This window comes from Anomaloglossus baeobatrachus, chromosome 1, assembly GCF_048569485.1.
Source record: "Anomaloglossus baeobatrachus isolate aAnoBae1 chromosome 1, aAnoBae1.hap1, whole genome shotgun sequence".
Classification (NCBI taxonomy): domain Eukaryota; kingdom Metazoa; phylum Chordata; class Amphibia; order Anura; family Aromobatidae; genus Anomaloglossus; species Anomaloglossus baeobatrachus.
In genome coordinates, this window is record NC_134353.1 from 671,075,204 (window position 1) to 671,147,292 (window position 72,089).

The 72,089-nt window shown below is 47.3% G+C and overlaps 1 protein-coding gene across 1 annotated transcript; it reads right to left on the bottom strand.

Moving 5' to 3' along the window:
- Positions 1 to 11,438: 11,438 nt before the first annotated feature.
- Positions 11,439 to 46,186, bottom strand: LOC142297762 (uncharacterized). The gene is made up of 14 exons (XM_075341724.1): positions 46,110 to 46,186; positions 24,684 to 24,749; positions 24,434 to 24,472; positions 23,010 to 23,189; positions 22,758 to 22,796; positions 22,079 to 22,129; positions 21,086 to 21,202; positions 20,661 to 20,810; positions 20,409 to 20,447; positions 19,729 to 19,779; positions 16,599 to 16,709; positions 15,040 to 15,069; positions 13,472 to 13,526; positions 11,439 to 11,764 (listed from the first exon to the last, which is right to left on the bottom strand). The coding sequence occupies exons 1-13, from the start codon at positions 46,163 to 46,165 to the stop codon at positions 13,475 to 13,477; spliced, it is 981 nt and encodes a 326-aa protein (XP_075197839.1). The 5' UTR covers positions 46,166 to 46,186; the 3' UTR covers positions 11,439 to 11,764; positions 13,472 to 13,474.
- Positions 46,187 to 72,089: the final 25,903 nt, after the last annotated feature.

A 72,089-nucleotide genomic window follows, 5' to 3' on the forward strand; every position in this document is an offset into this window, starting at 1 on the left:
GGCTGGGGGGAGAGAGAGGCTGAGGCTGGGGCGGGAGGCTGGGGGGAGAGAGAGGCTGAGGCTGGGGGAGGCTGGGGGGAGAGAGAGGCTGAGGCTGGGGCGGGAGGCTGGGGGGAGAGAGAGGCTGAGGCTGGGGGAGGCTGGGGGGAGAGAGAGGCTGAGGCTGGGGGAGGCTGGGGGAGAGAGAGGCTGATGCTGGGGGGAGAGAGGCTGATGCTGGGGGAGGCTGGGGGAGAGAGAGGCTGACGCTGGGGGAGAGAGAGGGGGAGGCTGGGGGAGAGAGAGGGGGAGGCTGGGGGAGAGAGAGGGGGAGGCTGGGGGAGGCTGGGAGAGAGAGAGGCTGATGCTGGGGGAGGCTGGGGGAGAGAGAGGCTGATGCTGGGGGAGAGAGGCTGATGCTGGGGGAGGCTGGGGGAGAGAGAGGCTGATGCTGGGGGAGGCTGGGGGAGAGAGGCTGATGCTGGGGGAGGCTGGGGGAGAGAGGCTGATGCTGGGGGAGAGAGAGGCTGATGCTGGGGGAGAGAGAGGCTGATGCTGGGGGAGGCTGGGGGAGAGAGAGGCTGAGGCTGGGGGGAGAGAGGCTGAGGCTGGGGGAGGCTGGGGGGAGAGAGGCTGAGGCTGGGGGAGGCTGGGGGGAGAGAGGCTGATGCTGGGGGAGGCTGGGGGAGAGAGAGGCTGATGCTGGGGGAGGCTGGGGGAGAGAGAGGCTGAGGCTGGGGGGAGAGAGGCTGAGGCTGGGGGAGGCTGGGGGGAGAGAGGCTGAGGCTGGGGGAGGCTGGGGGGAGAGAGGCTGATGCTGGGGGAGGCTGGGGGAGAGAGAGGCTGATGCTGGGGGAGAGAGAGGCTGATGCTGGGAGACAGAGAGGCTGAGGCTGGGGGAGGCTGGGGGAGAGAGGCTGATGCTGGGGGAGGCTGGGGGAGAGAGGCTGATGCTGGGGGAGAGAGAGGCTGATGCTGGGGGAGGCTGGGGGAGAGAGAGGCTGATGCTGGGGGAGGCTGGGGGAGAGAGAGGCTGAGGCTGGGGGGAGAGAGGCTGAGGCTGGGGGAGGCTGGGGGGAGAAAGGCTGAGGCTGGGGGAGGCTGGGGGGAGAGAGGCTGATGCTGGGGGAGGCTGGGGGAGAGAGAGGCTGATGCTGGGGGAGAGAGAGGCTGATGCTGGGAGACAGAGAGGCTGAGGCTGGGGGAGGCTGGGGGGAGAGAGGCTGAGGCTGGGGGAGGCTGGGGGGAGAGAGGCTGAGGCTGGGGGAGGCTGGGGGGAGAGAGGCTGATGCTGGGGGAGGCTGGGGGAGAGAGAGGCTGATGCTGGGGGAGGCTGGGGGAGAGAGAGGCTGCTGGAGGAGAGAGAGGCTGATGCTGGGGGAGGCTGGGGTGAGAGAGGCTGATGCTGGGGGAGAGAGAGGCTGATGCTGGGGGAGGCTGGGGTGAGAGAGGCTGATGCTGGGGGAGAGGCTGCTGCTGAAGGCGGGGGAGAGGCTGCTGCTGGGGGAATGGGAGAGAGGGGCCAATGCTAGAGACAGAGGATAAGGGTTGAGGGATAGTGCAATGACAAAATCGATGGTGGGAGTGTAAGGACTCAGAATAAGAGGGGGGCAGCATTGGGAGCTCATTATGGAGAAGGGGCAGCATGTGTGGGCTCAGTATGGAGTGGAGCAATGTAGGGGAGTCAATATCAAGAGTGGGGTAGTGTGTGTGTGTGGGGGGGGTCTCAGAATAAGCGCTAGTGTGGTGGTCTTAGTATGATGAATGGGGCAGCATGGAGGTGTCATTATGGAAAAGAGGAAGGCAGCATTAGGAGCTCATGGAGAGGGGCAGCATGCATGTGACACTGTGAGGAGGGGCAGCATGCATGGGACACTGTGAGGAGGGGCAGCATGCATGGGACACTGTGAGGAGGGGCAGCATGCATGGGACATTGTGAGGAGGGGGCAGCAGGCATGGGACATTGTGAGGAGGGGGCAGCATGCATGAGACACTGTGAGGAGGGGCAGCATGCATTGGACACTGTGAGGAGGGGGCAGCATGCATGGGACACTGTGAGGAGGGGGCAGCATGCATGGGACCCTGTGAGGAGGGGGCAGCATGCATGTGACCCTGTGAGGAGGGGGCAGCATGCATGGGACACTGTGAGGAGGGGGCAGCATGCATGGGACACTGTGAGGAGGGGGCAGTATGCATGGGACCCTGTGAGGAGGGGGCAGTATGCATGGGACCCTGTGAGGAGGGGGCAGTATGCATGGGACCCTGTGAGGAGGGGGCAGTATGCATGGGACCCTGTGAGGAGGGGGCAGTATGCATGGGACCCTGTGAGGAGGGGGCAGTATGCATGGGACCCTGTGAGGAGGGGGCAGTATGCATGGGACATTGTGAGGAGGGATCAGCATGCATGGGACACTGTGAGGAGGGGGCAGCATGCATGAGACACTGTGAGGAGGGGGCAGCATGCATGAGACACTGTGAGGAGGGGGCAGCATGCATGAGACACTGTGAGGAGGGGGCAGCATGCATGAAACACTGTGAGGAGGGGGCAGCATGCATAGGGCACTGTGAGGAGGGGGCAGCATGCATGAGACACTGAGGAGGGGGAAGCATGCATGGGACACTGTGAGGAGGGGGCAGCATGCATGGGACCCTGTGAGGAGGGGGCAGCATGCATGGGACCCTGTGAGGAGGGAGCAGCATGCATGGGACACTGTGAGGAGGGAGCAGCATGCATGGGACACTGTGGAGAAGGGGAAGCATGCATGGGACACTGTGAGGAGGGGACAGCATGCATGGGACACTGTGAGGAGGGGGCAGAATGCATGGGACATTGTGAGGATGGAGCAGCATGCATGGGACACTGTGAGGATGAAGCAGCATGCATGGGACACTGTGAGGATGGGGCAACATGCATGTGACCCTGTGAGGAGGGGGCAGTATGCATGGGACCCTGTGAGGAGGGAGCAGCATGCATGGGACACTGTGAGGAGGGAGCACCATGCATGGGACATTGGGAGGAGGGATCAGCATGCATGGGACACTGTGAGGATGGAGCAGCATGCATGGGCACTGTGAGGATGGAGCAGCATGCATGGGACACTGTGAGGATGGAGCAGCATGCATGGGACATTGTGAGGAGGGAGCAGCATGCATGGGACACTGTGAGGAGGGGGCAGCATGCATGGGACCCTGTGAGGAGGGGGCAGCATGCATGGGACCCTGTGAGGAGGGGGCAGCATGCATGGGACCCTGTGAGGAGGGGGCAGCATGCATGGGACCCTGTGAGGAGGGGGCAGCATGCATGGGACCCTGTGAGGAGGGGGCAGCATGCATGGGACCCTGTGAGGAGGGGTCAGCATGCATGGGACACTGTGAGGAGGGATCAGCATGCATGGGACACTGTGAGGAGGGGGCAGCATGCATGGGACACTGTGAGGAGGGATCAGCATGCATGGGACACTGTGAGGATGGAGCAGCATGCATGGGACATTGTGAGGAGGGGGCAGCATGCATGGGACATTGTGAGGAGGGGGCAGCATGCATGGGACACTGTGAGGAGGGGGCTGCATGCATGGGACACTGTGAGGAGGGAGCAGCATGCATGGGACACTGTGAGGATGGGGCAGCATGCATGGGACATTGTGAGGATGGGGCAGCATGATGTGAGGACAGTACAGATCATATTTCATAATTGAGGAAGGTGTGGTGGGTATAATTTATAAGGGAGGGCAGTGTGTAGTTTATTAGGGGCAGTGTGACAGTCACAGTATATAAGTGGGGACGGTGTGGTGGGAATATTTTATACCCATGCTATGTTTTGCTGTGCCCGTGGTGATCCCCATTGGTGGGGGGGGTTAGTGCCCTTCATTTCTCATTGATACTTTTTAAAGTGTTTTACAGAGTAGATCTGCCTTAAACAGATGTCGAGTGCGAAAACTCAGTTTTACGTTGTCACTAAGGGGCGCGACCACTTAAAGTGCCTAGGGCAGCACGAAGGCAAAATACAGCCCTGATTAACCCCATATATTACCCCGTTTGCAACCGCACCAGGGCACGGGATGAGCTGGGGTGAAGCACCAGGATTGGCGCATCTAATGGATGCACCACTTCTGGGGCGGCTGCGGCCTGCTATTTTTAGGCTGGTGAGAGTCCAATAACCATGGACCTCCCTAGTCTGAGAATATCAGACCCCAGCTGTCCGCTTTACCTTGGCTGGTGATCCAAGTTTGGGGGGACCCCCACGTGTTGTTTTTTTTTTTTTTTAATTATTTATTTAATTTAAAAAAACAGCGTGGTGTGCCCTCAGTTTTGGATTACCAGCCAAGGTGAAGCTGCCAGCTGTGGTCTGCAGACTGCAGCCGTCTGCTTTACTCTAGCTGGCTATCAAAAATAGGGGGAACCCTACGTCATTTTTTTTTAAATTTTATTTTTTTTTTTGGCTAAATAAAAGGGCTAAGCACCCCTTAGTGCCACATGAAAGGCACCAAAGGGTGCAAAATTACAAAATGCAGGAGAGTGGGACATGATGTGTCTTTCTGCCATTATAATGACAGAAAAGACTGATATGAAGTGTACAAGCACAGGAAAATCACTAAAGCGTTCTACGCTGTGAAAAGCAGTAGAAAATGGCACTGGAGTGAACATGTGACCGCCTCATGTAGGTTGAAACTATGGATCCTGGTTAAATTTATGTATTTTTCCTCCTTCAGTATTTTTGCAGTACGCAAAAAAACGGAAGGCACACGGATGACAAACAGATGACATACGGACCATATACGAAACAGAAACAGATGCCACACGGATGCACCCATGAAAAAAATGGACCGTTTTTTGCGGACTGCAAAAACGGATCGGTCGGTTGAATGTAACCTTATTCTGATCTGCCGTTTATAAACAGCAGGCAGAAATAAGTGAAAAGCGCCCCCCAGCATCAGAAAATCTCCGGTGTTTCAAGGCTAGCTGAGACCCTGGAGATCATGATTCAGGACGGTTTTTCCGGTCCCCGCTTACGTGATCACCGGTATACACCATATACCGATGATCACATTACAGTAAATGACAGGGCCGGTAAAAAATTATTTATCTCCCATCTGGCATGAACAAACATGTCAGATGGGAGATAAATCTCCTCCCCGGTCCCCTCTGGTCCCCCGGTGTCGCCAAAGTGCCCCCCCCCAACCCCCTCCCGGAAATCCAAGATGGCCGCGCGCACAGCAGCGCGCCGGCCGCATTCACACTACTCCTCTAATTTCTGTCGCATATGCCATGACACATGCAACAGAAAACTCCTGCCCAGGCCCTGCCAGGTCACCCCCTATAACCCCACCGGTGTAACCCGGTGTCCCACGGTACCTGTGCAGCGTTGATCCCCTGCGGCCCCGTCCTTCACAATAGACTCTGCCGCATGCATAAAGCGGCTGTCAGCTCAGCTTCCTGTGTTCAGACACAGTGAGTGGCGGTAACCATGCATCTGTAAGCTACTGCAATGCCCTGCTCATGAGATAAGGAACATAGTTGATCAGGAAAGCTATACTACATTTCCAAATGGAGGTATTTGATTTTATAGTTGCCCTGCTGAACGACTACCAAACATGAGTCCGTTATACGCCACAATAAAACATGTCTAAATAGCGAGCTCTGTTGTTTAGTGTTCATTCAGCTGGATAACTTTTTTTTCCTTACAATAAATTGGGGAAAGAGGGAATGTTTTGGGGAGTGTTTTTTCAAATACATTTTTTTTGTCTATTTTTTTTTTTGTTCGTACTGACAGTTTGTGATGTCGGGTATCTGATAGACGCCATGACATCACAAACTGCTGGGCTTGATGTCAGGTGACCTTACAGCTAGTATCAACCCCATTTATTACCCAGTTTTGCCACAGCACCAGGGCACGGGATGAGCTGGGGTGAAGCACCAGGATTGGCGCATCTAGTGGATATGCTACTTCTGGGGCGCCTGCGGCCTGCTATTTTTAGGCTGTGAAGGGCCAATAACTATGGACCTTCCCACCCTGAGAATACCAGACCACAGCTGTCCGCTTTACCTTGGCTGGTGATCCAATTTGGGGGACCCTACTTTGTTTTGTAATTATTAATATTTATAAAATAATTATAAAAAAAGAGCCTGGGGTAACCTCCACATTGGATCCCCCAACTACGGTAAAGCTGCCAGCTGTGGTTTTCAGGCTACAGCCTTCTGCTTTACCCTAGCTGGCTATCAAAAATGGGGGGACCCAACATCATTTTTTGTTTAACAATTTTTTAAATAAAAAAAATTAATGCGCTTCCCTGTATTTTGATTGCCAGTCAAGGTAACGCCAGGCAGATGGGGGTGGCAACCCATAGCTGTCTGCTTTATCGGCGCTGAGAATCAAAAATATCGCGGAGCGCTAAATCATTTTTTTTTTAAGATTTATTTTTACAGCACTGTGATGTCAGGCAATCAATATACAGGGAAGCCCCTCTATGTTGTCACAATGGAACACTTGGCTGTGGCAATAAGGTCCAACCAATCAATTAAAGGGGTCCCGGCTCCGTGCAGGGAGGATAAACTAGCTCTCTTCGCCGACGACTTGATGCTGTTCATAACAAATCCAGTGATGAGCCTACCGAACATTATGTTGGAACTTCACAGATTTGGCTCTCTGAGCAATTTTAAAATGAACATGCACAAGTCGGAGGCGCTTAATATTTCCCTTACGCACCAGGTGACCGATCAGCTTCGAGCGTCGTTCCCCTTTAGGTGGCAAGGGAAATCATTGTCATATCTTGGCATTGACTTGACTGCTGATGTCTCGTCCTTGTACGGAGCTAATATCCTTAAAGTTTTGGGGAAGATAGAGGCGGATCTCCTGAAATGGAATAAGCTGCCAATATCCTGGTTAGGCAGGATAAATGCCATAAAGATGGATATTCTGCCTCACCTGTTATATTTTTTCCAGGCAATTCCCATACCCTCGCCAGCTTCCCTTTTTTCCACGATTAAAAACGGCCATAACCAGATTTGTCTGGGCACACGAACACCCTCGGCTGGCCTATAGAGTCCTGAACAAGCCTAGACTTGGGGGGGGGGGGGGCAGGCCTTCCAGACCTCAAAAAATATCACCTTGCTTCATTGGGAACATGCCTTCTGGATCTCTACCATAACAAAACCTCTAAGCGGTGGGTGGAGATATCTCAGACAGACTGCGCCCCTCTCGTAGCGTTGTGGTCGCCAGCCCCTTTGCTCCCGTGCACTCAGGCCAGGCCGTTCCTCGTAAAGAGCTTGTCCTCATTTCTCAGGAGTTCGAACGCACTCCTGTGCATTTCCACTATACCTGGACCACTGACACCTTTACATAATAATTCTCTACTCCCGACAGATTTAACAGGCAACATATTTCTTCACATTTCCAGAGGCATGGTGTCCATAATGAGGGATCTAGTGTCCAATGTGGGTATGAGGCCCCTTCATTCTTTCTTTCCTGACAACCGCGCTTCCGCAGGAGCTTGGTTTGGTTATGAGCAATTGAAGAGCTTTATTAACTCCCTTTCACCACAAACTAACTTTTATAGGCCCTTGACGCCATTTGAGTCTCTGTGTCTGGGGGAGAGCCTCTGGAACACACCATTGCCCTGCTATACAAAATGTTCCAGATTGAGTTGTCTGGATGGGAGGATGATGCCCCTTTCTTCTTGAAATGGGAGGTGGATTTGGGGAGACCCCTCATGCGTGAGGAATGCTCAAAAATATTACTCTTTACCCACAAGTCGTCGCTGGATGTAGCGTCACAGGAACGGGGCTACAAAATAGTTTCTAGGTGGTATCACTGCCCCTCTTTGTACATTTTATGTTATGTTTACATTGTTAGAAAGGATTGTCATCTCAGGGACTTTGTGCATCTACGTTGCCTCCCGTTCCTAAACGAGGCTGCATACATTTTTGTATGGGGGTCGGATTGTTGGTCACCCAGTGGGCATCATCTCCAAAGCAAAGCTATCACATGGGTGATGATGGTCTGACCTGAAGTGTGTAATCAACGGAATTATTATGCAAGTAGAAAAGTATTGTATTACTTATTACCTCCAAGATTTGAGTTATTCTACTGTAGATCATATGTTGCCTATCCTATAACTTGTAAACCTGTTCTTTATTCAAATAAAATCTGATTTACACAAAAAATACAGGGAAGCCCTTTTTTGTTTTTAGTTATTTAAATAAATAATTAAAAAAAATATATATGGGTTCCCGCTGCATTTTTTTGTATTGCTAGCTAAGGGTAATCCAAGCAGCTACTGGCTGCTAACCCCCACTGCTTGGTGTTACCTTCACTGGCAATGGAAGATCTAGGGAAGCATTTTTTTTTTTTTTTTTTTTGCCAAAAAACTACAAAAAAAAAAATGACGTGAGCTTCGCCATATTTTTGTATGCTAGCCAGGTACAGCAGGCAGGTACGGGCTGCCCTCAGGCCCCAGCTGCCTATTTGTACCTGGCTGGGAACTAAAAATATAGGGAAGCCCTTTTTTTAATTATTTAATGAATTTGATGAAATAATTTAAAAAAAAAAAAAGACGTGGGCTTCGCCCCATTTTTGTGTCCAGCCGGGTACAACTAGGCAGCTGGGGATTGGATCCGCAGCACAGGTTAGCCCAAGCTTTCTGAGCCCCTTTGCTGCGAATTGCAGTCCGCAGCCGCCCCAGAAAATGGTGCTCTCATAGAAGCGCCATCTTCTGGAACTGTATCCAATTCTTCCAGCTGCCCTGATGCCGGTGGTTCGCTGGGTAATAATGAGTTAATACTAGCTTTGTTTTACTAGCTAGTATTAAGTCAGAGATTCTTAAAATCTGGCAAGTTTGACCAGGCCATTAAGAATCTCCAATAAAGGGTTAAAAAAAAAGACACCAGACAGAGAAAAAATACCTTAATAGAAATACACAGACACATTAGAGACTCCATGTTTATTACTCCCTTTTATCCCTCCACGATCCATGGTCTTCTGTCTTCTTTCTCCTTCAGCCCATGCAGCTCTGCTCCATCAGCAGCACTGCATGGGAGAAAGACGCTGCTGCTCCCCATGCAGGCTTTTCACTCCGTGAGTGATCAGTGCTGCTGGCTGTAAGCGGTAACGTCACTGCTGACAGACTGGTTACCGTAGAAACGTTGCTCCGATCACGTGATTCCCGGTGCCGCTGCGGCTGTAAGCGGTAACGTCACCGCTAAGAGGCGCGTTGCTATGGCAACGGTGATCTCCATTATTGACCGCTGTGTCAGCCGGTCAATAACGGAACGGGGAAGTAGAACGGGGAGTCGACCATGTGCCAGAGCATGTCGCCGGTACACGGCGATACACAAACGTGCACCGTGTACCGGAGAGTGCAATGACAGGACCTAGCATGACGTCAAAGCCATGTGACCGGTCTGTAGCCAATGAGATAATAGACACGTGACTGGTCACATGGCTATTTTGACATCACGATAGGTCCTGTCATCACTGCTGGTTACCGGGAGGATGCAGCGATTACCAATGGAAAAGTGGCGGGAGACAGACTGCAGGACGGATCGCGGGGACAGGTAAGTGTTATGGCAATGTTTCTTAACTGTATGTGTACATTTATAATGTGTTTTTATGTGTTTGTGATTGCCTCCCATTGTTTTCAATGGGTTTCGAGAGGTTCGTCGAGCGGCTCGTCGAACGGGGCACCGTTCGAACCGAACTCGAACTCTAGGGGTGGCTCATCTCTAATAATATACGATATTCTGCATGAATTCACTTTCATCTGGTATATATATATATATGACCCCCGGAAGAAGGCATTAAGATCGAAACCTAGGTCGGGTTCTCTTGGATTCTCACCCCACAACCCAGGTATATGACATCTCCACTCTTTGTGTGCTGTTACTTTGATTCTTTTTCTATGTGCACCTGCTGCTTTACACCTTGAAACTGCCTGACTGCTTTTGCATTATTATTGACCCTTGGGACATGCCGTTTGGCAGTCATTTATAATATAGCTTTTAGGCAGTTTCTGTTAGTGCTTTCAGCATGGTGCTTCAGCACATTTAATATCACTTTTATAGACTTGGTCTTTGGGTTGTGGTGTGAGTACGCCACCTGCTGGCTCTCTCATTTCATTCTCCTTTTTAACCTTTTTTATCTTTTGTAAACTTTGACTCTAATAAAATTTATACAAATTTTCTAAGCCCTTGTACAGTCTTTTCCTTTTTCATTTGACATTATATCTGTATATGGCTTTTTCCATGTACACACTATGGCACGGGTTCTACTCCCGTGTATGTTGGTTGTTCTAACCCTATATATATATATATATATATATATATATATATATATATATATATATATATATATATATATATAATATAAACGCTGGCAAAAATTAAGGGACCACTGCAAAATTTTCAGTTTTTCTGAATTTTTTTTTTTTTTTCTCTAGGTACCGTATATTTTTGAGTAGAATTTAAATTGTTCTTTTATCCTATAAACTACTGACAACAACATGTCTCCGAATTTCCAAGCAATATATTTTGTATCTATTTATTGAAAATGAGAAATGGTCAAAATAACAAAACAATGCCTTGCTTTCAGACCTCAAATAATTAATGCAAAGAAAGCAAGTTCATAATCATTTAGAAACAGCAATACTAAAGTTTTACCTCAAGAAGAGTTCAGAAATCAATATTTTGTGTAATAATCATGATTTTTAATCAAAGCTTTCATGCGTCTTGGCATGCTTTCCACCAGTCTTTTACACTGCTTTTGGGTGACGTTATGCCACTCCTGGTGCAAAAATGTAAGCAGTTCTTTGTTTGCTAAATTGTTACTATCCATCTTCCTCTTGATTACAATCCAGAGGTTTTCAATGGGGTTCAGGTCTGGAGATTGAGCTGGCCATAACAAGGTTTTGATGTGGTGGTCCTTCATCCACACATTGATTGACCTAGCTGTGTGGCATGGCACAATGTCCTGCTGGAAAAGTTGGGGAACATTGCCTGAGCAGAAGGAAGCAACTGTTTTTCCAGGATATCCTTGTATGAGGCTTGAAACATATGGCCTTTGCAAAGTTTAATCTGCCCAATTCCAGCCTTGTTGAAGCATACTCAGATCATCACCGATCTTCCACCAAATATCACAGTGGGTGCAAGACATTGTGACTTATACACCTCTCCAGGTCTCTGTCTAACCATTAGACGACCAGGTGTTGGGCAAAGCTGAAAATTATACTCATCAGAGAAGATTATTTAACTCTAGAAATTGAGCAGATTAAACTTTGCGAATCATGTATGAATTAAGCCGCATCCAAGGCTAGCCTGGAAAAACAGGTCTTTTAGCATATATTACTTGTTTATTCCATGTCTATAATGTTTATGATACCTATTATTCATCTCTATAATTTGGGACAAAGAAGTTATTATATTAATTCTTTTATTTATTCCTTTTTTTTATTCTTTTTAGTATGTCCAATGATAGAGTGGTCATTCAAGCCGGGGTCGGTACCAGGAGAGGTTGCAGTACATTAGGACAATTCAGAGACAAGGTCCAAAAACAAGCAGAGGTCGGGTCCAGGAGAGATCGCAGTACATTAGGAGAATCCAGAGACGTGGTCTAAAAACAAGCCGAGGTCGGGTCCAGGAGAGGTCGCAGTACAATGGGAGAATCCAGAGATGTGGTCCAAAAACAAGCCAAGGTCGGGTCCAGGAGAGGTCGCGGTACAATAGGAGAATCCAGAGACGTGGTCCAAAAACAAGCCGAGGTCGGTTAATCCAGTAGAGTCAGACAAGGATCCAGGCACTAAAGAAGGAAAAAACAGGAGATGGTCCAGGGGTCAGAAAATCAGGAAGAGAAAAACCAAGGTCAGTCCAGGTCAGAGAACAGAGATCACAAACACAGGCACCCACACTGCACTACTTGCAAGAAGTGCGACTGATACCAGACTGGGGAAAGCTGAACACTAGAAAAGCAGAGCAATCACTGGAGAGTAACAACCCCTGAGTGATTCCACCCTTCCTACAACCAGCATGGAGAATAACACAGAACATAACCAGATGACAGCTCAGCACCCCCCCAGGTACCAAATACAGCAACATACAAGAGTCAGAGCAGTGCAGTGTGGAGGTCGTGACTCCGAGAAAGATTTCTGGTGGGAGGTCCGCCATGAATTAGATGAACTGTGGCATCACGCCCCCACGCCTTTACCCCATCCCAGCTCTGCCCTTTGTGTCAGTGCTGTCCGAAACTGAAATGCCAAAAGTTGACAACATTATCCACTAGAGATACAAAGGTGCATGAAACCGAAAATATTGATAAAATTGTGACACTTTATTTTATTAAACAGTGATTAAAAGGACAGACTAAAAATTAGCCAGATGTCCACTGGGGGGCAGAATCGTATCAGATATCAATAGTTTATATATGAAGATTCTATATACCGTAGCGGAATATAATAATAATAATAATAATTTTAAAAAATATCATATGATAATTAGCACTTTTGATAACGCATGTACCCACAGATGATGGTAAAATACTGTAATTAACTATCACATGTAAAAGAATAGTAATGTAAATGAATGTGTGTTCAGTGGGCTAAATAACCAGTAGTACTACAAGTGAAACAATAGCTGAGCAACCAAAGGTGAAGAGAAGACCTAAGTAACATATGAACTGTATCCAGACCATAGTGTGAACACAAGTATAAATGAGTACAAACCTGTTGTAATGTAGACATCAATATGGGATGATAACAGCAAGCACCGGCTCAAGTCTTGTTTCACTTGTAGTACTACTGGCTATTTAGCCCACTGAACACACTTATTCATTTACTTTACTATTCTTTTACATGTGATTGTTAATTACAATATTTTCCCATCATACGTCCTGATTTATGTGGGTACATGCTTTCTCAAAAGTGCTAATTGTCCAATGTTATTTTTCAGTTAACGTCATTATATTCCGCTATATAGACTCTTCATAAATCACTATTGATATCCGGTACGATGCTGCCTCCAGTGGACATCTGGCTAATTTTTAGTCTGTCCTTTTAACCACTGCTCAATAAAATAAGGTATTACAATTGTATCCATATTTTGGGTTTCATGCACTCTTTGTATCCTTAGGGGATTAGTGTTTTGAGTACATATAGGGGTGCGCCCCCAGATACAATATAAAATAGTCCTATATAAGAAATGTGGAAGTGAATGAAAGTTTTTACACAACCTCGAGCTGCACAAAAAGTTTGTGAATTATCAAAGTTTTTTTATCAGATTTCTATCAAAAACCCCTTGCTGAATCGTGCGGTCAATCACTGCTATTAGTTTATCTTCTATGTATGGAGCTATTTGGCTTTTAGTAGTATTTTGGCATAGTATGTGTGGCACTGCTGTGTAACCTGACGAATAGGCATAGTATTTTTTCAATATATGGAGGTGGGGTCAAACCATTAGGACTATGCTCTGGGCCCCATGATTTCTATATACGCCCCTGATGTTATATAATTACCGGTCATTCTGATGTCTGGATACTGCAGCAGCAGAAGAAAGTTTCTCGAAAGAATCTAAATGAAGAAAAAAGCAAATGTGAGACAAATGAGAGAGAGCGTGAGTCTTGGGGGAACATTGGTCAAAAAGACTTAAGGCCCTGTTACACGTAACGACGTATCTAATGATATATCGCCGGGGTCACGGATTCTGTGACGCACATCCGGCATCGTTAGCGACGTCGTTGCGTGTGACACTAACGAACGGCCGTTAATGATCAAAAATACTCACCTTATTGTTGATCGTTGAAACGTTGTTAATTTTCTAAAAATCGTTGATTGTTGCAGGGCGGAGGTTGTTCGTCCTTCCTGAGGTAGCACACATCGCTACATGTGACACCTCGGGAATGACGAACTACAGCTTACCTACGTCCGCCGGCAATGAGGAAGGAAGGAGGTAGGCAGAATGTTACGGCCGCTCATCTCCACTCCTCCGCTTCTATTGGGAGGCCGCTTATTGACGCCGCTATGACGCCGCACGAACCGCCCTCTTAGAAAGGAGGCGGTTCGCCAGCAACAGCGACGTCGCTAGGCAGGTAAGTCCGTTTGACGGCTCCTAACGATTTTGTGCGCCACGGGCAGCAATTTGCCCGTGACGCACAAACGACGGGGGTGGGTGCTTTCACCAGCGATATCGCTAGCGATATCTCTGCATGTAAAGCCCCCTTTAGACTTGAAACCAGATTTCGAGAACATCAGCATTCCTGAGAGGCTTTTCTCCGATTCTACCTATAGGACTATATGCATTTATCATTCTATTAGGGGATTGAAGTTATATCTAGATGACTCTGGTCATTATATGTTCTTCTTTCTTTCTTAAAGCACGCATTGTTTGTTATTTCACCACCAGAGAGGTATCAGTAATATATGCTCCTTGTGTTTAGTAGAATACTTACCAGCTGCCGTCTTCTGCTGTTCTTGGCACTGCTCTGGTCCTGTTCTGCTAGTTGTGACTTGCCGGATCGCTCCATTGTTTGCTGGATAAGTCCGAGGTCACTTCTCAATGCAAATCTATGAGAGCCAAAATGAGGTTCTCCTAGACTTACATTGAGAGTTTGTGACCGTTACCTCTGACTTTTGGCCAGTCAAAAGCTGCAGTCACAAAATGTCAGAACGGGAAGAGCAGAAGACAGCGGCTGGTAAGTATTTTACCTGGGACAGGGAACATATATTAGTGATGCCACTGATGGGGTGAAATACTAAAGAATGTCTCACTGGTGCTTTAATATGTAACACACAGTATACATTAGTATTCACTGAGCACAATATAGATACCCAAACGAGAGGTATATGATAGAGAAGCCTGGATAATGATGGCGATGAGAGACCCCCGCTTAGCGTACGTGGGATTGGTGACGTGGGGCACAAGCTGTGTATTCTCTGCATTGCTCTATGTAAAGAAGACTGAAAAAAAATGAAATCCCCTGTAATGTCTCCATACAAGAATGCAGAAGACAAATCAAGCTTGGTTTATTATTAGTCCACATTATTCACAATGAAAATTAACATAACCTAAAAATCCTGCATTTACCTCAACAATCTCCTCCATTGTCTGTAGCTCCTGGAGAAAAAATACAATCCCATCACAATATAATAATACATATAGAGCAAATCCATGCAAAGTAATAAACATATAAAGGACAATGATCTGCTGAGATGGAAGAGAAACATTATATGTGCTATGGATTAGATGAAATAGCTGAAAACATCTGGACTCATCAAACCCCCACAAAATGGAAGAAAAGCAGCAAAACAGGTGAGGACATATAAAAAAGACCAGAAAGGACGCGAGGAGAAACGTGAATTGTGTGCAAACGAAGAAAAGGCAGAAACTAAACAAAAAAGGTGTAAAGGCAATGAGGAATCGGGCACAAATGTTTCCTCTGTACTTTACTCATCATTAACAGGTGCTAATAATTTATACTGCAGAAACAGGAGTGTTGTCAGAAGAAGAGCCTAGTAGAAGATCGCAACGTCCAGAATCCTGATCATGGGCACGTACGCTGCTTTCGTCTGTGGAGAACACTAGTGTCTCCACAGGAGGGATGACACTGCGCCCAGAATCCTGATCATGGGCACGGACGCTGCTTTCTTCTGTGGAGAACACTAGCGTTTCCGCAGGAGGGATGACACTGCACCCAGAATCCTGATCATGGGCACGGATGCTGCTTTCTTCTGTGGAGAACACTAGCGTCTTCACAGGAGGGATGACACTGTGCCCAGAATCCTGATCATGGGCACGGACGCTGCTTTCTTCTGTGGAGAACACTAGCGTCTCCGCAGGAGGGATGACACTGCGTCCAGAATCCTGATCATGGGCACGGATGCTGCTTTCTTCTGTGGAGAACACTAGCGTCTTCACAGGAGGGATGACACTGTGCCCAGAATCCTGATCATGGGCACGGACGCTGCTTTCTTCTGTGGAGAACACTAGTGTCTCCACAGGAGGGATGACAGTGCGCCCAGAATCCTGATCATGGGCACGGACGCTGCTTTCTTCTGTGGAGAACACTAGCGTCTTCACAGGAGGGATGACACTGTGCCCAGAATCCTGATCATGGGCACGGACGCTGCTTTCTTCTGTGGAGAACACTAGCGTCTCCGCAGGAGGGATGACACTGCGTCCAGAATCCTGATCATGGGCACGGACGCTGCTTTCTTCTGTGGAGAACACTAGTGTATTCCCAGGAGGGATGAAACTGTGTCTAGAATGTGGGGTCTCCTGATTGTGGGAACGTATCCTAATCAACAGAAGCCAATTTATGAGATTCATTGGACAATAAGACAAAGAAAAATATCTAAAAGAAGCTGTGGCCAACACATCTATGCACGGCCAAATAACATGATCTCGTTTGTCCATCAAAATATCAAAAATTGGCCATTGTGGAGGTATTGGGCTTCCATTCTCAATCCGGCTCGGTGGGGGAGATGGCGTGTAAACTTTCACAAAGGATTATACAGCCGTTCTGACATGGATTCTAATAGTAATAAAACACTCCAGTAAATAGATCTGTGTGATAATCTGCCCATTGCCTGGTGAAATCAGGTGAGCGCTACGGTGAGCTCATGGCCGCTGCCTTCTCTACTTACCGACTGGCATTGTCCAGTTCATCCTTATCTGCCTTTGTTTTCATCTTCACACGTCCCATATTTTGTCTCTTTTCATCTCCTTTCTCAATGACTTTTTCCTCTTCTTCTTCACTGATGAATAATACAGAACATAGAAAGGTTTTTGTTTCTAGCGAATTTATCCATGAAGCCTCCACACCAGAGACACCATAAACATTCGTCATTAATATAAGTGCTTGTCGTCTCATGTGACTAAATGATGCCACTATACAGATGCTGAATGACACCATGATATAGTTACATACGCCGTCTCCACACCTTAAAGGGGTTTTCCATTTTAGAACCTGTTTTATAGGCTGCAGTTGGTTTTAAAGACACAAACTGTTTTTTACTTACCCTGTCTGGGTCCAGTTTCCTCTCCTGGTTATTGTTGCAGCGCTAATTTTTCCATAACAAAAGCTGCTGAGCTCAATTATTGGTGACAGCGATACTGATATGATGTCGGCACCGCAGCCAATAACAGACACTAGGAAGGGCGGCGGAGACTCGGCTCTGGACCCAGGGAGGGTGATTAAAGCACAGTTGTTTTTTAAAGTATTAAACTGTAATTGGGGATTTTTGAAAATGGAAAATCTCCTTAAAGAGAACCTGCCAGCACGATTAGGTAATGTAGATTAAAGGCATAAATGTAAAAGCGCTGTTGTCGCGGGCGGAGGAGGAGGACGCTGTGCTCATCACGCTCGGGTCCGGCGCTGCTTCGCTTGCTTGCTACTCGGTGGCTCGAGCGGTGGGCCGGATCCCGGGGACTCGAGCGGCGCTCCTTGCCCGTGAGTGAAAAGGGGTTTGGTTTTGGGGATTTATTGTCCGTGACGCCACCCACGGTTGTGGTGAGGTTGTGACACCCACGCTGCTCTGGACAGGGATCCCGGGAGCGATGACAGGGAGCAGCGCAGTTGTTGTCTTCCCCTCCGTGGGTAGGGGGGTTGGTTGTCTCGGGGCCCGGTGAGGGAGGTGTGTGTGGCAGGTGGGTTACGGGACCTGTTGAGGTGCAGGGTCGCGGGGGAGCGCGGTGCCGCACGGCACGGTGGTACTCACTCAGCCAATGACGAATGCAAAGTCACATGGCTGGATGGACGGGGCCCACTGACGGCTGCGGTGGTTTCTGCTCCCGGCAGGTTGACGGTGACTGCCTTTCCCTGCACCTGTAGAATGTTTTTGGTACTGATGGCTTCCCACCGGTAACCCGCTCCCCAGCTTGGATGGATGCTGAGGGAGCCCCTTTTGCCCGCAGGCTCTGGCCCTGGGAACTGTAGCCTTGGCGGTGACTGTGTTTCCCTTCACGGTGTGAGCGGTTGCCTTCTATCGGGTCTTGACTGCTGGGAAGCCCAGGAGGTTCCCTTCGCTAACGGATTTGACCGGTTTTACGGTGACTCCAAGCCTGGTCGGGGTCTGTAGGCCCTGCCGAATGGTGCTGGCTTCTCTTCGTTCCCCGATCCGGTACCGGCGGTCCTTACGGTTCACTCCAATCGGCCTCTCCTGCAGACGGTCACCACCGTCTGCCAACCTTGCTGTATGTGCCCGGGCCACGCACCCGGACACGGTCAGTCTGCTCCTTTACCACTTCACTCTCCAACTCCTCTTACACTCAACTCTAAACTCAACTGCCTTCCTTTTCCCGCCTCCAGGACTGTGAACTCCTCGGCGGGTGGGGCCAACCGCCTGGCTCCACCCCCTGGTGTGGACATCAGTCCCTGGAGGGAGGCAACAAGGATTTTTGTCTGACTTCGGTGTGCCTAGCCGGGGTGTGGGGTGTGTTGTTGCAGTATCTGTGACGACCTGGCTTGTCCAGGGCGCCACACTGTGATACTGATTACATGAATACCTTTGGTGAAGAAATTGGCTTTGTGTTTCTTTAACCATTTGAAGTTTTCTGCTAATTAGATTTTAGTGCACAGGGGCTGGAAAATGCTCTGGGTTTTTCCTCCCTATCTGTGCTTCCCCGGCCCCTTTACCTGTCTCCCGTCTGAGAATAACAGGTCACTGCTGAAATTTCAATCAGAAAAGGCAGGTCATCCACAGAACGGAGGTAGGTGGAGAGGTTGGGGAATCACAGACAGGGAGGAGAAGACCCAGTGTACAGTTCAGCCCCTGTGCACCCAAAGCTAATTAGCAGAAAACTACAAATGGGTATAGAACAAGAAAGTGGATTTCTTCACCAAAGGTGTCAGTGTACCCAGTATTACAGCGGCATTACAGCAATAACTGTACTGTGCATTATAAAATCATGCTGAGAGGTTCATTTTAGGCTTATTGTAGCTGGATACTTACTCACTGACTTTCTGAAATATATCTATATCTGTGAACATGGAAATTGCAACACCAAGAAGGAAAAATCATGAAATTATGAAAATCACAGGCGCAATAGACATGTTAATGATATGGAAATGATGAAAAACTGGAAAAAAGTTTTGAACACCTCGTTTTACTCAGGATGGAGCATGAGCTGTACGTGCAGAAATGCATCTACTTAGACGCCTTGGCATGTTATTAATAGTGGACTGGGGAATGCTCTGCTACCCTGAATGCACTTTCTCATATAAATCATCAATATCCGCATCTGGCAGCTCCCTTTGCATTTTCTGACCAATGACATCCCAGATGTGCTCGACGGGAGACAAGTCTGGCAATGATGCAGGCCATAGTACTATGTTTAGGCCATGTAAGCTGCTCACAGCTGAATAGGCAATGTGTGGCCTGGCGTTGTGTTTTAAAACTGATCCTGGTTTATTTTCATTTGTGAAGGTTTCTTTATGGCATTGCACCCATAATCTTAAAACTAATTTCCGGCTGTCCCGGTGTCTAAGAAAAAAGCGGGACTCCTCACTGCACTTATCTCCCATCAAGCATATCCGGGACATCATTTTTGGTAAGCTGGATGGTAAGGGAGCTGCCATCAGTGGATCTTGATGATTTGCATACTCAAGGATATTGATTATCAAATGTACAGGAGTGGTCAGGACTGACAACCCACATTTATATATATATACACAAAATGGCAGAAGTACCATACTCTAATGGCTGATATTAGGAATATATGAGAACCATTACCAGCATCAGTGTAAGTATATATTCGCTTGTTGTACAGACTTACGGTATTGTCTTAAGTTTGGGCAATGATGTAACGTTTCCAAAATCAATGGGCCTGGAAGAGAAAATACAGACTCAGATAAAGTGAAAGAAAGTGAATTCTCATGAAAATGTTATGTATATAATACGTCTCTTCTATATAAAAACACGGGGCCGATTCATCATTTACATTTTTTTTTAAATGACTTTTCTTTCTTGACTTGTCTTTTATGTTGATGTCGTTTTGTGTCCAATTCATGAAAATGGCGCACATGATTCATGAATTTTGCTCTATACCGAAAATGATCTTTTTTTTCTGCTGTCAAATATGTTTGCGGCTCTTTACTAGAAAAAGTTGTATGTTTGGTAAAAGGTATGCAAAAATGGCTGACATCCATAAAAATCACTCCGGGGGAAACTGGAGAAACAAATTTAGTGTTTTTCATTTCTAAAAGTTTATATCCTGATTTTCTCAGTAATGATCATTTACTCAGTTCCCCCTTTACCCACTATGATTAGGGTGGGCACCATAGTGTTAATCATGTTACAGAATCCCACTCCGATGTGTTTTGTGTGACCCCTTCCCCCCTCTAGCTACACCTCTGGCAACCACTCACCCCAGGATTACACCTCTATACCACTGTACACGGAGACTCCTATAGTTACACCTAAAGACATAGGGGCATAACTCTATAACATAATTACCAGAAATAGATCTCGGTCTCCATCACAGTCTTTTTCCATCTGTTTAAGAAATATAAAAGAAAAATAAGACATGTACTGTTATAAAATGATAACAAAAAATAGATGTTCATTCATCAAAACTTCATAACAACCCAACAGATTGCCATTTTTCTGTGATTGTAAGTAGCTTTTCTGGTGACTAATTAGAGTGAGGATTAACCCCAAATATTGGTATAACAGTCACTTTCAGGGATCCTAGTATGCAACACATACATCTCATCTAAGAAGTCATCCATGTCCTCCATTTCATCTGGGTAGTTGTCCATGTCCTCAATGTCATCCGGGTAGTTGTAAATATCCGCCATCTCATCCGGGTAGTTTTCATTATCCTCATTGTCATCCATATAGTCTTTAACCTCGGTCCTATTAGAGAAGATAGTATTATTCTAGGACTCACAGCAGTACTTCCACTATAAACATGTAGAATTAAGGAAAATCATTGCCTATTGTGATTCTTCCAGATATAAGCTGCACTTACAAATTGTGGAACGAATTGTCTGCATTGCAATGATTTCCTATGGGAAATCTTGCTTTGCTGAACGAGTAACTTGGTTAACAAGCACACTCCCAGAACGGATTGTTCTCGTTAACCAAGGTTCCACTGTAATTAGTTGATGGTAGCTGCATTCTTTACTTACCCACTGATGTTATCATATCCGCTCTCTTTATCTGTATCTGTGTCCACCTCAGAATGTACTATATCTTGTCTGTTTCCATTATAGTCCGCAAATCCATCTTCCTCCTCATCTTCCTCACTATTCAAAAGCACATAATATACACTCCACAACATGGAAATTGCAACACCAAGAAGGAAAAATCATGGAATTATGAAAATCACAGGCGCAATAGACATGTTAATGAAATGGAAATGATGAAAAATTGGAAAAAAGTTTTGAACACCTCGTTTTACTCAAGATGGAGCATGAGCTGTACGTGCAGAAATGCATCTACTTAGACGCCTTGGCATGTTATTAATAGTGGACTGGGGAATGCTCTGCTACCCTGAATGCACTTTCTCATATAAATCATCAATATCCGCATCTGGCAGCTCCCTTTGCATTTTCTGACCAATGACATCCCAGATGTGCTCGACGGGAGACAAGTCTGGCAATGATGCAGGCCATAGTACTATGTTTAGGCCATGTAAGCTGCTCACAGCTGAATAGGCAATGTGTGGCCTGGCGTTGTGTTTAAAAATGGATCCTAGTTCATTTTCACTTGTGAAGGTTTCTTTATGGCATTGCACCCATAATCTTAAAACTAATTTCTGGCTGTCCCGGTGTCTAAGACAAAAGCGGGACTCCTCACTGCACTTATCTCCCATCAAGCATATCCGGGACATCATTTTTGGTAAGCTGGATGGTAAGGGAGCTGCCATCAGTGGATCTTGATGATTTGCATACTCAAGGATATTGATTATCAAATGTACAGGAGTGGTCAGGACTGACAACACACATTTATATATATATATATATATATATATATATATATATATATATATATATATATATATATATATATATACACACAAAATGGCAGAAGTACCATACTCTAATGGCTGATATTAGAAATATATGAGAACCATTACCAGCATCAGTGTAAGTATATATTCCCTTGTTGTACAGACTTACGGTATTGTCTTAAGTTTGGGCAATGATGTAACGTTTCCAAAATCAATGGGCCTGGAAGAGAAAATACAGACTCAGATAAAGTGAAAGAAAGTGAATTCTCATGAGAATGTTATGTATATAATACGTCTCTTCTATATAAAAACACGGGGCCGATTCATCATTTACATTTTTTTTAAATTACTTTTCTTTCTTGACTTGTCTTTTATGTTGATGTCGTTTTGTGTCCAATTCATGAAAATGGCGCACATGATTCATGAATTTTGCTCTATACCGAAAGTGATCTTTTTTTTCTGCTGTCAAATATGTTTGCGACTCTTTAGTAGAAAAAGTTGTATGTTTGGTAAAAGATATGCAAAAATGGCTGACATCCATAAAAATCACTCCAGGGGAAACTGGAGAAACAAATTTAGTGTTTTTCATTTCTAAAAGTTTATATCCTGATTTTCTCAGTAATGATCATTTACTCAGTTCCCCCTTTACACACTATGATTAGGGTGGGCACCATAGTGTTAATCATGTTACAGAATCCCACTCCGATGTGTTTTGTGTGACCCCTTCCCCCCTCTAGCTACACCTCTAGCACCCACTCACCCCAGGATTACACCTCTATACCACTGTACACGGAGACTCCTATAGTTACACCTAAAGACATAGGGGCATAACTCTATAACATAATTACCAGAAATAGATCTCGGTCTCCATCACGGTCTTTTTCCATCTGTTTAAGAAATATAAAAGAAAAATAAGACATGTACTGTTATAAAATGATAACAAAAAATAGATGTTCATTCATCAAAACTTCATAACAACCCAACAGATTGCCATTTTTCTGTGATTGTAAGAAGCTTTTTTGGTGACTGATTAGAGTGAGGATTAACCCCAAATATTGGTATAACAGTCACTCTCAGGGATCCTAGTATGCAACACATACATCTCATCCAAAAAGTCATCCATGTCCTCCTTTTCATCCGGGTAGTTGTCCATGTCCTCAATTTCATCCGGGTAGTTGTAAATATCCTCCATCTCATCCGGGTTGTTGTAAATATCCTCCATCTCATCCGGGTAGTCTTTATTATTGTCATCGTCATCCATATAGTTTTTATCCTCGGTCCTATTAGAGAAGATAGTATTATTCTAGGACTCACAGCAGTACCTCTACTATAAACATGTAGAATTAAGGAACATCATTGCCTATTGTGATTCTTCCAGATATAAGCTGCACTTACAAATATCCATGATGGTACAATAATAAAGATATGGCCTCTCCATGTCTGACTTATAGTGTCATTGGGTGAAATATCCAAACCATTGACTTCATCGGTGTAAATATAATTTACCTTGCTGTATAGACTTACACTATTGCCTCTGGACTCATCCAAAATGGATCATCTCCATAATTCAGTTAAAGTTTAAAAAAATGAAACTTCTTTTTTGCTTTATATTTTTTTTTTTTTTATCTTTTCATTACCAATATACTGCAGGATGCCGCAGCTCCAGTAATTAAATATAGAATATCTAATCAAAGTCTGATCCCAGTGACATTTACTGCGATCCAATTGTTTTGCATTAGAGAATCATAGCACAGCTGAGGAAAAGACGGAGAACATCATTTCTCGGTCTGTGTTGGTGTATTTGGGCAGCACTCGAATGACATCCTATTGCAGTCCGATGGCTTCCACGCACCCATAGACATGTACGGGTGTGTGTCATCTGATTATTGGATGTACTCGCAGCATTCTGTGATTGTTTTCCTCATTCTAAATCGGCATGGGAAAAAATGCCTAAGTTGGCACTGCCCCATAGTATAACATGGGGCCGAGTGCTATCCAACAAAATATCGGAGAGCACTCGGCCGTGTTATAGGCTCCTATGTGCGACCCCATACAGGCTAATAACAGCTGGGTTAGCTTAGTAGATGGGTTGTGTTGGAGCTGGAGAAAGTCTGTTCATGGTGGATAGTCTATGTTAGAGACAGAGAAGGGCCAGAACTACAAAGTGGGGGAGACTGTCCTGATTTACTTTCCCTATCAAGAGAATAGTCGGTGTGGTTATTTATTAGGGACTGAAGAAAGGACTGGTTTGTTATCCTTTTGTGCTGAGGAAAGGCTGTTCTCATTTTGGAATGATAAAGATTATGAAGGACAATAAACTTTATTCTGTTTTGATGTAGATCCCTGGACTTGTCCATATCCAATTGACCAGCAGACTCCTACAGCCCATATATCATTATACCAGGTGACTGTCCTCTATATACACGTACTGGCCTCATCCCAGTGGTGCTCCTATACAATCTGCAGGGAGGAGTCCTATATGTTACACCTATAGAAATATGGTAAAATGCCACACGATAATTACCAGTAATAGACGGCCGTCTTCATGGAGATGTTTTTCCATCTGTTTCAGAAGAAATGAAAAAGAAAAATAATAATATATACTGGTTATAAAAAAATATACGTAGATTAATCAAATTGTTATAACAGCCGATCTGGTTCCAGATTTCCGGGATTTTATGGAGCTTTTCTGATAAAAAAAAGTTTGAAGTGAGGATGAACCCCAGATATTGGGGTAACAGTCAGTGTTACGGGGGTTACAATGAGATACTTACGTCTCATACATGAAGGTCTTTATCTCATGTTCATTTTCCGGGACTTCAAAAAGAGTCTCCTCCATTCTATAAGAGACAAATAACAGTGAGAATCTACAGAATTGAATAGTGTCTACTGTAGAGATGTATAATTGGGGACCATCAGCGCCTGTTGTGATTTCCCAGACTCCAGACATAAGCAGCACTTCTAACCATGACTCCATCTCTTACAGCAGGACTGTCCCCATCTTGTACCCGATCTCTTACAGCAGGAACGTCCTCATCTTGTACCCGATCTCTTATAGCAGGACCGTCCCCATCTTGTACCCGATCTCTTACAGCAGGACTGTCCCCATCTTGTACCCGATCTCTTACAGCAGGACCGTCCCCATCTTGTACCCGATCTCTTACAGCAGGACCGTTCCCATCTTGTACCCGATCTCTTACAGCAGGACCGTCCCCATCTTGTACCCGATCTCTTACAGCAGGACCGTCCCCATCTTGTACCCGATCTCTAACAGCAGGACCGTCCCCATCTTGTACCCGATCTCTAACAGCAGGACCGTCCCCATCTTGTACCCGATCTCTTACAGCAGGACCGTCCCCATCTTGTACCCGATCTCTTACAGCAGGACCGTCCCCATCTTGTACCCGATCTCTTACAGCAGGACCGTCCCCATCTTGTACCCGATCTCTAACAGCAGGACCGTCCCCATCTTGTACCCGATCTCTTACAGCAGGACCGTCCCCATCTTGTACCCGATCTCTTACAGCAGGACCGTCCCCATCTTGTACCCGATCTCTAACAGCAGGACCGTCCCCATCTTGTACCCGATCTCTTACAGCAGGACCGTCCCCATCTTGTACCCGATCTCTTACAGCAGGACCGTCCCCATCTTGTACCCGATCTCTTACAGCAGGACCGTCCCCATCTTGTACCCGATCTCTTACAGCAGGACCGTCCCCATCTTGTACCCGATCTCTTACAGCAGGACCGTCCCCATCTTGTACCCGATCTCTTACAGCAGGACCGTCCCCATCTTGTACCCGATCTCTTACAGCAGGACCGTCCCCATCTTGTACCCGATCTCTTACAGCAGGACCGTCCCCATCTTGTACCCGATCTCTTACAGCAGGACCGTCCCCATCTTGTACCCGATCTCTTACAGCAGGACCGTCCCCATCTTGTACCCGATCTCTTACAGCAGGACCGTCCCCATCTTGTACCCGATCTCTTACAGCAGGACCGTCCCCATCTTGTACCCGCACTTCACAAATCAAGATCCTCCATCAAAATAATCTAACCCCAACTTGTACTCGCTAGTGCATACAACTATTCACATCCATATATTTTCTGAATGGCATTACAGTACAATAATAAATACAGTATATAGCTGTTCATAATAGCATCATGTGGTGGAATATCCACCATAAGAGTATATATATAACCCAACCCCCTCAGGAATCATGTATCTTCCATATGTGTATAGTCTGTATAGTAACCTGCAGCTTGCTGATACAACATATAATAAAGGGAATCTGTCACCAAGTATTTGCTATGTAATCTGAGAGCAGCATGCTGTTGGGGCAGAGACCCTGAATCCAGAGATGTATTAGTTACTGTACTAGCTGCTGCAGTTTTGATTAAAAACTGATTTATTTGGTGCAGATTTCTGAATGCTAAGTTCTGTATAACCCCGTCAACACTACTATACTTTCTGTGTACCCTGTGCATAGGCAGAAAACTACCTGATCTACTTTAACGTTTAGTAAAGATTAAACTAAAATCACACTAATCGACAAACTAAACAAACAAACAAAAATAAAATAATGCAAGCAACTGTAGTATTTAAAGGCAATCTGTCATCAAGTTTTTACCACATAGTGTGACAGAAGCATAATGTAGACACAGGGACTCTGATTTCAGTCATGTATCGCTTATTGGGCTGCTTAGTGTAGTTTTCATAAAATCTCTACTTTATCAGCAGTCCACTTGAAAAAGACAGGCAGGCACTCCCAATACTGCGGTGCACGTATCGCTGGATGGTCTCCACAACTCAAATAAATAATAGGGATCAGCACCCGTAGATTTTTCATTCAATTCTTCTTTTCTTTATTTTAAATCATAGCGCATAAAACACCAAATAGTGTGACGCGTTTCAGTCAAAGAGATAACATGAGTTTGAGAACGGTCATGTTATCCCTTTAACCGAAATGCATCACACTATTTGGTGTTTTATGCACTATGATTTAAAATAAAGAAAAGAAGAATTGAATGAAAAATCTACTAATCTGCCTATCCCTATTATGTATTTGTTTTATCAGCAGGAGATTATCAGTGTAGGACTATTAAACCTGCTGCCAGGTAGTCAAGCATATTCATGACCTCTGTATAACTCTGCCTTCATCTCTGATTGGCAGCTTTCTGTGTACACGGTACATGGGCAGAAAGCTGCCAATCAGTGGTGTGGGCAGGGTTATAGCTATCAACATTCAGAGAACTGCTAGATCTGCAGCAGATAAAACACTGATTTTATAAAAATGGTAGAAAGCAGCTCAGTAAGGCATACATCACAGGAATCAGGGTCTCTGCTCATGCATAATGTTGCACTCTCATGGGGGGAAAAAAACCTGCTGACAGATTTCCTTTAAAAATGTATCGCTAACTCAACCATCCAGTTGGTTGTAATAGGTTCTATTCACTACCTATCAGGACAGAGGTCAGGTGCAATTTAAAAGACCCTGTAGCACCCATGAGACCATCAGGGTGCTACAAGGTTCTGCATCCCCACCAGGATGCAGGGCCTACCCGCTTTGGGACCCAGAACTCCAGTGCCGGTACCAACAAAAGTCCAGGTAATCCCAGTTTTTCCCCAACAATCTTCCATACAATGGTACTTAGCTAAGGTGGGACCAATGGATGTCTGCCTAGAGGTGGAGACAAGCCAGTCCACTAGTTCACCAGGTGGGAGGGGCAGACTGTAGAGAGTAGTCAGTTGAGAGTTGACAGCACGAGTGTGAAGGTGGAAGTGAAATGACGTCCTGACTCGGGCTGATGGTGACCTGGTACCAGGAGTAGTGGTTGACAGTGGAGTACGGTGGAGTACTCCCGGAACTACGCACCGACAGGGTACAAGACGCTAGGACGGGAAAGAGCTTCAAGCCAACCTGTTAACACCTGCACAGCAAAGGGGACCATCAAGGACCTTGCTGACCCTAAAGAAACCGAAGACTCAGTAGCAAAGGGAGAACCGTGGACAGGACAAGAGACTCAAACCCCACAGGGTTCACTCTACCATCAGGCGGACAGAAGTGGACAAACCACAGAATGGAGATCCCCAGTGTTTTATACCACGGGGACCCACTTACCAGAGACAGGTGCAGGGGAAGAAGGGACGAGAGAACCAAATTGGCACTGGAACGAAGGGGACATGGAGGCAAAACCAGCCGGCCTCGAGCAACCAGTTAACATCTGCAGAAAGTGAGTAAACCAGTTGCATTGAACACCTGTGTGGACTACCTTCTTCCGACACCCACTGCACCATAAACCCTCTGGGGCAAAACCCTACTTGCGGAGAGAATACCATACTAGCTACCAATACCATCAGCCCCAGTAGAGACATTCTTCAGCGGCAGCTCCCTACACTTAGCCGCAACACTGCAAGTGCCGTCACAAGTGAATATTATCATATTCTCCCCTATAAATATCAATTATATTACAAAAATGGCCCAGGGCACGGAACCGGGTAACGGCCACCACCGTGACATTCCCAAGAGACACTGCTCGGAACCGAGTACCCCATATTCCTGGGTGCGACAACCCCCTATCACCAACACAGGATAAAGGTGCAGAGAAAATCCAGTGCTTAGACAAATACCTTGGTTTAGTGTCAGCAGACTGTTTCATATGGAGTGGGCTCTATCAGGGATGTTCACAAGAGCCATGTGGGAATTGGGGCCAAGAAAATAACTAATTAGCCCATAATACCCGTCTAACCCTAATCACTGTTATACAGCTCTGGCCCTGACAAGGACAGTACCTGTCTGTACTAACTCTGCCCTCCAGTGTGAGTGCCTACTGTAAGGCTATGTGCGCACGTTGCGTACAAGCCCTGCAGAAATTTCTGCAGCGATCTGAAGAGCACATGTGCGCTTTAGATCGCTGCAGAAATGTCCGTAGTGAGCGCTGATTCCATGCGCTCTGCCTGCAGCTCCTCCCATAGACAGAGCAGGAGCTGCCGGCAAAGCGCAGGAAAGAAGTGACATGTCACTTCTTTTTGCGCAGCGCTTCGGCAGTAGCCGAAGCGCTGCGCTCTTAAACGCCACGTGCGCACGGCCCCTGCACAGTCTCCATAGACTGTGCAGGGGACGCAGGACGCATGCAGTTACGCTGCGCTACAAAGCGCAGCGTAACTGCATGTTTTTACGCGACGTGCGCACATAGCCTAACATGTGTCGTGTTTTATGTTCTCATCAGGGGCAGGGCCGACTCCAGGTTTTTGTGGGCCCTGGGCGAAAGAGTCTCACATAGACATGTACAGATACATACACATACAGGCATATGTATACATACATATTTAAAGAGAAATTCACAAAAACACATATAAATAGACATAAATCTAGACACAGTCATATACACTGAGATACATAGATACACATCATACATGCACACACACACACACATTAGAGATATTTCTAATATTGAGAAGCCGGCAACAGCCTCATTCACCTCCCCGCTTTTCTTCATCCAGCTCCTCCTGGGCATGGGTCGGTGCCACACAGACATGGCTGCACATAGAGCACACTGACACTGCTGTATGTACATCACAAGAGAGGCTATAGACATACACATTACTGGGGGGCATACATATTACTGAGGAAAGGAGTATACAGCAATGGGAGGCATACAGCTCCAGAGGGGGGCATACAGCTCTAGAAGGGGGCAGTGGCTCTGGGGTGGGGGGACAAACAGCTCTGAGGTGGGGGGGTGACAAGCAGCTCTGGGGGTATACTGGGGGATATACAGCTCTGGGGAATATACAGCATTGGGGTGGAGGGGTATACAGCTCTGAGGGGGCATATAGCACCGGAGTGGAGGGGATATACAACTCTGGGGGTATAGTAGTATGGAGCCACCATATTCCTCAATTTAGTATTATGTAGCCCCCCTGTAGTATTATGCAGCCCCCATATTTCACCATGTAGCCCCATATGGCATTATGCAGCCCCCATATGGAACTATGCAGACCCCATATGGTACTATGTGTCGCGGGCGGAGGAGGGGACGCCGCGCTCTCCCACTGCTCGGGTCCGGCTGCCGCTGCTGCGGCCGCTGCTGCTCGGTGGCTCGAGCGATGGGCCGGATCCCAGGGACTCGAGCGGCGCTCCTCGCCCGTGAGTGAAAAGGGGATTGGTTTTGGGGGTTTATTGTCCGTGACGCCACCCACGGTTGTGGTGATTGTATGGACACCACCGCTGCTCTGGACGGGAATCCCGGGAGCGGTGACCGGGAGCAGCTTTGTTGTTAGTTCTCCCCTCCGTGGGTAGGGGATTGGTTGTCCCGGGGCCCGGTGATGGGGTAGGTAGGGATGACAGGCGGGTTACGGGGGCCTGGTGAGGTGCAGGGTCGCGGGGGCAGCGCTGTGCCGCACGGCACGGTGGTACTCACTCAGCCTGAGACGATGACACAGTTCTCGGTAAAACACACGGCTGGAAAGACGGTTCCCACGGACGGCTGCTATTGCTTTTCCCCGGTAGTTAACGGTGATTGTCTCCTTCCCTGCACCTAGTACTTCTGTTGGTAGCGATGGGTTCCCACCGGTAACCCGCTCCTCGGCTTGGATATGGGCCAGAGGAGCCCCTCTTTGCCCGCAGGCGCTGGCCCTGAGAAACTGGTGCCTTGGCGGTGGCGGTGTCTCTCGCATACGGTTGGACGGTTGCCTTCAATCGGGACTTAGTTGTTTGGAGACCCGGAGGTCCCCTTCACTGACGGATTTGGCAAATTCACGGTGACTCCTAGCCTTGCCGGGATCCGAAAGGCCCCTGCCAATGGTGCTGGCTTCTCCTTGTGTACCGGTCCGGTACCGCCGGGCCACCACCCGTCCACGGTCCTCACGGCAACTCCGATAGGCCACTCCTGCAGACGGTCACCGCCGTCTGCTAACCTTGCTGTCTCTGTCCGGGGCACACACCCGGACCAACTTCAGACTGCTCGACTGCCACTTTACTTCACCTCCTTCTACTTTCACTTCCAAACTCTCTCTCTCCACTTCACCTCCTTCCACTTCCTCCTCCAAACTCTAACTGTCTGGTTTTCCCTCCTCCAGGACTGTGAACTCCTCGGTGGGTGGAGACCAACCGCCTGGCTCCACCCCCTGGTGTGAACATCAGCCCCTGGGGAAGGCAACAAGGATTTCTGGTCTAGCTTAGGTGTACCTAACCGGGGTGTAGGGTGTGGTGATGTCATTACCTGTGACCCCTGGCTTGACCAGGGCGTCACATTCCCCCTTAGCAAAATGCAGACCGTCCGCGGGCTGCCCGTCCAACACCAGTTTTATTTTTATTTTTTTAACTGTAAAAGATAAAAACGGTAACAGACATACAAGTATATTAACATCATCCCACAACGGGAGGCACATTTCTTAAACGATACTAACGGTTTTAAACGGTTACGGCTTCCGCTCTCACCCACCCAAGTAACCTGGCCCTGATGCTGCCCCTAAGAAACAGGCAGCACCCCTTGACCCCAGTCCAGCACCAAATTACCCGAGCGGGATCTGTCCTTTCCAGGGGACCCACGTCCATGGGGAGCCCCTGGAACCCCCAGAGGGTAGCCACCGGTTCCGGTGGTGGCTGGGCCCCAGCCTGCTCCACTGCGGGCCCTACCTCCAATCTGCCTCTCCAGAGGCGGTAACGGTGGAAGCTGCAACAAAACATTATTTACAAGCCACTAACGTTTGTGGTTGCCCTGCAAGTTCACGGGCCTGTCCGTAAGGAGTCCCTTACGCAACTTTAAACGGTCCCCACGGGGACAACGGTGTCGGCAACGACCGGTTCAATCAGCAGGTTAATCAGGTCAATCTTCGGTAATCATTCATCATTTTTCAAAAACTTTCCAACTTTTAAAACTTTAAACACACACTCTGGTCCCCCCTTTTTAAAGAACGGTTTCCCTGTACCTAAGTGGGGGTCTACCTAGGTTGGGGCGGGTGGACCTCCGTGGTCCGGTGTCAGTGGTGACAGGCAGCGGGGGAGAGGGAACAATCAGTCTCTCTTCCCTGTTATCGTGTGGGACAGGCGGAGGCATAGGGGAGCTGGGCACAGGTTCATCCCTGGGCACTGGCACTGGTTCTAGCTCACGGTTGACCACCTCCATCATTTCTTCATCCACGGGTTGTGGGAATAGTATCACTGGAAGAATCACCGCGCCGTTCTGTGTAGGCCAATCCGCTGGGAAGTCACCCATCGCGGTGTGGATTACCTCTTTTGCCTTCTCTGCTGGTGGAGGAACCGGTACTTCAGCCGTTGCTCTCAATGCTGGTGGGCACCTTTTCAGATGGTCCCGGGAAACCGTGGCCAAAGTGCCCCCTTGGTCACGACTGATCTGGTAGGCCTTCCCATCTTCCCATCCTGTGGGCTGTATGGGGTTTGTTCCCATTGATCATCCAGCTTGTGGGTTTTCCTCTTCCGCTTCAGCACCACATCTCCAGGCTGGAAAGGGCCAGCAGACGCCTTCTGGTTGAAGCGCCGCTCCTGTTGTTCCCGACTCCGACTTAAGTTCTTCTCCACATATTCCTGAATCTGTCGGTACTGAACCCTCCGCCGGGTGTCCCATTCAGGCGTCGAGGGGAGTGTTTCTGGGGCTTCCAGTCCCATTTCCAGGTCCACCGGCAGTCGGCCGGGGCGAGCCCCTCAGATATGCTGGGGTGCACTTCGTTGAGCTGGAAGGGATATTGTTGTACATATCGACCAAGTCAGGCAGCTTCTCCGGCCACAGGTTCCACTCTTCTAACGGCAACATCTTGAGGAGGCCAAGGACCGAATGGTTCATCTTCTCACACATACCGTTGGTTTGGGCATGGTAAGGCGTGATCCGGATCTTCTTGCAGCCGTACAGCTGACAGAACTCATGGAACACCTCCGCTTCAAAGGCTGGGCCTTGGTCAGTAAGCACCTTCTCAGGGTATCCATGTGGTCGACAGAAGTAAGCTTGGAACGCTCTAGCGGCGGTACGGCCGGTTAGGTCTTTGACCGGGACAACCACCATGAACCTTGAATAATGATCTACGATGGTCAGAGCGTAGGTGTACCCACTTCGGCTGGGGGTGAGCTTTACATGGTCCAAGGCGACCAGCTCCAGCGGCTGATGTGTAATGATCGGGTGTAGGGGCTCTTCTGGCTAGCTTCGTCCTTCCTCCTCAGCGTGCAAGGACCGCACTCTCGACACCAGGCCTCCACAGACTCCCGCATCCCACTCCAATAGAACCGCTCTCTCAACAGCATCTCCAGCTTCTTCCATCCGAAGTGTCCGGCACCATCATGGTACGCTTGCAGAACGGTGGGTACATTAGCTTGGGGAATCACCAACTGGTGGATTTTCTCATGAGTCTTCGGGTTAATCAGCTCATGGTACAACTTCCCTTGGTGTAGATACAGCCGGGTCCATTCCTTCCACAAGCGTTGGGCTTCAGCTGGGGCGGCAGGGTCTATTCCAGCAGCGCCTCGCTCCACCAGGGTCTTGACTAGGCGGACAACGGGCGCCTGGTTTTGAGCTTCCTGCCACACCTGACTTGGCAGCGGGTCCAGGTTCACCCGTTGTTGGTGGACATGTACCTTCTCAGTTGGCGGCTGGTGAAATGCAGGCAACTCGATCTCTTCAAGGTCGTCATCTTCACACCCTTCTTCTGACAAATGGGGCATCCGAGAGAGTGCATCAGCATTAATGTTGACACGACCGGCCCTGTATTTGATTGTGAAGTCATAGTTGGCTAGCCTGGCCACCCACCGCTGCTCCAACGCACCCAACTTGGCTGTGTCCAGGTGAGTCAGCGGATTGTTATCCGTGAAAGCGGTGAATTTTGCTGCGGCCAAGTAATGGCGGAACCGCTCAGTGATAGCCCATACTAGCGCCAGGAGTTCGAGCTTGAAGGAGCTGTAGTTCTCAGGGTTCCTTTCAGTCGGCCGGAGCTTTCGGCTAGCATAAGCAATCACTTTTTCCTTCCCGTCCTGGACCTGGGATAGGACGGCCCCCAGACCCACATTGCTGGCATCAGTGTAGAGGATGAATGGGCAGCTGTAATCAGGGTACGCTAGGACCTCCTCTCCGGTCAAGGCCGCTTTCAGCTGGCGGAAGGATTCTTCATGCCTTTCTTCCCACACTAGTGGGGCTTCGATGGGTCTACCACCTTTGGTCTGTCCCACGAGGAGGTCTTGCATGGGGGCAGCCATCTTCGTGTACCCCTTGATGAAGCGTCGGTAGTACCCCACCAGACCCAGAAACTGCCTTACTTCCCTCACTGTGGTTGGTCTCGGCCAGCCTTGGATGGCAGTAATCTTCTCAGGGTCGGGGGCGACACCTTCTGCACCCACTACATGCCCCAGGTACTACACTCTGGGTTTCAGCAGGTGACACTTAGAGGGCTTGAACTTCATCCCGTATTTGGCAAGGGACGCGAACACCTCGGCCAGGTGCTCCAGATGGGCCTCATACGTCTGAGAGTACACAATCACATCATCCAGGTATAACAGGACGGTCTCGAAATTTAGATGCCCCAGACAGCACTCCATCAGCCTTTGGAAATGTCCAAGGGGCGTTGCACAGCCCGAACGGCATACTATTGAATTCACAGAGCCCCATTGGGGTGGTGAAGGCAGTTTTCTCCCGGTCCTCCGGTGCCACCGCCACTTGCCAGTACCCGCTGGTGAGGTCAAGGGTAGAGAAGTAATTCGCAGTTCTCAGTGCGGCCAAAGACTCTTCAATATGGGGCAGTGGGTAAGCATCTTTATGCGTTATCTGGTTAATCTTCCGGTAATCCACACACATCCGCATGGTGCCATCCTTCTTCTTGACCAGTACCAACGGGGCGGTCCAGGGACTACAGCTGTCCCTAATAACCCCTGCCTCTTTCATGTTCCTAAACATGTCTTTGGCACATTGGTAATGCGCAGGGGGAATAGGCCTGTACCTCTCTTTGATAGGGGGGTGCTCGCCGGTGGGGATGTGGTGTTGGACCCCTTTGATCTGCCCAAAGTCTAGTGGATGTTTGCTAAAAACTTGCTCATACTCCCGTACCACCCTGTATACCCCTTCTTTATGATGTGTAGGGGTATCGTCAGTGCCCACGTGTAGCTGTTGGTGCCACTCGTCTAACTCCCCTTGGGGCGGGTGAGTGCTGGTAGCGGGTGGGGAAACCGGAGGAGCTGCCCCGCGGATGGTGTGGGGATCCAGGGTGAGCAACTTGGCAAGGGTAGCATACCGGGGAAGCCTGACTTCTTCCTCCCCACAGTTCAGCACCCTCACGGGCACTCTCCCCTTCTTTACATCTACCACCCCTCGGGCGGCCATTACTGTGGGCCAGTGCTCGGAGGGCATGGGCTCTATCATGGCAGGGTAATCACGCCCCTGAGGCCCTACTGCTGCCCTACACCAAATCATCATCTCACTCCTAGGGGGCACAATCAACGGAGCAGCATCCATCACTTTCACCCCACCAATCTCTCCTCCTGTTGAGTTTACATGCTGGCGGTACATCAAGGCTCGGATCTCACGCTGCACAGCTCTCTGTCGGCTCCCCGCTGCCGTGGCGGCCAGCTGCTGCAGTAGGCCCAACACATCACTCATACAGTGCTCCATCACATTGGTCCCTAGCACTATCTTCGGGTTATGATCACTGGGTTCATTCATTATCACAATCATACCCTGGTGTTGCAGTTCAGCTCGCCCCACCGTCATGGCCACTTGTTTATACCCCACTTGGGTCAGTGGGAGTCCATCAGCAGCAATCAGTGTTATACTAGTATCTGGGGGAGCCAGCTCGTCTGTCCCCCAATACCGTTGGTACAACGTGTATGGTATGGTGGTTACCTGTGATCCAGTGTCCAAGAGAGCCATCACCGGTATGCCGTCCACAGCCACGGGGATGATGGGCCGGGCCCCGATATACCGGTCCCGCCAGTCTGGGGGGCCACGGGGTTCTACTCCTGAGGATTGGCCCGTGGCCCCAGGGGTTGCTCGTTTAACGGGCACTGTCGGAAGTAATGGCCAGGCTTGCTGCACCGGTAGCAGGTTGGAGGTCTGTTCCGCGAGTTGTTAGCACTTCTCCGCTGCATCCAGGGAACATCCTCAGGGCTGTCGGCGAGCTGTATCTTGGTTGGAGGCTGAGATCTGGTCAGAGGTTGGAGTGCGGCGAGAATCTTGGCGAGGTCTCCATCCATGCGGCGGACCTGGGCAGCCAGTTCTTCCATCATGCTGCTTGGAGCTGTAGGTACTGGAGAAGCTGGTAGGGCAGGGGCCACCACGACGGGGGCCGTCTCCACTGGCCACGGGGCTGGTTCCAAAACGTCCGAAGCTGGGGGTTGCAGAGCTTTAATGGCCCGTTCCTTTAACACAGCAAAGTCCACATCAGGGTGTTCCAGGGCCCACAGCCGGAGTTGTTTGCGATCCTCAGAGGACCTCATCCCCTGCACAAATTGCTCCACTAACATTTTGTTGCTGTCCGCCGCATTGATGGTGTCCACCCGCTTCAGTGTACGAAGGGCGGTTTGCAGACGTAAAGCGTAGTCCCGAATGCTATCCACAGACCGTTGCCGACATGGGTAAAACTGCATCCTCAGCTCAGCTTCGGTACGGGTCTCAAAGGCAGTCTGTAGTTTCTCAAAGATGGTGGCTACAGAGAACCGGTCCCCCTCGGCCCAGGTCTCCGCCTCCTGCTCAGCCGCGCCGGTTAGCTGGCCCAGCACTACCGCTGCACGTTGCTTGTCAGTCAGGGGGTACAATTCTAGGAGCGGGTTAAGCTTTTTCCGGAAGACCTGTAACGCATCAGGTTTCCCGTCATACTGTGGTAGCCAGGTAGCTCCGGGCACATAGGGCAAGGAGAACGGCATCACCTGTGCAAGAGCTGGGACCGCGGCACCCCCCGCCAGCGCGGCCGGGACCTGGGCAGGCCCATTCCCATCCACGGGTGCCACTGCGGCTGCGACCACTGCTCCTCCAGCGGCTCCGTCGGGCGCAGACATCTTGTTTCCGTCCCCCTTAGCCTCTTTCCGGCCCCTCCTCTATCGGGGCGGGGTTTTGGCCTTCGCGCCTCCACTACTCGAGAAGACTCTCGAGCGGGAACTTTTCGCGCCAAAGATGGCGGCTTCTGAAATTTTTCGGCCGGACACCTCCGGCGGTAACAAGGCGCGCCTCTACCCAACGGCAGAGCGGTAAGGTCCTGTTCATGACGCCAAGTTGTCGCGGGCGGAGGAGGGGACGCCGCGCTCTCTTACTGCTCGGGTCCGGCTGCCGCTGCTGCTGCGGCCGCTGCTGCTCGGTGGCTCGAGCGATGGGCCGGATCCCGGGGACTCGAGCGGCGCTCCTCGCCCGTGAGTGAAAAGGGGATTGGTTTGGGGGGTTTATTGTCCGTGACGCCACCCACAGTTGTGGTGATTGTATGGACACCACCGCTGCTCTGGACGGGGATCCTGGGAGCGGTGACCGGGAACAGCTTTGTTGTTATTTCTCCCCTCCGTGGGTAGGGGATTGGTTGTCCCGGGGCCCGGTGATGGGGTAGGTAGGGATGACAGGCGGGTTACGGGGCCTGGTGAGGTGCAGGGTCGCGGGGGCAGCGCTGTGCCGCACGGCACGGTGGTACTCACTCAGCCTGAGACGATGACACAGTTCTCGGTAAAACACACGGCTGGAAAGACGGTTCCCACGGACGGCTGCTATTGCTTTTCCCCGGTAGTTAACGGTGACTGTCTCCTTCCCTGCACCTAGTACTTCTGTTGGTAGCGATGGGTTCCCACCGGTAACCCGCTCCCCGGCTTGGATATGGGCCGGAGGAGCCCCTCTTTGCCCGCAGGCGCTGGCCCTGAGAAACTGGTGCCTTGGCGGTGGCGGTGTCTCTCGCATACGGTTGGACGGTTGCCTTCAATCGGGACTTAGTTGTTTGGAGACCCGGAGGTCCCCTTCACTGACGGAGTTGGCAAATTCACGGCGACTCCTAGCCTTGCCGGGATCTGAAAGGCCCCTGCCAATGGTGCTGGCTTCTCCTTGTGTACCGGTCCGGTACCGCCGGGCCACCACCCGTCCACGGTCCTCACGGCAACTCCGATAGGCCACTCCTGCAGACGGTCACCGCCGTCTGCTAACCTTGCTGTCTCTGTCCGGGGCACACACCCGGACCAACTTCAGACTGCTCGACTGCCACTTTACTTCACCTCCTTCTACTTTCACTTCCAAACTCTCTCTCTCCACTTCACCTCCTTCCACTTCCTCCTCCAAACTCTAACTGTCTGGTTTTCCCTCCTCCAGGACTGTGAACTCCTCGGTGGGTGGAGACCAACCGCCTGGCTCCACCCCCTGGTGTGAACATCAGCCCCTGGGGAAGGCAACAAGGATTGTACCTAACCGGGGTGTAGGGTGTGGTGATGTCATTACCTGTGACCCCTGGCTTGTCCAGGGCGTCACATATGCATCCCCCATATGGCACTATGCAACCCCCATATGGCATAATGCAATCCCCATATAACATTAAGCAGCCCCCATATAGCACAATGCAGTCCCATATAGCATTAGGCACCCTCATGTACAGTCATAGCCAAAAGTTTTGAGAATGCTACAAATATTAATTTTTTCAAAGTCTACTGCTTAAGTTTTTCTAATGGCAATTTTCATATACTCCAGAATGTCATAAAGAGTGATCAGCTTAACAGCAATTACTTGCAAAGTCAATATTGGCTAAGAAAATGAACTTTAACCCCCAAAACACATTTCAACATTATTGCATTCCTGCCTTAAAAGGAGCAGCTAACATTGTTTTAGTGATTGTTCCATTAACACAGGTGTGGGTGTTGATGAGGACAGGGCTGGCGATCAATCACTCATGATTAAGTAAGAATTACACCACTGGACACTTTAAAAGGAGGCTGGGGCTTGGTATCATTGTTTCTCTTCAGTTAACCATGGTTATCTCTAAAGAAACACGTGCAGCCATCATTGCTCTGCACAAAAATGGCCTAACAGGAAAGAATATCGCAGCTACAAAGATTGCACCTCAGTCAACAATCTATCGCATCATCAAGAACTTCAAGGAGAGAGCTTCCATTGTTGCCAAAAAGGCTCCTGGGCGCCCAAGAAGAACCAGCAAACGCCAGGACCGTATCTTAAAACTGTTTCAGCTGCAGGATCGGGCTACCAGCAGTGCCGAGCTAGCTCAGCAATGGCAGCAGGCTGGTGTGAGTGCTTCTGCACGCACTGTGAGGCGGAGACTCTTTGAGCAAGGCCTGGTTTCAAGGAGGGCAGCAAAGAAGCCACTTCTCTCCAGAAAAAACATCAGGGACCGACTGATATTCTGCAAAAGGTACAGGGAGTGGACTGCTGAGGACTGGGGTAAAGTCATTTTCTCAGATGAATCCCCTTTTCGATTGTTTGGGACATCTGGAAAACAGCTTATTAGGAGAAGAAGAGGTGAGCGCTACCACCAGTCTTGTCTCATGCCAACTGTTAAGCATCCTGAAACGATTCATGTGTGGGGTTGCTTCTCAGCCAAGGGAATCGGCTCACTCACAGTCTTGCCTAAAAACACAGCCATGAATAAAGAATGGTACCAGAATGTCCTCCAAGAGCAACTTCTCCCAACTGTCCAAGAGCAGTTTGGCGCCCAACAATGCCTTTTTCAGCATGATGGAGCACCTTGCCATAAAGCAAAGGTGATCACTAAATGGCTCATGGAACAAAACATAGAGATTTTGGGTCCATGGCCTGGAAACTCCCCAGATCTTAATCCCATTGAGAACTTGTGGGCAATCATCAAGAGACGGGTGGACAAACAAAAACCAACAAATTCTGGCAAAATGCAAGCATTGCTTATGCAAGAATGGACAGCTATTGTGTCGCCCTGGGCAAGCCAGGGGTCACAGGTCACAACACCACCACACCCCACATCCCAGGTAGGCACACCTAAGCTGAACCAAAAATCCTTGTTGCCTTCCTCCAGGAGTCTGATGATGCACACCAGGGGGTGGGCCAGGCGGTTGGCTCCGCCCACCAAGGAGCTCACAGCTCTGGAGGCAGGAAGTGTCAGGCAGATTAGCCCGGGCAGGGCAAGAGTGAAGTCTAGCTGAGGGCTAGAGTAAACAACAAAGAAGTGAAAGTGGAGGAAAGAAGAGTAGTAAAGGAGGAAAGCAAGAAGTGGTGACAGAGCAGAGAGTGTGCAAAGCCTGAGAGCCCAGCTTTGTGTAGGGCCAGTACAGCAAGGTCAGCGACGGCGGTGACTGTCCGGAGGGGGACCGTTTGGAAGTTCCTGGAAGGACCCCGTTGGCTGTGTGCCCGGTGGTCTGGAGCAGTGTTCCGAAGGACAGTCAGCACCAGGGCAGGGGCCTCTCGGACCCCGGCAAGGCTAGGAGTCGCCAAATTTGCCGAATCCGTCAGTGAAGGGGACGTAGATTCCCCCAACAACCAAGTCCCGATTGAAGGCAACAGTCCAACCTGTACAACAGAGGCACCGCCACCGCCAGGGCACCAGTCTCTGAGGGCCAGCGCCTGCGGGCAAAGTGTAGTGCTCCTCCGGCCCAGCTTGAAGCCGGGGAGCGGGTTACCGGTGGGGACCCATCGCAACCATCCGTACATACAGGTGCAAGGAAGAGGGACATCACCGTCACCTGCCGGGAAAGCAAAGCAGCCGTCTGTGGGACCGTCCTACCAGCCGTTGGTTTACCGTACAAACTGTGTCCGTGTCTCAGGCTGAGTGAGTACCACAGTGCCGCAAGGCACAGCGCTGCCCCCCGCGTCCCTGCGCCCACCAGGCCCTGCACCTCACAAGCCATCACCGGGTCCCGGGATCACCAACCCCTACCCACGGAGGGGCAACACAACACCTGGCTGCTCCCCATCACCATCCCCGGGATCCCCGCATAGAGCAGCGGTGGTGCTACACATCACCACAACCGTGGGTGGCGTCACGGACATTATCCCAACATCCCAAAACCCCCCTTTCACCCACGGGCGAGGAGTGTCGCTCGAGAAACCCCGGGATCCGGCCCACCGCTCGAGCCACCACTGAGCAGCTGCCGGACCCGAGCAGAAGGGGTGAGCGCGGTGTGCTGACACCCTCCTCCCCGCCCGCGACACTATCAGCCAGGATTTGGTCCAGAAGTTGATTGAGAGCATGCCAGGGAGAATTGCAGAGGTCCTGAAGAAGAAGGGTCAACAATGCAAATATTGACTTGCTGCATTAACTCATTCTGTCAATATAACCTTTTGGTACTCATAATATGATTGCTATTATATTTCTGTATGTGATGTAAACATCAGACAAACACAATTAAAAACCAGAGGGCAACAGATCATGTGAAAATATAATTTTGGTGTCATTCTCAAAACTTTTGGCCATGACTGTTGTATACAGCCCCTATATAGCATAATGCAGACCCATATAGCATTAGGCACCCTCATGTAGTATACAACCCGCAAATAGCACAATGCAGACCCAGATAGCATTAGGCACCTTCATGTAGTATACAGCTCCCATATCATTTAATGCACCCCCATGGTCATCTGGTCACAGTGATTGAATACATACTCACTTCTCCTTGTTCCCTCGCTGCTCCGGTCTCCTCAGCGCATTCACTGCTGTTGCTCTGACCTTACTGAAGGTGCACAGTGTTGATGTCATCGCGCTCCGCTGCTGTGCTGTCAGAGCGCCAACAGACACAGCGGGAGAATGATGAGAGAGGGAGCACGCCGCTCCCTCTCATCATTGCTTTCAATTGTATCGGCAACTGCAACGCCTATACAATTGAAAGTGCTATCCTCAGCGAGACAAGAGGCCGGTGAAAGCGCTGGCGCCGGGCCCCCCTGACTAGCGGTGAGGTAGCCTGCCACAATTGGTGGTACGCCACTCCTGATACTGTGAGTGGGCCTCCCCGGCAGCCCAGGTCCCCAGCATTTGTCCAGGTTTGCCGGATGCTGACGCCGGCCCTGATCAGGGGAGATTCCCTAAGGGCTCCTTCACATACAAGTCCTATCCTTCTTTTCTCGGATAACACTTGTACTTATAATAATGTATGAGGCTGTTCTCATTTCTGAGTTTTTCCTCTTACTGAGTAGTCCACACAAATCGCATCCAGTACTCGTGTGCCATCTATTGTGTATTGGGCCTCTAACTGTGGAAAGTGCCGGCCAGTGAAGAGAGACCAGCAGTAACAGCCTGACAGAGAGACATCTAAAATGAGAGCAGAGCTGTAGAGACATCCAAAATGATAGCAGCCCTGTAAAGACATCAAAATGAGAGCAGAGCTGTAAAGACTCCCAAAATGAGGACAGAGCTGTAGAGACATCCAAAATGAGAGCAGAGCTGTAGAGACATCCAAAATGAGAAAAGAGCTGTAGAGACATCCAAAATGAGAAAAGAGCTGTAGAGACACCCAAAATGAGAGCAGAGCTGTAGAGACACCCAAAATGAGAGCAGAGCTATAGAGATATCTAAAATGAGAGCAGCGCTGTAGACAAGCAACTTACTGTGGTAACTTATCAAAAAGTTTTTTCCATTGTGGTACTGTGGTAACTGCCTGGTAAGGGAAATGGCCAGACAGAAGCATCTGTGTGAGGTAGTGTGGTGACAGATTCTGCAATTGGATTTTTATTATTTAAGGCTGATGAGAGATTTCCATCAAAGGTCAACCTATAGCCTAACTTGTGGAGCCGGAGGAAGGCAAAAACCCCATGGGCCAGAGAGGAAGGTCACTATTAGGGGAACAATTCCTTCCGACTCCACATATGTCAATCAGACTAGTCCCCTATATGCTGTTTATGGTATAACCCTTTTATGTTCCACCTGTATACCCCTTGGAAAAAGCTGCTGATAGCGAAACATACGTTGGGGTTTCCCCTTCTCCTGCCTCCTGGTTTTCACTACATCTACTGAGGTATTGTAGTTCTCTACTATGCTCGTGCTGTATGTTATATGCTACTTTGTGTAGAGCTCCTTTTCTCTATCACTCTTTACCTCATTGTCTGTGACCATGTTACTCTTCCCCCACTTATGGGTTTGACAGTTAAATAGGAAATTTTTTGGACATTTTTTTATTGCACAGTAGCACTTTGTTTCATTTTCATTATGATGTGCCCCTTCTCTTACTCTGAACCCTGGGTGGGCTGTATTAGATATCTACCAGGTCACACATTTCTTTATTCATATAATTGCCATGAGGTAGATATAGGAGGTTAATCTTTTCTGTGCCTGATTCCTTTTAGTAATCTCTGTCTACCCCCACACCTACAGTGGGTACGGAAAGTATTCAGATCCCTTTAAATTTTTCACTCTTTGTCTCATTGCAGCCATTTGGTAAATTCAAAAAAGTTAATTTTTTTTCCTCATTAATGTACACTCTGCACCCCATCTTGACAGAAAAAACACAGAAGTGTAGATGTCGCGGGCTGAGGAGGGGACGCTGCGCTCTCCCACTGCTTGGGTCCGGCTGCTGCTGCTGCTCTGTGGTGGCTCGAGCGGTGGGCCAGATCCCGGGGACTCGAGCGGCGCTCCTCGCCCGTGAGTGAAAAGGGGGTTGATTGTGGGGATTTTTAGATATATTGTCCGTGACGCCACCCACGGTTGTGGTGATATTGGTGACACCACCGCTGCTCTAGACGGGGATCCTGGGTGCGGTGACAGGGAGCAGCTTGGTTGGTAGTTCTCCCCTCCGTGGGTAGGTTGTCCCGGGGCCCGGTGATGGGGTAGGTAGGGATGGATGGCAGGCGGGTTGCGGGGCCTGGTGAGGTGCAGGGTCGCAGGGGCAGCGCTGTGCCGCACGGCACGGGGGTACTCACTCAGCCAGTAATCAGGACACAGTTCTTGGTAAAACACTCGGCTGGATGGACGGGTCCCCCAGACGGCTGCGGTTGTTTTCTCCCTGCAGGTGGTAGTGACTGTGTCTCCCTGCACCTAAGCTTCTGGTTGGTTTCGATGGGTTCCCACTGGTAACCCGCTCCCCGACTTGGATATGGGCCGGAGGAGCCCCTTTTGCCCGCAGGCGCTGGCCCTGGGAGACGGTTGCCCTTGGCGGTGGCGGTGTCTCCCCTGCACGGTTGGACGGTTGCCTTCTGTCGGGACTTGACTGTTTGGAAACCCAGGAGGTCCCCTTCACTAACGGATTTGGCAACTTCACAGCGACTCCTAGCCTTGCCGGGGTCCGAAAAGCCCCTGCCACTGGTGCTGGCTTCTCTTTGTGTACCGGTCCGGTACCGCCGGGCCACCGCCCGTCCACGGTCCTTATGGTAGACTCCAATCGGCCACTCCTGCAGATGGTCACCATCGTCTGCCAACCTTGCTGTTCTGTCCGGGCCACACACCCGGACTCTGTCAGTCAGTTGCTCCACTACTACTTTGCTCCTCACACTTTCACCTCCACAACTAGACTCCTCTCACTTCCTCCTCCAAACTCTATCTGCCCCTTTTCCCTCCTCCAGGACTGTGAACTCCTTGGTGGGTGGAGACCAACCGCCTGGCTCCACCCCCTGGTGTGGACATCAGCCCCTGGGGAAGGCAACAAGGATTTTGTGTCTGACCTTGATGTGCCTAACCAGGGTGTAGGGTGTGGTGGTGCAGTTACCTGTGGCCCCTGGTTTGTCCAGGGCGCCACATAGACATTATGGCAAATTTATTAAACGAGAAAATCTTAAATATCACATGGTCATAAGTATTCAGACCCTTTGCTCAGTATTGAGTAGAAGCCCTTTTGAGCTAGTACAGCCATGAATCTTCCTGGGAATGATGCAACAAGTTATTCACACCTGGATTTGGGGATCCTCTGTCATTCTTCCTAGCAGACGCTCTCATGTTCCGTACTGCTTAGAATTATCACCAGAAAGTTATATCATCGTGTCATCAAAACAGAGAATCTTATTTCTCATAGTCTTGGAGTCCTTCATGTGTTTTTTTTGCAACCTCTATGTGGGCTTTCATATGTCTTGCACTGAGGAAAGGCTTCCGTCAGGCCACTATGCTATAAAGGCCTGATTGGTGGAAGGCTGCAGTGATAGTTGACTTTGTGGAACTTTCTCCCATCTCCCCACTGCATCTCTGGAGCTCAGCCACAGTGATCTTGGGGTTCTTCTTTACCTCTCTCACCAATGCTCTTCTCCCACAATTGCTCAGTTTGGCTGGACGATCAGGTCTAGGAATAGTTCTGGTGGTCCCTAACTAATTCCATTTAAGCATTATTGAGGCCACTGTGCTCTTAGGAACCTTGAGTACTCCAGAAATTCTTTTGCAACCTTGTCCAGATCTGTGCCTTGCCACAAATCTGTCTCTGAGCTCCTTGGGCAGTTCCTTTGATCTCATGATTCTCATTTGGTCTGACATGCACTGTGAGCTGTGAGGTCTTATATAGACAGGTATGTGCCTTTCCAAATCAAGTCCTATCAGTTTAATTAAACACAGCTGGACTCCAATGAAGGAGTAGAACCATCTCAAGGAGGATCACAAGGAAATGGACAGCATGTGACTTAAATATGAGTGTCTGAGCAAAGTGTCTGAATATTTATGACCATGTGATATTTCAGTTTTTCTTGTTTAATAAATTTTCAAACATTTCTACATTTCTGTTTTTTTTCCTGTCTTGATGGGGTGCAGAGTGTACATTAATGAGAAAAAAATGAACTTTTTTAAATTTACCAAATGGCTGCAATGAAATAAAGAGTGAAAAATTTAAAGGGATCTGAATACTTTCCGTACCCACTGTATGTAACCAGCCCAGTCCTCCTGTTCATCAGTATGTGTTGCTCAAATTTTCTATTTATTTTGTTCTTGCATGTTTCCTTTATTACATAATACACTTTGTCATAATTTTCCATAATTATTCTTTGTTTCTCACTTCTTTGTTCTCCTGGTTTATCTACTCGTATTTGAAGTATATACCTGTTCTGTGGTACATAAATTTATATTTCCCCAGTTCCATATATTATGTTATGGCTTCATCTATATGGTTTCTAATTTGTAACCTTAAAGGGATTGTCCAAGAAACAACATTAATCTATGTGTATTTTCTCATTACTGCTCCATTCACACAGGAGATTTTGGAACCACTATTTCCATGGTTGTTTGGGTCAGTCTCAAGCAATAAAGCATTTGTCACCTATCATGTGACCAGGTGATATATGCTGTTTATGGGATAATCCTTTTATGCTCCACCTGTATCATTGAGTTCTACTATGGCAAAGATCAGAATTAACAATAAGAGGCTATATACATCTCATCTGAGTAGTCTTCTTCATCCATCGCTACAATGTCTGCAGCAAAATGCATCTCTTCTTTATTCGCAATATCTTTATCTATCCTATTATAGAGTAAAACAGATAGTGAGAATCAATGTGACCCGCCATAGGATCATCAGTACTGTGACGTTTTATTATACAAATATCCATCCAATTATAGAGTAGAACAGATAGTGAGAATCAATGTGACCCGCCATAGGATCATCAGTACTGTGACGTTTTATTATACAAATATCCATCCAATTATAGAGTAGAACAGATAGTGAGAATCAATGTGACCCGCCATAGGATCATCAGTACTGTGACGTTTTATTATACAAATATCCATCCTATTATAGAGTAGAACAGATAGTGAGAATCAAGGTGACCCGCCATAGGATCATCAGTACTGTGACGTTTTATTATACAAATATCCATCCTATTATAGAGTAGAACAGATAGTGAGAATCAAGGTGACCCGCCATAGGATCATCAGTACTGTGACGTTTTATTATACAAATATCCATCCTATTATAGAGTAGAACAGATAGTGAGAATGAAGGTGACCCACCATAGGATCATCAGTACTGTGACGTTTTATTATACAAATATCCATCCTATTATAGAGTAGAACAGTTTTATTATACAAATATCCATCCAATTATAGAGTAGAACAGATAGTGAGAATGAAGGTGACCCGCCATAGGATCATCAGTACTGTGATGTTTTATTATACAAATATCCATCCTATTATAGAGTAAAACAGATTGTGAGAATCAAGGTGACCCGCCATAGGATCATCAGTACTGTGACGTTTTATTATACAAATATCCATCCTATTATAGAGTAGAACAGATAGTGAGAATCAAGGTGACCCGCCATAGGATCATCAGTACTGTAACGTTTCAGAAAAAGTGGCAAAAGGACTCTTTAAATGTGGCATTACAGCAGAATATCATACTTCAGCAGCTTCCTGGATTTCAAATACCATGTCACAGTTGGTGGATTATTCCCATAAGCTGCCTTACTATTCAGGTCTATTGGTGCACCATCACTTGTGGGCGTCAGTTGTAATTTATAGACAATATATTGCTGTAACAGCTGTGATAACTCTGATCCTGGCCGTGTAACCTCTGTGGGCTAAATGATGCAATTTAGGGGGCCTCAAAAAGTCCATTTAGGCCTATATGAAAGGACTTGCTATTAAAGACTTGCAATAATTGGGGGCACCGCTGGAGCTTTTGCATTGGGGCTCATGAGCTTCAAGTTATGACACAGGTAGAAACATTATAATATGTAAGAAACAACTAATGAAAAACAAAAGCTGACAATATACCTTCCGCCAAACACAACCCTCAATGGAATGTTGGCGTGCAGCTCCTTATATAGCACGTGTGATGTCATACTGTGTGGGCGGGGCCATCAACCTCTAGTTTCTGTAACATCACAATGTCAGCGGGCAGCTCCTTATATGGCACGTGTGATGTCATACTTTGTGGGCGGAGCCATAGACCTCAATATTCCCTAATATCACAAGCAGCAGTTATTGAAGCTGCCAGAAAGCACTGTGCACTCAGGACAATTAATATAGATTACATGGCCTCTAAATTTACACCTCAGGCCCCAAACATTTGTATGAGGCTCAACCTTGGCTTTTTTTATATACAATGTAATTCGAGAGTCAATTAGAAATAATGATAATAATCCTCATATTCTCATAATAATCTTTTCTAAAGCTCTAATATTGCACAGAACGTAACGTTAATAAAGTACATGTACTAACAAAACAGGGGCGACGCAGGAGGGGAAAGTGTATGTTATATAATGGTCCAGCTTTGTTTCCTAAAAAATAAATCAACACAAATAAAACAAAGGGAAGACATGAAATTAAAGGGAATCTGTCAGTTTATACATACAGTCTGATCAGTGGCCGCAGGGTGCAGAGGAAGAGAAGCTGATATCACTGATATATGGGGGAGCTGGAAAAGATTCAGTATAGCTTGTATTTTATTCATTGAAATCCTTGGTGTCTGTATGCATGAGTCCAGTGGGCGGTCCTACTAGTGATTGACAGCTCTCTCTGCATGCCCAGCCATACAGGAAGACTGTCCATCACTGAATAGGACCGCCCACTGGACTCATATCTATACAAACACCAGGGACTTCAGTGAATAAAATGTGAGTTTGATTGAATCTTTCCTCACAATAATGTCCATCCCTCTGATCTGCTCCTCCTGCTCTATAACACCCGCCTGCAGATCACATGCCATTATCAGTATAATTAGTGTTCATATGGCAGTATGGTCGTTACTATACAGCAACCAAGTATAGCAAATCTTTTGGCCAATGCCCCCAAGTCATATTTACTTTTTTAAAACAAGGTGGGGGCAGCAGAAGTCCCATATTTTTACCTGAATAAAGTTTAGCAACTTTTATCCCTACAATTGCGGCACAGGGGTCACAATGAAAGTTGCCTAAAGTGGTGTACATGAAGGTGAAAGTGCCTGTCACTCAGCCAGTGTCCTGACATGGGTATACCCCAAAATCATTAATGCAGGCAGTTACACTTACAATATCTGTGAAGGGAGAAAGCACAATAGGGTCTTACCAGATAAACACCAATTGGGAAAAAACAGAATCACTCTCACCTACTAGGGTTGTGAAAGTGATAACTCCTAGTGTAGCTTATGAAGAAATGGCAATAGCCGCAGCCCCCGTAATAGCCACGTATAGGAAGGAAATGGGTAATGTGCCGCGCTATCACCAGAGGACAGATGTTGATTATTCCATTTCTTTATTTATATTACAGGTCAGGTCAACGCGTTTCAGAGATTGACTATCTCCTTCATCAGGACAACAAGGAACCATCAAACTGCTATACAGTGGGGAGGACCTCCTTTATATACAACAACTACGCATAGTGGACCGCCCCCTGTATTTCAAATCCTGGCGCGATCTCACCAAAGTTGAAAAGCGGCAATCCCATAGCAGGAACATAACATCAAAAATTAATTTGAACTATTAAAAAAATCAAAACTTTTAAATGTATAACAAATGAAAGCAGAAAAAACAATTTTAGTAAGTAAAAAATAAAATAAAAGGTAAAATCAGGGTATCCAAAAAAACTGGAGCTCAGGAGTATCTGAGAGGAAGCTAAATGTGTGGAGACTACGGGTCTATATCCACTGCTCTGTGAAGAGATCTCAAGATCTATATATATATATATATATATATATATATATATATATATATATATATATATATATATATATATATCTATATATCTATATATCTATATCTATCTATATCTATCTATATATATATATATCTATATCTATATATATCTATATATATCTATATATATATATCTCTGTATATCTATATCTATCTATATATATATATATCTCTATATATCTATATCTATATCTATCTATATATCTATATCTATCTATGTCTATCTATATCTATCTATATCTATATATATATCTATATATCTATATATATCTATATCTATATATATCTATATCTATATATATATATATATCTATATATATCTATATATATCTATATATATATATATATATATATATATATCTATATATCTATCTATATATCTATCTATATATATATATATATCTCTATATCTCTCTATATATCTCTATATATCTCTATATATCTCTATATCTCTCTATATCTCTCTATCTCTCTCTATATCTCTCTATATCTCTCTATCTCTCTCTATATCTCTATCTCTATCTATATATCTCTATCTCTATCTATATATCTCTATCTATATATCTCTATCTCTATATATATATATCTCTATCTCTATATATATATCTCTATCTCTATATATATATCTCTATCTATCTATCTATATATCTCTAGATAGATCTATCTATATATATATATATATATAATATATATATATATATATATATATATATCTATATATATATATATATATATATATATATATATATATATATAGTAATTAAAAAAAATATTATTTAAAAAGTAGGGAATACATTGTGGAAAAAATCTGCAAAGGCATATTAAAAAATTGTAGAATATATATAAAAGTTAAAAAAAAGTTGAAAACTAAGAAGGAGGATATTTCTGGTTGAAAAATCCCTAAGCTACGTAATCAGATGTTGACTGGGTGAGTGTGACATGTGGGAATATCTAGTGACTTTTGCTAGACAGTGGAAGCGAGTGACAGAGTAAAATGCATCTGCGCATGCGCCAGGGGTCGCAGAAGTTAATGACTGTGGGAAACAGTCATACTGCGCCTGCGCGGAAGGTTACAGGAGTTCATAATCGTATGAGAGAATGTGTAATATCTGTGCGGGATGTATGGGAGATTACTCCGGAGTACGGGGAAGTGACACACACTGTAGGGGGCCCCTGTGCAAGAAATCTTTTTGCCCCCCCCCCCTCGTCATACCACAACAAAATGATGTAAACATATAGATTGCACTGTTTATTCCTAGTTTAGGACACAACGACCAAATCTAAACAATAAATAAGCTCCCTATTTACCATCTGAATATAACACACAGCACAGTCCTGCCGCCCTTCTATCTGCTGCAGCTTCAGCGCTGTGTCCAATGCTTCTAGTTACATTGGCCGGAGATGACACAACCTGGACCCTGTGTGTTGCAGCTTGTCAGTGGTATACAGCTGAAGTCTGAAACCAGTGATTGTCTGCAGCGGTGACATAGGGCACCTGGGCTGTGAGGTCTGCAGCCATTGTAAATAGAAGCATCGGGGAATGGAACACAAGAGCTGTCAGGTGCAAGAATGATGAGGATTATAGTTTATTAAAGGGATTGTCCAGACAAAGGTCATTACCTGGAGGCCAGAGTCTGTAAAAATAACAAAATAAATTGTATTCACTTGCTGTTCCCCACTGGATCCAGCGCAGGCCGTCCTGTGCTCTGTGCCAGCATTAATTATGTCACTGTTCTATGGGAGACAGGACCGCTGCACCTTCTGATGCATGCAGTTCAAGTCACCTGACCGCTGCAGCCAATCACAAACTGCAGCGGTGCTGTGTCTGATAGAATGGTGACATAATTAATGCTGCCACAGACCACAGGACAGCAGGCGCTGGATCCAAGAGGTGACAGCAGGTGTGAATAATTTATTTTGTTAGTTTTACAAAATGAAACCCCCATTAGATGCTTTTGCCAGACAGATTCCTTACAGGTACATGTATTATTTCACACAACTCCTTTAAAGGGATCCTGACAGCTGATACCCATGAGCCGTGGGCAGCGTATGCCAGGCAGTGGCTGTATGATCATAGCCAGTTGTGTGTGACCCCGACAGCTGATACCCATGAGCCATGGGCAGCCTGTACCAGGCAGTGGCTGTATGATCACAGCCAGATGTGTGTGACCCCGACAGCTGATACCCATGAGCCGTGAGCAGCCCTTACCAGGCAGTGGTTGTATAATCACAGCCAGGCATGTGTGACCCTAAAACGCTGCAAAGAGTCAGAGAAAGACATTAATACATGTCGGGGACTGAGCTGCTTGTAATACTAGGCGTACAGATGTGATGTCTGATACATGCTGCTTGATCAATGGGTGACATGTATCCGCTGTCAGGTTCCTTGTAAGCAGCGCTATATACCACAGGAGGGTACAGAAGAGAAACAGAGCAAATACAACAAAAAACAGCGGCACCATAGACATCATTAAAGAAGGTCTCACTAATTTGTTTACTGATGTAATATGTGTATATGCATGTAGTGTCATAATATATTCAACTACCGCCACTCCCTCTGGTGACCAGGGCTGTTCTGCTCCTCTTCTCACTGACGTCACCACTCCCCAGTATCTCCTGTGTCCAGCGCTGTTCTGCTCCTCTTCTCACTGATGTCACCACTCTCCAATATCTCCTGTGTTCAGCACTGTCCTGCTCCTCTTCTCACTGATGTCAACGCTTTCCAGTATCTCCTCTGTCCAGCGCTGTTCTGCTCCTCTTCTCACTGATGTCACGTCACTCTCTCTGGTGACCAGTGCTGTTCTGCTCCTCTTCTCACTGATGTCACGTAATTCTCTCTGGTGACCAGTGCTGTTCTGCTCCTCTTCTCACTGATGGCACACCACTCTCTCTGATGACCAGCACTGTTCTGCTCCTCTTCTCAGTGATGTCACCGTTTTTTAGTATCTCCAGTGTCCAGCGCTGTTTTGCTCCTATTCTGACGTCACCACTTTCCAGTATCTCTAGTGTCCAGAGCTGTTCTGCTCCTCTTCTCACTGATGTCCCCACTCTCCAGTATCTCCAGTGTCCAGCGCTGTTCTGCTCCTCTTCTCACTGATGTCACCTCTCTCCAGTATCTCCTGTGTCCAGCACTGTTTTGCTCCTCTTCTCACTGATGTCACGCCATTCTCTCTGCTGACCAGCACTGTTGTTCCCTTCTCAGTCATGTCACTGCTCTCCTGTATCTCCAGTGTCTAGCGCTGCTCTGCTCCTCTTCTCAGTGACGTCCCCGCTCTCAAGCATCTCCGAGTCACACTGCTCTGCAGGTCCTGAAAGTGACTTACAATGTAAGCCTAGAGCGTCAGAAAGGCTTTAATTGTAAAAGTCTTCTGGCTCAGAGTGTAGTGTCACCCGAGATACCGGAGAGTGGTGACTGCACTCAGGAAAGTAGAAGAGCTGCAGTAGGTGACTATATAAATACACTCACAATACATTACTTGCACAGACACACTCCATCAATAAAAAAGGGAGTAGGAGGCTTCTTTATATGAATGTATTCACCTATATGCTCACATGCGACTTCACCACATCTGTCCTTGTTCACACTTGTAATGGAGCTGAAATAATATCAGCATCTAGGTGAATACAAGGATGTATACAGATAAATACACATATAACACATACACATATGCGCAGAAATACATATACATGACACATATACAAACATATTAGACATATAGATGAATGAATGGATAGATAGATTAAACAGATAATAGATAAATGGATAGATAATGGATAAATAGTAGATAGATTAGAGATAATATATACATAGATAGATACAGTGCCTACAAGTAGTATTCAACCCCCTGCAGATTTAGCAGGTTTGATAAGATGTAAATAAGTTAGAGCCTGCAAACTTCAAACAAGAGCAGGATTTATTAACAGATGCATAAATCTTACAAACCAACAAGTTATGTTGCTCAGTTAAATTTTAATAAATTTTCAACATAAAAGTGTGGGTCAATTATTATTCAACCCCTAGGTTTAATATTTTGTGGAATAACCCTTGTTTGCAATTACAGCTAATAATCGTCTTTTATAAGACCTGATCAGGCCGGCACAGGTCTCTGGAGTTATCTTGGCTCACTCCTCCATGCAGATCTTCTCCAAGTTATCTAGGTTCTTTGGGTGTCTCATGTGGACTTTATTCTTGAGCTCCTTCCACAAGTTTTCAATTGGGTTAAGGTCAGGAGACTGACTAGGCCACTGCAACACCTTGATTTTTTCCCTCTTGAACCAGGCCTTGGTTTTCTTGGCTGTGTGCTTTGGGTCGTTGTCTTGTTGGAAGATGAAATGACGACCCATCTTAAGATCCTTGATGGAGGAGCGGAGGTTCTTGGCCAAAATCTCCAGGTAGGCCGTGCTATCCATCTTCCCATGGATGCGGACCAGATGGCCAGGCCCCTTGGCTGAGAAACAGCCCCACAGCATGATGCTGCCACCACCATGCTTGACTGTAGGGATGGTATTCTTGGGGTCGTATGCAGTGCCATCCAGTCTCCAAACGTCACGTGTGTGGTTGGCACCAAAGATCTCGATCTTGATCTCATCAGACCAGAGAACCTTGAACCAGTCTGTCTCAGAGTCCTCCAAGTAATCATGAGCAAACTGTAGACGAGCCTTGACATGACGCTTTGAAAGTAAAGGTACCTTACGGGCTCGTCTGGAACGAAGACCATTGCGGTGGAGTACGTTACTTATGGTATTGACTGAAACCAATGTCCCCACTGCCATGAGATCTTCCCGGAGCTCCTTCCTTGTTGTCCTTGGGTTAGCCTTGACTCTTCGGACAAGCCTGGCCTCGGCACGGGTGGAAACTTTCAAAGGCTGTCCAGGCCGTGGAAGGCTAACAGTAGTTCCATAAGCCTTCCACTTCCGGATGATGCTCCCAACAGTGGAGACAGGTAGGCCCAACTCCTTGGAAAGGGTTTTGTACCCCTTGCCAGCCTTGTAACCCTCCACGATCTTGTCTCTGATGGCCTTGGAATGCTCCTTTGTTTTTCCCATGTTGACCAAGTATGAGTGCTGTTCACAAGTTTGGGGAGGGTCTTAATTAGTCAGAAAAGGCTGGAAAAAGAGATAATTAATCCAAACATGTGAAGCTCATTGTTCTTTGTGCCTGAAATACTTCTTAATACTTTAGGGGAACCAAACTGAATTCTTGTGGTTTGAGTGGTTGAATAATAAATGACCCTCTGAATAAACTTTTCACAATATAAAACAAAATAAAAAAAGAAATAACATTCTTTTTTGCTGCAGTGCATTTCACACTTCCAGGCTGATCTACAGTCCAAATGTCACAATGCCAAGTTAATTCCAAATGTGTAAACCTGCTAAATCTGCAGGGGGTTGAATACTACTTGTAGGCACTGTATGTGATAAACGGATAGAGGAATAGATAACACTGGTCAACGCAATTCTTCTGGCAAAAGGTTTTAAAACATATTTTAAGTCAATTTTGCCTGCTGATTACGAATATGAACTCCGTTTTTGGCTATCACATCAGGATTTCGAGATATTTTCAATTTTTGATGAAAATTACTCATATTGAATGTTTTATGATAAAAACACATTATTTTAGGTACTACATTTTGTATATTTTTAATCAAGGAATAACAAAGATTACAAAGTCTATGTACAGAAAATCAAATATACTTACGGAATTAAACTACAAAATATAAAAACACATATATATGGCACACAAATGAATGGCAAATGGCAGTTATTTGAACTTTCTTTTCTTGGTTGATCTGTGATGTACAGCTTCTGGGTTGTCTCTCATCAAGCTCCAGCAATAGTCAGCTATCATGTGTAAATAGTGAATCTTGATACTCATTCTACATCCAAGATTTCACAGACTTATTAGTAGCTGTTCCACAATCTCTTCATTGTTGTCTGCTTTCTTATTCCCTATAAAATTCTGCACCACAGTACAAAATGCATTCCAAGCTCTTTCTTCTGTCTCATTCATTGATGTGATAAAATTTGGGTCTCTCATAAGTGTTCTTATTTGAGGTCCATCAAATATTCCAGCCTTTTTCTTCTCTTCACTAAGACCAGAAAAAGTTGAACATATATAGTTAAAGCATTCTCCACTGTGATTGAGAGCTTTGACGAACTGCTTCATCAATCCAAGTTTTATGTGCAAGGGAGGAAAGACAATGTTCTTCCTATCCACAAGAGGATCATGGATGACATTCTTATCGCCAGATGCCAAACTCTGTCGCTGAGGCCATTCACTTTTCACCCAATGCTCTGCTGTAGCTCTACTGTCCCAGTAGAGCACAGAAAACAAGGGTGTTTTGTGTACCCTCCTTGCAGACCCAAAAGAAAGTTAACCATTTTCAAATCAACACAAATTAACCACCCATGAACATATATTGTAACCTCTCAAGAACAATCTTGATGTTTTCATATTCTTCTTTAAGTTTTACAGAATGACCTATTGGTACAGAGCCATACTTATTTCCATTGTGTAACAGAACACATTTTAAACTTCTTTTGGAACTATCAATAAAAAGCCTCCAATCCCTTGAATCATATGCTGGAAGTCCCATAAAGAGAAGTAGCCCTTCAACATCAGTAAAATAGACAAGCTGGCCATCTGAATGGAAGTACTTACGCAGTTCTGCTTCCCTGTTATTCCCTGTAATATGTGAGTTGCTCATTGAATTTCTGCCCCCCCCCCCCCACACACACACACCTTAAGTATTGATTCACAAACAAAAAAAAACAGAAAAACAGCAGGATAAAAACAATAAATATCAAAATTCATTGAAAATTTCAATAAATAAAACAGTACCTGCACACGACTTTTGTGTACGTTGAAAACTGTTTGTTTACTTTCTTCTCATAACAAATGGGAATTATGCATGTTCAAAAAAAATGATATTCTCACATTTATTGGGAGACTAAATGAAAACTAAATTTCCCTTAGTGAACTGTATAAACTGGCACTTTTGATACACTACTTATATTTTTCATGGAATTCATGAAAATGGGATATATATGAGAATATATGAGAACTTTCAACTCACCTATCCCTGGCGTCGCTGTCCGTGGTGCTGATCTTCGGTCTCCAGTCCTGCCAACTCCCCGCTGCTGCTGCTTCCGGCCGCAGTGCAGTGAATATGCAATGAGCATAATGAGCGGCGGTCGGCAGCAAGTGACAGCAGCAGCAGAGACAGGAGGGCTGGAGAAGGTGAGTAAAGGTTTGTTATTTTTTTCTCTGACACGTGAGTTTTCTCCCACACATGTCACACGGGACCGCATCCACACTACATCCGTGTGGTCCATATGCAGGCCATGTAACACCCCTGCTGCCGGAGAAAAACGGACATGCATCCGTGTGGAGCACACGGGCTAACGTCTGCTCCACACGGAGGCACGGGCCAATGGCTGCACACGTGGATGCACATAAAACATTGATTTTAATAGGTTTACGTGTGCCCGTGTCTCCGGTACATGCGGGCACGGACCTAGCACGTACCGGAGACACGTGCATGTGAAGGGGGCCTAAAACTGTTCTTAAAGTCCATACCGAAATGTTATTTTTTTTTTGTACACCAGTGTAATAGATAGATATTTAAATAGATGATAGATAGATAGATAGATATATTAGATACACAGATAATAGATTAGATACACAGATAATTGATAGATTAGATACACAGATAATAGATTAGATACACAGATAATAGATAGACAGATTAGATGCACAGATAATAGATTAGGTACACATAATATATAGATAGAGGGATAGATAGATAATAGATTAGATACACAGATAATAGATTAGATACACAGATAATAGATAGATTAGATACACAGATAATAGATTAGATACACAATATATAGATAGACAGATTAGATGCACAGATAATAGATAGACAGATTAGATACACAGATAATATATAGATAGACAGATAATTAGATACACAGATAATAGATAGAAGTGCAAACATTACACATGGACTCACCCTCTCTGCAGATGATGGCACATGGGGCCCAGGACCGCAGGCTCTTCTCTGGAGCTCTTCCATCTTCTCTGTGGTGCAGCTTTTTGACTTTTAGGATTTTTACTTTCAAGAGGTGGCATTAAGGGGGCTTTACATGCTGCGATATCTCTAATGATTTATCGTCAGGGTCACGTTGTTAGGGACACACATCCGACGTCCTTAGCGACATCGCAGCGTGTAACACGTACGAGCGAGCTTAAATGATCGCAAAACAGGCAAAAATCATTGGTTTTGGAGAGGTCGTCCTAAAACCAAATATAGTTGCCTGTTTATTAGCTATGTTGTTCCTCGTTCCTGTGGCATCACACATCGCTGTGTGTGACACCGCAGGAGCGGCGAACATCTCCTTACCTCCGTCCACCGGCAATGAGGAAGGAAGGAGGTGGGCGGCATGTTACGGCCGCTCATCTCCGCCCCTCCTCTGCTATTGGACGGGCTGCCGTGTGACGTCGCTGTGACGCCGTACGATCCGCCCCCTTAGAAAGGAGGCAGATCGGCAGCCAGAGCGACATCGTTGACCAGGTATGTGCATCGGCTACGGCAGCGATCACACAATATTGCACATACGACGGGGGCGGGTGCTATCGCACTCGAGATCGCTAGCCGATGCTAGCGATGTCGCAGTGTGTAAAGCCCGCTTTAGAGTTTGTCTCCTTCCTCCCTGAAGAGACAATTTACATGTTTAAGGCTACTTTCACACTTCCGTTTTTTTCCATCAGTCACAATCTGTTTTGACACTGATGGGACGAATGCGTCGCACTTTGTTGTAAAAGTGAAGGAACGGATCCGTTTAAAAAAACAAAACTATTGTATGTTTTTTTTTTAATGTGTGAAAGGTCATTTGGTAGTGAAAACCTATGTGAAGCCACCCCGGGACACGTGAGACAGAGAGGAAAGAGAGAGAGGAAAGAGAGAGAGGAAAGAGAGAGAGGAAAGAGAGAGAGGAGAGAGAGAGGGGAGAGAGAGAGAGAAAGAGAGAGGAGAGAGAGAGGAGAGAAGAGAAATAAGAGAGAGAGAAGAGAGAGAGAAAGAAAGAGAAGAGAGAGAGGAGAGAGAGAGAAGAGAGAGAAAGAAGAAGAGAGGAGAGAGAAGAGAGAGAGAAGAGAGAAGAGAGAGAGAGAAGAGAGAGAAGAGAGAGAAGAAGAGAGAGAGAGAAGAGAGAGAGAAAGAAAGAGAGGGGAGAGAGAGGAAAGAAAAGAGAGAGAGGAGAGAGAGAGAAGAGAGACAGGGGAGAGAGAGGAGAGAGAGAGGGGACAGAGGAGAGAGGGGTGAGATGATTTTCATGACCAGAAGTTCATTTATGCTCGATCTGGGCATGCCCAGAAAGAAAATACGGATCCGTCTCCGTATTGTGTCATTCCACGGATACCGACGAATTCCGCCACCCATAGGCTTCAATTATAAAACACGACGGACGCCAACGCATCTGTCGGCATCCGTTTTTTCGCCGCTGAAAAAAAACGTTACATTCTGCGTTGGTCACGTCCGATTGTCAATCACTGATCCGTCACGCGGTGGATGCAACGCAGGGCCATCAGTCACAATCCGTCGCTAAGACAAGTCTATGGGGGAAAAACGGATTACAGCAAAATATTTTGCAGGATACCATATTTCCTCAAGGTGACGGATTGCGACTCAAGGAAAAAAACGTAAGTGTGAAAGCAGCATTAGTAGTTAGATAGTGCTGTCAAACTCTGACAGCGTCATCTGACACGCCGCTGTGAATCACGCCACTCCACACCGCTATCGGCTACTCCGTGATGCGATCATGGGATGCTGATGGTTTGTCATGATAGCTGGGGGTCAGTGCAGGATGTCAGCATTTCTGCTGTTCAGAGGGATGCTGATGAAGGCTTCAAATCACTCCCTTTTAGCCCATTAAAAATAAAACAATAATAATAAAAATATACACATATTTGGTATTGCCGAGTTCAGAAATGCCCAATCTATCAAAATATAAAATTAATTAATCAATCATATTAATTAAGGGTGTAGCGAGAAAAAAAAAAATAAAAACGCCAGAATTAGTCTTTTGGTCACCGCAATATTGCCTCAAAATGCAATAACATGCGATCAAAACATCACATCAATCCAAAAATGGTAAAATTATAAATATCAGCTCAAGATGCAAAACATAAGTCATCACTGAGCCCCAGGGAGACTGATTTTTTCCAACACTTAGGTATCTAAAAACTCGTACTGACCTGGGGACTCATACTAATAGGTCACTTTTACCATATAGTGAACATGGTAAATGAAAAAAAGAACAAACAAACAACAGTGGAATTGTACTTTTTTTTGCAATTTTACTGCATTTTTTTCTCGTTTTCTAGTATAATGTGGGGCAGAATGGATGGTATCATTCAAAAGTACAAATCTTCCAGCAAAAAACAAGCCCTCATTGCTATATTGACAGAAAAATAAAAAAGGTATGGCTTTTGAATGAAAGGGAGGAAAAAAAAAAATGGAAAATTGCCCGGGAGTGAAGGGGTTAATTGTCAGTCTCTCTAAGGACTTGGCGCTGCAAACATTTGTTTGTTTATTCTATATACTGCAGTACCATATTATCTAATATATAATGCTGAGTCTATGTATGTATGTGTGTGTGTATGTCCGCTAAAGGAATCCGCACCTATGTTTTGAGGGGAAATTTTAACCCCGCACTTTACAGTTATTCGCCAAAAAAACTGCTTCCATGAATGTCAAGGGAGCTGGGAGCCAGAATGCAGCCAGAACTTCAGAAGAATGTTGGCGTGTCACAATGAAGCCAGGGAAAAAGTCATGCAGAGACAGACATTCACAGACAGACAAAAAGACAGACAGACAGACAGGGAAAGAGACAGACAGGGAAAGAGACAGACAGGGAAAGAGACAGACAGGGAAAGAGACAGACAGGGAAAGAGACAGACAGGGAAAGAGACAGACAGGGAAAGAGACAGACATGGAAAGAGACAGACAGGAAAAGAGACAGACAGGAAAAGAGAGAGACAGACAAGGAAAGAGACAGACAGGGAAAGAGACAGACAGGGAAAGAGATAGACAGACAGAGACAGACAGACAGACAAAGAGACAGACAGACAAAGAGACAGACAGGGAAAGAGACAGACATTAAAAGAGACAGACAGGGAAGGAGAGAGACATTAAAAGAGACAGACAGGGAAGGAGAGAGACAGACAAGGAAAGAGACAAACAGGGAAAGAGACAGACAGAGACAGATAGACAAAGAGACAGACAAAGAGACAGACAGGGAAAGAGACAGGGAAAGAGACAGACTAACACAGACAGGGAAAGAGAAACAGAGAGAGAAAGAGACAAACAAAGAAAGACAGAGAGCGAGACCGACACAGACAGAGAGAGAGACAGAGAGGAAGAAAGACAGAGAGAGACAGATACAGACAGACAGAGAGAGAGAAAGAAAGAAAGACAGAGAGAGACAGACACAGACAGAGAGAGAGAGGAAGACAGAGACAGACAGGCAGAGACTGGGAGAGAGACAGATACTATCCCGGGCAACGCCGGATACTACAGCTAGTTACAATGTATAGGTTGGTCATACCAAATATTGATTTCCTTTTCTGTATTGTCCATTCCATTTTTTTATGTTAACGCTGCTAATACATGAAAACATTATAAATATATATGGCTTAAGGGTATGTGCGCACGTTGCTTTTTACCTGCTTTTTACCTGCTTTTTTGCTGCTTTTTCTTCTGCGCTGTTTAATGCCAAAATGGATGTGTTCTTCTATTCAAGCAAAGTCTATGGGAATTTGGGTTTCTTGTTCACACTATGTTGTTCAAAATGCTGCCTTTTTGTGGCAGAACTTTGGTCAAAAACTCAGCTTTGCAGTGCAAAACCCAAATGGCAAAAACAATTGACATGTTGCTTCTTTGAAAAGCTGAGTTTTTGACCAAAGTTCTGCCACAAAAAGGCAGCATTTTGAACAACATAGTGTGAACAAGAAACCCAAATTCCCATAGACTTTGCTTGAATAGAAGAACACATCCATTTTGGCATTAAACAGCGCAGAAGAAAAAGCAGCAAAAAAGCAGGTAAAAAGCAACGTGCGCACATACCCTAAGAATGTTCGCATCAAATAATATTAAAAATTGATGAAAACATATTATAGATGAAAAATAGATGAAATTATTTTTCCATTACAATTCCAGAATTTTACATTCCATTATTTTTAACATTGTTTGATGTTTTTCTTATATACTTTGTATTATACACTTCTTTCTATGAAGCTTCTTAGTGTAACTGCTGCATTAATGATTTTGGGATATCTCTGCATACAACCTGTCATGCTGCCGTCATGTTACTTGCTGACATCACCCGCACTGCCTTGTTTTATGGGTTTGGGGTGGTTTTAATGAGATATCTCAGACATTTTGTTTAAGGGTTTTGAATTAATAATAAAATATTTTGTATTCTGCTTTGGACATTAAGTTGTTCCTCTGACATTGTCTTATCTCCCAGAGATAAGAAGGACCAGCCATTGGAAATCTAAAAGGCCAGATACTTCTCTCCCCCAAACTTCATCTGGTGCCGGACAGTTGGGAGACATCGTTATACGTAGTGATGAGTGAGCGCTGAAATGCTTGAGAGCTCGGACGTGCTCAACTCTGGTACCAAAGTAAAATGGAAGTCACATGGGAACTCAAGCATTTTTACAAAACATGGAAAAACTATTTCTGTCCCCGGGTGGAGAGTTGAGGATGTAGAGCAATCGCAAGATTGAGTACCAAGAGTATCAAATAATCACACACAATTTTTCACAAACTTCACTGACTGTCATGGTGGCATTGGTCTCTGTTCAGATTGCAGTTTCTGACACTCCGCCCGATGGTTTCTCTGGTGTCTGGGATCAACACAGGCAGACGCAGGCATTGACCTGCTGTGTGCTGATTCAAAGGCAGGTTAGGAAGAGTTAATCGCTGCTACTCTGTTTGCTCCTTTAATCACATGTTGTGGGGAGACCACATCTGCTCACCTCATATTAATACGCGTTGAATCCTTCTACCCATTCCAGCTATAGTTTATTCTATGTTGGTCTGTGAGGTGTGGTGTCCCAGACTCTCTGGTGAACGTTGTGCTTTAGTTGTGGCTATTGCTTTGGTCAGTTGTGGAGTTTACCCCTGTTGTTTTGTACTACCTCCCTGCTCTTGTTTTTCCTCCTGAATCTCTTATTGTCTTTACCTTTGTGTGTGCGTGCTGTGTGACAGAGCTTTGTTTTTCCTTTGTCTGTCTTTTTCTAGGTTTTCAACACACTCCTGTCGCGTCCCTCCCTGGGAGGGGAAATTATATCAGGACTGGTCAGAAGCAGAGCCAGGAAGGAGACTCAGGCCTCTCCACCATCAGGAGTATCCCTGAGTTTAGGGATAGCATATGGTCCCCCAGCTTGAGGGACAGCTTAGGAGCCCTGGTTCCAGCTATTCCATAGTCATTGTGACATGAGAACCCTGATGCTCAGTTGAGTATGGAGCTGTACCGAGCATTCTCACTCATCACTAGTTTTCTGTTATTTTCTTCTATTTGTTGTTTGCTTCAAAAGAAAAGAAAAAACTAAATGTTCACAGTTGTAGGCATGTTCTTTAAAGTTCTTCACAGTTGTAGGTGTGCCGCCCCAACAGCGGACTGAACCGCTCAGATCCGGGGTGATTACTTGTGGCTCGAGGGTCTCCGAACCCGGGGACTTGGGGCCACTCTAAATGTGATGGGGGAATTATTTATAGGGGAGATATACTTCGTGACGCCACCCGTGGTGTACGGTAATGAAGGGATACTGCGGCTGCTGTTAGGTGTAACCGGGGTGATTAAGTGGGGCAGCAAGGTATCGTTGCCCTCCATGGGTAGGGGAAGGCCCCGGGACTCTGTGGAATGCCGTGGGATGCAGGGGTCACTTGGGTACTCACTCAGTCAATAAGCAGACGCCGACAACAGGGTAAACGAAGTCTCTGACTGCCGTTGTCTCTCAGAGGGGAGCTCGTCCGGGTCCTATCCCTTGCAGTGTTGCTGGTGGTCTGTAATCTGCCTCCTGGCACTTAATTTTAGAGTGGTCGTTGTGGTCCGGTAGCTTGGAGCTATCCGGGCCCCGCTCCCCACTGTGGCTAACTGGAGGAGCCTGCTCTCAGGGCTCACGCTTGCGATTTCAGTGGACCCATGTTTGGAAAGCCCTATCCCCCTTGTTGCGCTAGTGGCCTGATTCTGGAGCTGGTGGGAACAGTCCATAAAGGCTTCGTTCTCCTCAGGTTAATTGCCGAGTTGCATACAGCTTCTCCCCGACCTAGGGTCCATGCACCCCCCCGTGCCTTCAGCCCCAGACCAGCGATTAGGCCCAGGCTGCTGACTGTCCACCAGACTGGTCCTGGCACCTAGCCTCAATCCCCTGCGACTGGGGGTCCGACTCCTTTAGATCCAAACCATGGCCTGCGACCTAGGATTCTCCTCCTCTGAGAGCTCCAACTCCCAGCTTCCTCTCACTTCGCTCCCCTGGAGCCAACTCCTCACTGGGGAGCTCCTTCTCCCAGCTCCTCTCTCACTGGGAGCTACTTCTGTTCTGCCTGTCAGCTCTGCTCTGCACTTCCTCCCTCCCTGACTTCCCCCCTCCCACCACTCTGACGCCTAGGTGAACTGCCCTATTCCACTTCAAGCAGCCCACTGGTGTGCTTGACAGGTGTGGTGCAAGGTGTCACTAGGATTTGTGAATGCTGATGGAGGCAACACTGGAAGATGGGGACCCAGAACCATGTGGGATTCGAATACTGCACAGGAAGGGCAGTTTGTGCAGTACCCTGTAATGACCTAAATAGTCCTGGGGCGCCACATTCCCCCTTGGTTAGACGTTGCTCGTTCACGAGCTACAGGACATCAAGAGGTTTATTTTTGTAACTGGAAAGAGAAAGAATAACATTTTTATTTTTCATCCCACATAAGGGAGGCACATTCACTTTAACGTTTCATTTAAACTCTTAAGGCTCCGTCACACGCAACGATGGATCTAACAATATATCGCCGGGGTCACTGATTCCGTGACGCACATCCGACATCGACGTCGTTGTGTGTGACAGCAAGGAACGACCGTTAACGATGGAAAATACTCATCTTATCGTCCATCGTTGACACGTCGTTCCTTTTTAAAATATTGTTGATTGTAGAGGACACAGGTTGTTCGTCGTTCCCGAGGCAGCACACATCGCTACATGTGACACCTCGGGAATGACGACCTGCAGCTTACCTGCGGCCGCCGGCAATGCGGAAGGAAAGAGATGGGCGGGATGTTACTTCCCGCTCATCTCCGCTCCTCCGCTTCTATTGGCCGGCCGCTGTGTGTTGTCGCTGTGACGCCGAACATCCCTCCGTCTTCAGGAAGGGGATGTTCGCCGCCCACAGCGAAGTCGTTAGGGAGGTAAGTACGTGTGACAGGGGGTTAACGACATTGTGCGCCACGGGCAACTAATTGCCCATGACGCACAAACGACGGGGGTGGGTGTGATCGCTCATGCGATCGCACGATATATCGTCGCGTGTGACGCCGCCTTTAGAGTGCATTTTTACTCATTAAAGAACCCTGGGAACGCTACCGGTTATATTGATAACAGGGGCTCAACCTGTTCCATTGCAGCCTCTTCCTGCTACAGTCCATTCCCAATGTCCCTCTCCCTTCAACCAACCACCCAAACAATCTGGATCCTTGGTGCCACCTCTAATCCTGGTGGACACCCCTCTTCCCAGGCACCTAAGCAGCTCCTGGTGACAGTGTTGAAATCCTGGAGGTGTAGAAAATGACTCTGTAACAGTCCTGAGTAACCTGGTAGCCATTACCCTGTTGTGCCAACCCCCACCAGGGCCTCCTTGTGCCGTCTACCAACGCCGCACCGTCCAAGGCCCTGACAGTCCTTTTCCTGTAACAAAGGGTGGAAAAAAGTTCAACAAGGATGGCACAGTCTAATTGCAGCATAAACTTTCCTGTCAACCCCCACTTTAGGGTCCAATTAACAAAGGAAGGTTCAACAAGGGTGACAAGTCCTCACAAAACTTTTTATAAACTTGCAGGTTCCAGCTCCTCTACTCCGTGGAGGTGAGCGGTGATTGTTCTCTTGCGCTGCTCCCGAGCAAACACTTTTGTACGCAACCGCATCAGCCACTGCCAATGCCTTTCTTTTTCATGGGCGCTGTTGTCGGGCTTCATCTCCACCACTGGTGCTGGTTGTAGCTGGACTCCTGCAGCCAGGGATGCAGAGTCCCGGTGCTCCGTATCGGGGTATGGGCCCAGTGATGCGGCCGAGACTGGTCGGGCTATTATTGGGGTAGCCGCGTCGTGGCCTGGTCGGGTGGTTGGGTTGGAAGCTCTGCAGCTTGCTCCTGGCAAATGGGGGCTGAAGGTTCCGCTGACTGCGTTGGGATAGGCAGCTTGGCGTCCACCGAGGGTGACGGTGATGGAGTGCTTGCAGCGGGCGGGGGCAGACCGGATCCCACAGCTGCATAGGCCGGATCAATCGGATCAACTGGGACTGGGTAACTGCTTACCCGTTCCTCGCATGGGATTTCTATCTCACGGGCTCTCACCGCCATTTCCAGGCTCCTCATCTCTTCCCTCCAGTGGTCCTGGATAAAGAGGAATTGTGTCCGCATCCTCCTGCAAAGCTGTTCGGTCTCCTGCTCGATTCAGGTCGCGGTCCCAGGAGCAGCGCGCTCGGGTGACCAGTCCCTTGATGCCGCCATCTTGCCTCTGCGGTGTCCAGGAATGTTATGGCACAGTCCTGGTGTCCCTGCTTCTCTTCTGCTGTTACATGTCGTCACACCCACTCGGTTTTCGCCAGCCACTCACTGCTGCGCCTGGGCCCTAGGGGAACTTCCGGTTCCGGGCACACTCTCAGGACGAAGGGTGGGGCTTCGGCTTTGCGCGCTTTTGGTCGAGAAGATGGTGTTTTGGCGCCAAAGATGGTGGAAAATGGCGAAAAATGGTGGTAACGGGAGTTTTGACACGCAGTTTTGCTTTTCAGGGAGCACGTCACCCAGGTTAGTGGGTCCTGTCCGAATCCTGTTCGTGATGCCAGAAATTTAGAGGTGTGCTGCCCCGACAGTGGACCGAACCGCTTGGATCCGGGGTGATTACTCGTGGCTCGAGGGTCTCTGGACCCGGGGGCTTGGGGCCACTCTAAATGTGATGGGGGAATTATTTACAGGGGAGATATAGTTTGTGACGCCACCCGTGGTGTACGGTAATGAAGGGATACCGCCGCTGCTGTTGGGAGTACCTGGGGTGATGGAGTGAGGCAGCAAGGTGTCGTTGCCCTCCACGGGTAGGGGAAGGTCCCGGGACTCTGTGGAATGCCGTGGGATGCAGGGGTCACTCAGGTACTCACTCAGTCAATAAGCAGACGTCGACAACCAGGTAAACCAAGTCTCTGATTGACATTGTCTCTTAGAGGGGAGCTCGTCCGGGTCCCGTCCCCTGCAGTGTTGCTTGTGGTCCGTAACCTGCCTCCTAGCACTTAATTTTAGAGTGTCCGTTGTGGTCCGGTAGCTTGGAGCTATCCGGGCCCCGCTCCCCACTGTGGCTAAGTGGAGGAGCCTGCTCTCAGGGCTCATGCTTGCGATTTCAGTGGGCCGCTTGTTTGGAAAGCCCTATCCACCTCGTTGCGCTAGTGCCCTAATTCTGGAGCAGGTGGGAACAGTCTATTAAGGCTCCGTTCTCCTCCGGTTAATTGCCGGTTTGCATACAGCTTCTCCCCGACCTAGGGTCCATGCACCCCATTGTGCCTTCGGCCCCAGACCAGCGATTAGGCCCAGGCTGCTGACCGTCCACCAGACCGGTCCTGGCACCTAGCCTCAATCCCCTGTGACCGGGGGTCCGACTCCTTTAGGTCCAAACCACGGCCTGCGACCTAGGATTCTCCTCCTCTGGGAGCTCCAACTCCCAGCTTCCTCTCATTTCTCTCCCCTGGAGCCAACTTCTCACTGGGGAGCTCCTTCTCCCAGCTCCTCTCTCACTGGGAGCTACTTCTGTTCTCCCTGTCAGCTCTTTTCTGCACTTCCTCCCTCCCTGACTTCCCCCCTCCCACCACTCTGTCTGACCCCGCGTCGGACTGGGGAGTCTGGGGCCCACCAGAAGAATTGACCCCAGGGGCACACCCTACAAGGATATGCAAATACTTGTTAGCCGGTATCCCTGTTACAGTGGAGCATCGACTGTGAAGCACAGGCGGCTCTTGCACATCTCCTGCACACACACAATTACTGATGTACAATTACATTAGTTTTCAGTTAGGGGGATCTTTGGTAACAAGTGATCACCGATCCACAGGTTAGTTAGGTGATCACTTATTGAATGAATGGATCAGGGGATGAGTCGGACATCAGTTCCCTCCACTTTCAAGGGGATAAAAGTTGCACGATCGGTGCAGGAAACTAGCAACCAGTCCCCACAGATGAATAAGTTATCACTTATCCCTAGGCCACATTCACACGTTTAGTATTTGGTCAGTTTGTTACATCAGTATTTCTAAGCAAAGACTAGGAGTGGGTTAAAATGCAGTGGTGTTTCTGTAATGATGAGCCAGGGGAGCCTCTGGCCTTGTAGTCGTGGCCTTCATTGCTTCAAGGCTTACCCCGGGCTCCATCACTACTTCAAGGTCGGGAACTAGCTTGGTGGGGCAGAGTGTAGTGATGTCGTCGTCGGTAGTGTTACAAACAGTCTTCAGGCAAGATGTGATGCAAACCAAAGACATATTTATTGACACACTTGACACACGTAGTCTCAATCCGGCGGTTGCAGACAATAAAAACACTTCCTGGGCTGGGGGACAACCTGCCCTAACGAATCCTCCCGTGGGGATGTGCCCTGATTACTCCACTTCACCGGGCTCCCACTGACGGTTACACACACACCGGACCCACACCGGTTGCTTCACTCTCCGAGGATCCGTACACTCTCCCGTTCTCTCCGGCGTCCCCGCTTCACAGCCCCCACACTCTGCCCCTTGATCTTCACCCTCTCACGTCCCGGATCCAACCACCTCTCTCTCTCACATACACACACTCTCCCCCTCCTGGTTCCTGCCGGCTCCTCCTCCCACTGTGGCGACAGCCGTCCCACCCGGCACTAGGGGTGCCCTAACACAAGATACATTTTTATTAATAACATCGCCGGTCACTAACTTCCTTTTGTAGGGGTATGCTCACCCCCTACATTTCTATTAGACTTTTCCTCTGATTTAACCACTCCTGGTTTTGGCTATAAATAGTGAGGTAACATACTGACCAAATACTGTATAGTGTGCACATGGCCTTAGAATAGGCGATTACTTAGCATATTTGTGCAGTGTAATAGTCACAGGACTGGGAGGGGTTAAACATTCAAGTATTTAATCTCTACTGGAAATAATCTTCCCTTTATTGATAGAGAGAAAAACTGACCTCCAGACACAACACAATCCACTTTAACAAGACCAATAATACCACATACAAGGGAGAAATACCGCCACACCATGACCAATAATATATTACCACCACATAGTAACCGAATACAACCAAATACCAGAAAGAAATACCGCCACACCATAATCAGAGCACATAGTGACCAAATATTACCACATACAAGGGAGAAATACCGCAACACTATGACCAGACCTCATAAATGACTAAATAATACCACATACAACAAAGAAATACTACCACACTGTGAACAGAGCACAGATTACCACCACACAGTGCCTGAATAATACTACAATAATGATCATGAATAAAAACCACAACACTAATATTACCATCAGTGCCATTATACACAGGAGCTCTGTATATAGTGTCAGTCTACAGGTAATACAGTGATCACCAGTGAGATTAGTTAGTGACATTATACACAGGAGCTATGTATATAGTGTATAGTGTGTGTACATGTAATGCACTGACTTACCAGTGACGTCTCTAGCTGACGTTATTCATCTTCACTTTTCCTCTTCATCCGGCGCTGACCACCATCTCTTCTTCCTGCCATGACGTGACTCTGCAGAAAATAACACAGTCACCTATAGCCGATCACTCCCAGAGCACATTCCTCATTTTTCTCCCAATTTCTACACCATGGATAGCACAGCACTGGGTTGGTGGCACACAGTACTAGGGGGGTACACAGCAGCAGGAGGTTCACAGCAGTGGAAGGCAGGAGGCTCACAGTAGCGTCAGGCAGGAGACTCACAATAGCGGGAGGCAGGAGGCTCACAGCAGCGGGAGGCAGGAGGCTCACAGCAGCAGGAGGCAGGAGGCTCACAGCAGCGGGAGGCAGGAGGCTCACAGCAGGGGGAGGCAGGAGGCTCACAGCAGGGGAAAGCAGGAGACTCACTACAGGGGGAGGTTCACTGCAAGGGGAAGCTCACAGCAGGGGGAGGTGGGAGGCTCACAGCAAAGGGAGGCTCACAGCAAGGTGAGACTCACAGCAAGGGGGGGCTCACAGCAAGGGGGAGGCTCACAGCAAGGTGGAGGATCACTGCAAGTGGAGGCTCACAGCAGGGGGAGGCGGGAGGCTCACAGCAGGGGGAGGCTCACAGCAGGAAGAGGCTCACAGCAATGGGGAGGCTCACAGCAATGAGGAGGCTCACTGAAGGGGGAGGCTCACAGCAAGGGGGAGGCTCACGGCAAGGGGGAGGTTCACTGCAAGGGGAGGCTCACTGCAGGGGGAGGCTAACAGCAAGGGGAGGCACACTGCAGGAAGAGGCGCACAGAAAGGGTAAGGCTCACAGAAAGGTGAGGCTCACAGCAGGGGAAGGCAGAAGCGCTTACCTGGTTCCTGCATGTCCTCTTCTTCCGTGCGGCCCCGGGGTTGATGGATGTCAGTGCAGTGCGGAGGAACTCCGCTGCCTCAGTCTTGGGACTGCACCGTTGAAATATACGTGTGCCTGAAAGACGCACGTACATTTGAATATGAGAGGCGCAGTCTGCAGCTCCTGCACACACCTCATTTTGTGCAGGGTGCAGGCAGGCAGGTGTGTCGGTGCAGGACTCCGACACCTGCAAGGACCTGTGGTGAGTCACATGACTGAGATGTCACCACAGGTCCTGCTACAACCACAGAAACTACAGAGATCGCACAGACTATTCTGTGCGATCACTGCATTCTATGATGAGAGCATGGGGTCCAGTCTGCCCGCTAAACACCCCTGCCAGCCCGCGGTAACAAGCTTGTGGTACCCCGCACCAAATAAAGCATGGGGGCCCACTGGGGATGGGGGCCCACTGGGGATGGGGGCCCACTGGAGGACTCTCCGGTGCTCCGCTGGGCCAGTCTGACAATGGTCTGACCCCTAGGTGAACTGCCCTATTCCACTTCAAGCAGCCCACTGGTGTGCCTGACAGGTGTGGTGCAAGGTGTCACTAGGATTTGTGAATGCTGATGGAGGCAAAACTGCAAGATGGGGACCCAGAACCATGAGGGATTTGAATACTGCACGGGAAGGGCAGTTTGTGCAGTACCTTGTGATGACCTGAATAGTCCAGAGGCGTCAAATAGGCATCAACTGATGCAAACCCTAAAAAAAAAAAAACAACAGTGAAATTCCAGGTTGTGAGGTATCAAAAAAAAAAAAAAAAAAAAAAAAATTCAAGGGGTTGAATACTTTTGCAAGGCATTGTAGCTCCCTATGTGCAGCATTAACCCATACAGATATGAAAAAAAACAACATGTACTAACCTCGCACCCATTTCTCCACACAGCAGATGCCCTGATGTCATGTCAACGCATCTGCTTTCTCTCACTGATTTGTAAAAGTAAAATACTTCTTGAGGTCTCTAAGAAGGAAGGGAGAAAAGGTGCGGTGCCTTCTGAGTGTAGTAAGTGGGCTACATCAGTGGTGGAATAGGTGCATAATTACGCACTTACCCATATTGCGGTATGTTCCGACATTCAGGGCTTATCCTCTAATGGAGTACTGCTTGTCCGGTGTACTGCAGGAGTGTAATCCAGGGGCTCCAGGTGATATGAAGTACAAATCCCAGATAATATCGCTCTACCAGGACTGAGGAATGGGGAGGATGTTGTGTTCCAATTAAAAAATCATTATTTATTTATTTTTTAATATTAAAGGCATGGAAACAGATGCTAAAAAGGACCAGATTATAAAGAATACTTTGTAAGGGAAAAAGAAGAATAGTTAGATAACTGAGGTGAGGCGATAGGCTAGTCTAAAAAAATGTGTTTTTAGGGCACGCTTAGAACTGTGGGTATTGTGAATGAAACAAATTGTTCATGATCATGCATCTTAGAGAATTGGGGCAGCTTGCAAGAAGTCTTGGAGATATGAGTGGGAGGCTCGGATGATAGAGGATATCAGTCTTAGGTCATTAGTGGAACGCAGGGCACGAGTAGGGTGATAGACAGATGATGGTGGAGATATAGAATGGTGCAGAACTGGGAGTGCTTTGTGTTTGAGAGTAATAAGTTTATATTGGACTCTGTAGTGGATGGGCAACCAGTGCAATGACTGGCGGAAGGTGGAGGCATCGGTGTAGCGGTTGGAGAGGTATATGATCCTGGTTGCTGCATTCAGGATGGATTGGAGAGGAAAGAGTTTAGTAAGAGGGAGACCAATTCGTAAAGAATTACAATAATCCAGGTGAGAATGAATAAGAGCAACAGTAAGAGGTTTTGCAGACTCAAAGGTAGGAAAAGGTTGAATTCTAGAGATATTTTT

Coding starts and splice junctions, on each gene's coding strand:
- LOC142297762 (XM_075341724.1), bottom strand. CDS start 46,165: ATGCATTTTGCTGCAGACATTGTAGCGATGGATGAAGAAGACTACTCA. Junction 24,750..46,109: donor GAAGACTACTCAGATGAGAT/GTATATAGCCTC, acceptor TGTCTCTTATAG/AATGGAGGAGACTCTTTTTG. Junction 15,070..16,598: donor GAACTGGACAATGCCAGTCG/GTAAGTAGAGAA, acceptor TTTTTTCTCCAG/GAGCTACAGACAATGGAGGA.